General features: G+C 34.3%; 1 protein-coding gene across 1 annotated transcript; it reads right to left on the reverse strand.

The window, feature by feature from the left end:
• Nucleotides 1-2758: 2758 nt before the first annotated feature.
• On the reverse strand, nt 2759-41817 carry LOC148952154 (leucine-rich repeat-containing protein 20-like). Its single transcript, XM_089089599.1, has 5 exons — nt 41606-41817; nt 18467-18610; nt 15246-15413; nt 8144-8250; nt 2759-3893 (listed from the first exon to the last, which is right to left on the reverse strand). Exons 1-5 carry the CDS (start codon nt 41748-41750, stop codon nt 3819-3821), a joined length of 639 nt encoding a protein of 212 aa, XP_088945725.1. The 5' UTR covers nt 41751-41817; the 3' UTR covers nt 2759-3818.
• Nucleotides 41818-72089: the final 30272 nt, after the last annotated feature.

Below are 72089 nucleotides of genomic sequence, written 5' to 3' on the forward strand. Positions count from 1 at the left end.
ACTATTTATTTCCGTTCGTATTCAATAAAATCTCAACGTCTTAAACGCGACTAGAATAGGCACAAATTCAAAAACGTAGAATACACAAAAACAAAAATCATTAGACACTAAGAGATGTAACTGATAAAGTTATTACACTGTTCCGTAATTTAAACCTAGCATATTAGGGCTCACTACTAGATACTACCTTTTCTTCGAAAAGAAAATCCTACATCACTTTTGCAAATGGTTAAATAGCCTTATACATATAAAATAAATTAACATGATAAAAATGTAATAGCCAAACCATGAACATTTAATCCTGCCCAAAAACACGAAGCTCTAAAGAATTGGGTAGACAAAAAAAAAGAAGGCCATAGGCAAGACTTTGGGAGTTCCATTCCCTGACACGAAAGAAAAAATCGAGAACAGAAGAATTAGGATAAATTTTGTATTGATACCCACTTTACTTTTTTTTTTATTTTTTTTAAGAAAACACAATACGATTCGTTTTTTTTTAATTGGTACTTATGAATTATAGCGACCCCAGTCAAGAAAAGAAGTTAGGTTAATCCTAATTAAATATAGTTAAATATGATGAAAATATAATAGCTTACCAACAAAATTACGGAAACTACAACAAAGAATTATGGAAAGCAGGCCGTCTAGAACGCGTTATATTAGATACCTAACCTAACCAAAATATCAACTATATATTAAATATTTAATTAAAATATACCTATACAGTAGTTTATCTCACTGTACCTAAGCTAATTGTCTCCGGATGCATACAGACAAACAGGTTTTGCCCAGACGAATCACATCGATCTTCCTGAGTAAGATCACTATAATACATAAGTACCGTTTTATTTTCTTTTGATAAAGGAAGAATACAGCTTCGTGACCAAGTGACTCCTGTATACAAGTGCACCCAATATTATGCTCAAAATTAAGCAAAACGAATTCCTGTGTATAATGACACCCCCCCCCTCCCCAACCCAGATGAAGATATGTACACGTGCCCATTATCACGTAATTTTTTGACTAACACAATATTTAAAAATAAGATTAATGCAGCTGCCACGAGAAATCGTGATAAGAGAGATTACCTAAAACACTAAAAATAAGGCTACTTTTGCATAGCCACTAATCAACGTCAGCTACTTTACGAAAGCCGAGTTATTCAATACTAATTGACTTTATTCCAGGTTAGTTCCGTCATTTTGATTAATAACTATTATCTACCCATACCTTTTCTCAACCTTGAGACCAGTTACATTATTAACTCATGATGAGCGATAAATTCGATGCATGAAACTTAAAAAAGTGGTGTTTCCCCAAAAATAGCTCTTGTTATTTACAGCAGTGTCAATTGGAGGAGGGGAGTGCAAGTGCCCCTAGACTTTGAAAACACCCGTTTTTAATATATTTACTAAAAAATGCCTTTTTTGGGGTATTTTCATTGAAAAGATCGAAAAAAACTTGAGGCTTTGAAAAACAATTCCATTTGCCCCACCCCTAGTTTTTGTGGATTCACGTCACAGTAAAAAAAAAGCTTGATAAATATAGAATAAAACTTTCGCATGAAGAAAGGTACACATGAGCCAAGGGATTAAAACCCTTTTTACTGGGACGTCTTTTGATGTAGTGACACATAAAAGCTTTAAATAGCACTAACTAGCCCCATTATATATTAAGACTTCTTTTTTCTTAATGACAATATGATACAACTTGGAGTCGGATAATAATGATAAAGGCCAGCCATTTTATCCAGTAGTGCTTTAGCTGTTATTCAAAAGGGGAAAAAGACTTCCAGAGTCCGCCAACTCATGAGAGGATTTTTTCCATTCAGTAAGTAGCATACGATGACGGTATGAAAGAATTTATATCAAAGGTGTAAAAAGCTAATTCTCTGAACTTCAGAGACAGAGTCACACTTGCGTCACCAGCCTCAATATAGAAGAGGGTACGTGACCACAATGACCTTCAGCGTTCTGGGTGCCTCAGGCTGGATGTTAAGAGCAAGACAAGCATCAGTGAATTTGGAATTTTTTTCGCATAAATGCCTTTCTGTGAGATCTGAAGCTGCCCATGGCGAACGGAACTTACCACTGCTGAAGTCGAGTTTGCCTAAGGACAGGGTTTCACCAAGGATTGATGTTGTGTTCAACTCTTGTTTTTTTTTTTTTTTTGTGTCTAAAAAAACTATCATGTACAGATAAAACATCCTCCCGATTCGAAGATAGTGAAAGCTGCTCTCTGTATGTCACATTGTAACTGAGGTTAAACGTGATGTTTTCTGATCATGACAAATTTTAACGAAAAGTTTCAATGAAAGTGGAAATCACCAAAGATTTATGCTTTGTACAGCCTGTTTTACTTTTTAGTCTGAGAAACTGCCAGGGACCAATAAAATATTCTCTGATACTCCAAAGGAGTTTCAAAGTAAGAGTTGGTCCCTACCGCCAAAGATCTATTTTGTTTGGGATGGAATGTTTGCTAGGGCTCCAGAAAGCCCTAGAAAGCCCTCATGAAACTGAGTGCACTAAGTAGGCAGAAACAGTCCAAAAATAAAGGGAAGAAAAACAAAGCAGAAATCAAGAGAATGGAAGAAAAACGAAGATATTGGCAGAGAAGGGGGTAAAGTTCTACCAAATCATATTAATTTGTTAGGAATGAATTTAATGAACCATTTATTGCCTTTTTTTATGCTTATTGAGAAATAAATAATAATTTCTCTTAGAATTTAATTTCAGCCCCCCCCCCCCCCATATATATGCCAATTCAGGGTTAGGTTAGGTTAAGTATAGGTAAAGTTCTACCAAATCATATTATTGAGTTAGAAATAAAGTGAATAAACCATTCGATGCCATGAAAAAAAATCAGCATAAAAAAAGGCATCGAATGGTGTATTCACTTTTGTCCTAACTCAATAATATGATTTGGTAGAACTTTACCGAGAAGGGGACCTCCGAACAGCTTGTAAAGATTTGGTTCGAAAGAAATCAATTACAAGGGAGAAGAGGAGAGTAGAAGGAACAATTTTTCAAGAAGCTAATAAGAAGCTGAAAATGCCATAAATTCTGACGAGTATTTAGAAATATGAGGCAGGAAGAGAGGTTAAGCTGATTCAAAACAGAGTCAAGAAGTGAAAGTTGCCATTGAATCATAGTAAGTCAAGGGTTAAGAGAAAAAAAAATGAGGAATATATAAACACGGTAAATTTGGGGGTGTGCATCTCGTGTTTTTAATGAAGATGACGAGACAGACTTAATTTTAATATATTCAACGACTAAAACAGTGACGATAAAGTCAGAAATAAAAATGTCCGATAGTCTCACCGTGAACATTTCCGAAGGGGGAGGATGGATATGACCCTCGTGAGCTAAGAAAAAAGCTTACATAATACTCCCCCAAAACATTTTTTTAAGGGACATCATGGAGGGAAATCAACATCCCCAATATCAAAATACTGAACTCCCCCCCCCCCCTACTCCTCGTCTAAAGCTGAGTCTGCCCCCGCGAGTTAAAATGTCATTAATTGAAATTCAAGGTTAATTTCACACTTATGGGTGTCTTTTTGACAGGCACCAATAATCAATAATAAAAACTTACAACTGAAAGAGGGTAGAAATAATTAAGAAAATAGAATGCACTTGATATTATAATACTATTTTCCAATACGTATAAGACACATATGAAAGAGGATTAGCAATTGGAGTTAATAAAGCTAGACGGGTATGTAAAAAAGCTATCGTAAAATGAATATAAAAACGGGCCTATAAAAAGACTGGTACGAGAACTAGTCTACGCGGCATCAATTGAGATGTTTTGTGCCATTAATCTGAATAATCACCAAGATCATCTTCCCAATCTTCAGGTGCTTCAGGACTTACGATGATGACTAGTGAATTCTAAAAAAAAAGAATAAAACATAGTTAATAACTGAATAATTCAGCTCCGTGTCTTCCATGAGTGGTCTGCAGAAATACAGATGATTTTTATACAGTTCAATTCCATTAGCTTTCGTTTATAATGCCATGGCAAGGCAACTTTTTGCCACCAAAGGAAAAAAAGAAGGCAAATACATTTTTGGAGGTGGTAACGTTGGCAGCAGAAACAGAATAGTTCAGCTGTCCGAGGCCAAGCACATTTGTTGCGGGTAAAGATTTTGAGCAATTACATCTTCAAATTACTAGGAAGCAAGAGAAACTGTTACAAATCCTGTATTTTCATTGAAGATATATGGTAGCAAGAATACTTAGCACTTTCACAGACGTCACCAATCAATGTCGCTGAACTGATAGCCATACGGTCTACCTAACGCAAAACCTGTCTTAAATTTGTGTAGGGAATGCGCTTTGATATTGGACGGCCGAACTTTTTTTTCTGTTATGAAGAAACAGACACAACATAGGGAAAAGGAAAAAAACAAGTCCAAAAATAAGCATTTGTTCATTTAATGTAAAAAATTTTAGCTGTCATCCATGTTTTATTATATGTTGCATTTTCTTACATTTTCTTCAACACCCACAGATACTGAAAAAACGTTTTTGCAAAACCACTGCAGCTGAAACAGGAGGCCAATTTATTACATTTTCATTAAAGGAAGATATCCCAAAAACAACTTAAAACATTCAAGACTTAATAAATATTTACAAGACATGAATGAAGAATCCATAATACTTCTTTATTGTTCTCCAAGACAAATCGAAGCGTAAAAGACAAAAAAGAAAAAACTATAGCGTATACTTTTTTGTGACGTAAAAAAAAAAAAAAAAAAAGCAATGAACTGCAAAACAGATGATATCAGCAATGAACTGCAAAACAGATGATATCGTCCTTCAAATAAAATTTGCAGCAGTGGCTGTAACCTAGAAAAGGTCGAACCACAGACCATGGTAACCCGAACTTTAGACACGTTTATAAAAAAAAACTAGTCATTTGAAGCTAGTTGAGGCATATCTACTATTACTTAGATTTATCTTATTAATCAAAGCACACTGTGAAAAAGTTTGGGGAAGTTTGCAAGAGCTTGAAACCCCTCAAAGTGGCAGCGGATCAAAACGAAAATTAAGAATTAAATCATAATAGTCAAAAATTCTTGACTGAAGGTTTATAGAACAATTCCCTCTGTTTGAAAAAATAAAGAAAATTATATTTGAGCCTTTATGTGCTATATGACGCACTGCTATGCTGCAGGGCATTATGCTAAAACGTCTACATATACAGTATTTAATTTCATATTTTAAGAGACTAGTTTCAAATAACTTTATAGCTATCATTGGCTTTTTACTATACAGCTAAAAAACCGAAGGGCTTTTCCTATGTTAAATTTGCTAGTACGACCAATACGGGTAACGCTAAAATTAACTTTCAAAATAGAATGTTTTATTCTAAATTATGTCATAAACACCCATAAGTTAACATGGTACCCTTATGATAATAAAACGGTTAGCTTTATTGCTTATTTTATATTCCAGCTCGCAGACTCGTAGGATTGATACAGTACACTGAGTATATAGAAGTGATGTTATCTAAGTTTTCTTTAAAATGAGCCCTTAACAAACTATGATGTTCCAGGGCCCCGCTAGCATCGGAGAATAAAAAAAAGGGAAAAACGAGGACAAATCGGTGCTACCCATGCAAAAAAAGTTTTTTTTTTTTGTTGTTGTTCTAGCCAAGAGACTGTACATCTCCTGAATATGGTTTTGGACCATGGCAATTTTAATATGGCACTTTTGTTTCTATCCGAAGCCATTTTTTAGGGGGGTTTTGGGCTATTTTTCGAAATTCCCATTAAAATTTTTCGAAATAACATTTTATTATTAGGTGCCAGGCGTTCCCCCTCCTCCCATATTCCCAAGGATACTTCTGGATGTTCGTTAGAAAGGAAACTGAAAGTTTTATTCGCCTGTTAAATAACAACAGAAGATTGTGCCATAGAATAGTGGTATTTTCTGCCATTTTGTGGCGTAAAACGACATTTTTGGCCCAAAGGGTGATCTGTCCGCTTTCCATTTTCAGAGACAGTAATACTGCGCGGTAAGGCCCTCAATTCTAAAAGTGCATGTAGTCTATACAAAATAAACGGTTAAAATAGATATTTATCTTAAGCTTCATTTAACTATGTTTACTCATTTGAGGCTTGATAACATTACGTACAGTGGTGTATAATTTTGCATTAATCATTCCGGAGGTGGGCCGGTGGATTTTTTTGTAGGTGGGGGGAGTATACTTCTATTCTAAAAATGTACTTTCATACTCAAAATTTCTATCTCTCGGTGAAATTTTAGATATTTAAAGAAGATTTGGGGGAGGATAGAGCCATTCCTAGGATTGGTAGCACCCAGGGAAAAATAAATTACAGTGACCCTCTCCTGACTCAAATATAAGCAAAAAAAGCCGAATCAAAGTGAAAATTGGATCAAAGTGAGTAATTCCCCAGCCGAAGTGCCTCCCAGGCCACGGCACCCGGGGAAACTGCCCCCCCCCCTAGGAACGGCTCTGGGGGAGGGGGATTACATTGGAGGATTAAAGCTTGCATTCAGATATTTACAGGCACAAAGATGGAGAAATGGAGGGGGTATCGTAAGCAACACCAGAAAAACCCTTAACTGTGAGGACAGGGTGTAGCAAGTGCTACTAGGAGCTTCGTTTTTATTCAGATTCAAATGGTAATATTTTTCATTTTCCTGTTTATATACACCATTTAGTGTATTCTTGTTCCTTAGGGGCATTGTCCCCTACTAATGTTCATGGGGAATACCCTTATAAAAAAGGTTAGCTCGAGGAATTCACCTTGAAATGCGAGGAAATCCTCGGACTCTTGGTTCGATACGATCATCCCTGGAAAAAAAAAAAAAAAAAAAAAAAAAAAAAAAAAAAGCAAACAACACACATCCATGATCTCTTTTGGCAAAAAATACACAATTCCAAATATTTGTAGATGAGAGCTCTAAACCTCTACATTTAGGTTTTCTGATTGTTTTGCAGAGAGGGGAGAAGGCATATGCCTCAAAGGGTGCATTTTAATTCCAAACATCCTAACTCTCACTGAGCCTTCAGACAAATACAGTTAGTTCTAAGGAAGGGAAGAGTGAATGTAAAAATTGATTTATAATCCTCTCTGATTTCCGGGAATATTTCTGGTCTAGGCTGTTATCATGAAATTAAATAGTAACATTACGCCCCAAAATGAGTAGAATTTATTGAGTATAGGAGGAAACTGCCCCTTCCTCATCCCTAACCTCACCCTCTTAGTAATACAAACTTTGGAGGCTGCTCATTCGATTGGAAATTGGAAGTTCTAGTCCTTTTTTTTTAAGTCGAAAGTGATTGGAGACCAACCAGCCCCTGCCCTAGGACTGTTTTTGATTTCTAGTCCTTTTGGTACCCCTTTGGACACCTGATCGAAATTTTGAGGTACCTGTTTTGTACTTTCTCTATGGCTGCTCAATTTTGCGTGTGGGAAAATTTGTCATGGGTAGAAGGAAACTTTGCGGGGGAGTTTTCCACAGGGGGATATCCGGGAGGAAAACGCCAGCCCCCTACTATTAAGACTATTCGAGATGATAGTTACCATTCTTGAATCAGCTACAAATGGCAGTTTTTCTCACGCGCCAGTTTCTTTTCAACAGCGTTTTCATATTTTTTCTTACTATGGGCCGTGGTTCGTCACCGCATAGGTATCCAAGGCATATCTACCTTCCAGGTAGTTATGATTTTGATACTCCAAAATAAGAATACGAGAGGAATTTTCCAAAAGTAGCTGAAGATGAGACTAAACATTTACAGAATTTGATAATGTAGAAGATGGATGAACCAAATTTGGAAAATAGCTAGCGGAAATGCAAAAGATGGCTTAGGAAGGTAAGTTAAAAAAAACAGCTAGAAATATTATCGGAAAGGCTTTAAGCTTGGCAGGAGAGGAAGATCCTGTATAGGGAATTTCTGTCTGATAAATGTTACGAGGCTAAAGAAAAGATGAGGGAAGTAGAGATGGCATTAAAAATTAAATTAATGAGTTTTTAAATACGGATAAAAATGCAGAGGATCTGGAAGATACTGTCAGACATCATCTTATAACAAATGTTTACCTAATATCTCTTGTTAGACAAACACCCCCCCCCCCGTCCAGAAAAGAAGAAGTTGAAACTCCTACCGCTGGTTTGTCTAAGATATTCTTCCGACATTGTCGTGTCAATGGATTCTCGGTTAGGTTTACTTTTTGCAAACTTTCAATACCTGAGAGCCTTTCAACTTCCACATCTGTAAAAAAAAAAAAAAATGAGTGAGATAAATAGATAAAACAATTGCAAAGGTAGTGGCGAAAATCAAGCAGAAATCCTGGCAATCGGTAGTAAAATATATCCAAAGTCTATGAACCTTTCCTACTAAGAAAGATAATCAAGTGAGATAGGAAAATTGGCTAGACAAATTCAAGTCTTACACGTAGTCATTTTAACAAAGTAATAAGAAATAGAAAAAAGGAATGACCCTGAAGCTTTCACAAATTAATCTAAAAATTACGGCTAGTTATTGCTGAGACAAATGTCTGGCACAGGTTTAATATCAATTTTTCTGTGATAAAATAAAGAGCGAGACAATACTCTGAGGAGGGGGGCCGAAGAAAACCTTATTTTTACCCCAGTTAGGGATAAATACGTTCTTTAAACACAGGTTATATTAATTTTAGAATCTTGTGGAGGGAGATTTCTCCTTCAAACTTCCACAAATGATGTCCGAGACTAATGTCTTTGGAAAAAAGACTTGCAATTTCAAATTGCTAATGTTATTTTAATCAATAACCTAAAGCGAGAATCTTGTCTTCAGTCAAATATTTTGGGAATGACGTTTTAATTGTTTCTGTGTCATTTGTTTTATTTTCTTTGGTAATATTAAATGAAAGGATTAAAGCTTTGAAGCTTAATATCATTTCTACGATTAAACCAGACGGTACTAAGGTTTTCAAAATAACATTTTGCAAGTTTTTTCTGTCTCTGTTCTTTTTAAGTAACCTTGTGTGATGATGCTGATGAAAAAAATTAAGTACAACAATTTTTTGTATTTTTGAACTCGCATTCATGACATTTGCCGAAAGTGATTCCTCAAAACTCTCAAAATTAAAACGGCATATAACACTGCATTCCGGTTGGAACGCCATCTATGTTCCTACCGGGGAGAACTTTTAGCACTTTGAAAACACACATCCTGCCACTTAGCCAGAAATTTGTTGAATTTAGAGTGAACCAAATTTTGTAATGAATGGCACGTGAGCGATGCTAATGCCATTTTGGTTTTCAGAGAAGGAATCGCTTCCATTAGTCGTCACACTCAACACTTTCTTCAGCATAAGACATTGCTTAAGCTCCGGAATCGGCGTCTATTGAATTTTCTTCATTATAGATGAGTGTATATATTATATATTTTGGGAATTTTCAAACGATAAAATTTAATGAACTTGTGAATCAACTACTTTATGCGAAACGCAAATGAAAAATTCATACCATTACGTCGTTAATGATAATGGCGTCATGAGACGTTGTTGATTACGTTATTATTAATGCGAAAAATGGCTGAGTGGTAATTTGAAGATCTTATGCGTAAAAACACCAAACCCACGAAAAAAAAAAATTACAAACCAAGATTTTAATCAAAATTGGGTCTCAGTAGCTATAGACGATCCAAATTCTTCTTTTATCAAGGAGGCACACTTGTGCCTCTATAAAGAGGCGACCCACCACAATGTTAAGCGATTTCCGGTCCTAGAGGTCGCAGAGAGACGGCGGTAATCGCATTTTGTAGCCCAAGCTCAAACTAAGAAACTTGCAAAATTTCATCCTCCTCCGACTTTATCTTCATGGGGTAAACTGGGCCGGAAATTTCGACCCTCTCACCACAGCCCCCTTTAACGTTGTCCGATTGGGCTGAAATTTAGAGGTTAAGATTTCCTAGGGCCCGGGAGCTAATTCTCGAAATTTCAGCTCAATCCGATCACTCCTTCCCTGTTTTCAAAAAAACAAATATAGCCACTTAAAATTCATCATTTCTTTTTTTCCTTATCCACGCCTACAGGCCACAGTTGGCAACTGATCAGGGTGAATGAGGACTCATTCGAAGCAGAATTTGACCTGTTAGGGCCTTTTGATATTTTCAGACCGAAAAAATTATCCCCCGAATTTACATTGACGAACAACCTTGATATCCTATATTATCACCTGCTCATTAGTTTCACCCGCACCTCCCGTTCCCGGGGTTTGATCGAGCAGGAATTTTGATACAAAGCTTTTTTTGGACATGGGAATTTCTCTTCGCAATTGCAGTTCAATTTGTTTATTGCGTTTATGTTTTCCAAAAATCAAACATAAAGTTTTTCGGGAAATTGCTTGCGTCGAAAATAGATTCCATTTACTAAAAAACAATTACAATTGTGTCTCTTTATTCCAGCGGTTGATACTCCAGACTGTCAGGCGGAAAACCCAGGTTCGATTCACCGTCAGAGCATATTTTTTATATACTGAATTTAAACTTTAAAAAAGAAACTCAGTTTCTTTTTTAAATTATTTGAAAAAAATTACGTTTTCTAAAGAGTTAAAGAGGCTGAGTTACAAGGTCGACCCTTAAAACGTACAGGGATTAGGAGCCTCCTAATCCCTGTACGTTTTAAGGTTCGACCTTGTAACTCAGCCTCTTTAACTCTTTAGAAAACGTAGTTTTTTTCAAATAATTTACGTAAAAAACGTCAACAATTTGAGTCAATAAACAAAAACTGCAGTTTCACAACAAAGAACACGAAAACTTTTTGGTTTTTTTGCACTGAGTGTGTCCAATATACTGAGACTTTTGAAGAGGCTTAAGGAAGAAGGCAATGTTAAGCATGATAGTAAAAATCAGTTAAAGCGGATGCTTAGGCAAATGCCGTCTCTTAGATCTTTTAGGATAGTAAAGTATGTGGTTCTAAGGTGGAATGAATATGCGATTTCACCCTTATTATACATATTAAAGAACGCTAAAAGCTTAGCAATTAGAATTTCGTTGAAAGTAAGCAGAAAGGTTTATTTTTATTTCGTTACCATTGTATACAGATTTAACTGTCGTGTCGTCAAAAAAAAAAACAGTAGTTCCCAAAAAATGAATACTTGTGGCTAAGGAAAGTAAATAGGAAGAAAGTTAGAATAGATATTTGGTTATTTTAGTAGTTGCAATCTATTGTAGCAGAAGCGAATGAGTAATTTTCTTATGAACTGCATAATTCGAAGTAGTTTAATTTTAATGATCAATATACTGTATGTGATTAATCAATTTTAGACCCTTTTAGAGGTAAACAAAAGCAACATTTGGTTGAACATTCTATCCCTCGATGCTCCTAAGGCAAGTGTCTTTTATATACTGTATATATGAAATGATACGGCACAGGTTACCAGATAGCATGAATCTAATATTTTGAGAAACTTTAATTAATTTACAGTTAGAAAGTAGATAGACTTCAAGTCAGACCCTGAGTCTAATTTGGCGCAAGCCACTCTGCCTTTTTCTGATATTGTGAAAATTGTGCTTTCGAAATACAAAATCGAAAAACAATTTTTCGAAAAAATCCGTCTTTTTGATTAATGGTTCATTCTTACTATCTTAGGATATAAAATAAAGAGATTATAGAGATGTTCCGTAATAGTTGATTATCTCCTTTAAAGCTCCAAAAACGCGTACATTTGAAAAGAAAACATCCTGAAAACATCATTTTCAGCTCAATGTAAGGCAAAAATGAATAATAAATACAATTAGCATTTGTGCTTCCAGATTAACTTTGTAATTTTCAAGGATAAGCTAGTGATTAACTCACAGATACCCCCCCCCCCCCCCCCCTCATCCAAACTCTTAGCATAATCTGCGATTGTACAACTTTGAAAGTATTTCAACAATTACAGTCTTCTATATGAATTATGTCTTTTGTGACATAAGCTAGTAATAACAGTTTGGTAACCAGTGATGACGGTGATGACAATAGGAGGGGGGGGGGGCAGGAATTAATCTGAGTGAGGGTGGTTGACCGAGAGATGGTCAATTGAACTTCTTGCTATGGCTTTAAATTAGACCAGGAAATCGGAAATGGCATTTTTAACGAATCCGTTTTGTCATGGATATAATCGTTTTGAACATATTCTGGTTATCAACTAGGATAGTCAAGAGGCAGTTCCCGGAAGTTACATAGAAATCCCCCTTTCGATGAGATAAAAGGTAAGTGAAAACAAAATCCAAATTTTGTGTACACATTTTGCAAACCTAATCCCTAAAGAGATGCGCACATTTTTCTTTAATATAAATTGAGCGATTTTGAACGCCGCAAGTTTCTCCACAAGCAAACTTCAGAGTTCACACGTCTCTAGAACAAAGACAGGTCACGTGTGACTTCGTTCATGCTAAATTTATATAGATAACGTCCAAAAGTCAGTATTCAATGCCAAATCATTTCATTTGCTAAGCGAACACGAGCGTCAAAGAAACAACTGTTATGATTCGAGTAAATAAAAATTGCTTGGCAGTGAAACAATCTTTTTGTGCGACTAGCCTTGTCCATGGCCTGCCAAAATTACGTCTTTAAATCGAACGAATTTCCAGGATTTCTGAGTTTTCTGGTTTTTCATTACAGAGTCGTTGTACTTTGAACAACGCCTTAAACAAAAATAAATGAAAACAAATAAATACGGTATTGAACACCCACAAACCCCTCTTACCCCCAAAAGATAGTGTCATTAATTCTTTACTGAAAACTAAATACTCCTTTAAGTGGATGTTTTACTTAGCCATTGTTTCTTCCTAAAAAAAGAAAAGATTTAAAAGGACGAAAACAGTGACGAAAAAATATTTCTGGCCATCCGATGTTCTATACAATTAACTGGAATGTATACAAAACGAAGAGATCAGGGACATGAACTTATTATACATTAGACGAATAAATGTTAGTTGTTTCTAATACATACAATAATATCGAGAAAAAGAATTTCTGGAACAGTTTTTAGTTTTAATGTTATAATGTAAAAAAAGCGCTGTATAAGACATATATTTAGTTTTTTTGCAAAGCGCACCAAATGACGATCTAGCCTTCTGGAGGATATGAGGGGGCGGCAAAAACACCCTTATTTTGGGTAATTCATGTTTTAATTATGCTTAGCTTCACTCTTCACTGCAATTTAGATTTGCTTCAGGTTTCATTTCTTTGGTCGTTTTAGGTTTTATACCTTATATAAGCTAATTTCTGTTCTACCTTTCATGAGAAAAAATTTTATATAATTTTATTTCACATTTAATTTGTGTTCATTTTTTAACTGACATAGCCTTCGTATATAATGACAAAAAAAAAGAGAACATAGGTACTACCAATGCAAAAAAGTGATTTTCCTTGATGTTCAAGCCAGGAGGCTGTAAGTTTTCTTTATAGGGTCGCCACCAATGACAATTCCAACGGTGACTTTTTGTTTAGATCTGACATTTCAAGGGTTTTCAGGCTATTTTTCGAAATTCTCGTGAATCTGTTTTCGCAACAAACCTTTACTATTAAGACTAATAAAGATAATAGTTGCCGTTTGTGAATCAGTTTTTCTCATTACCTGTTTTTTTAAACGCATTTTTTAATCCTGGGCTACTATGGGCCGTGGCCCGTTCTTTAATGGGTTGCAGCTATTGCTGCAACCATGATAAAAGTAGAAAAGTTGGCTAGTAAGTCTTATTAATTACAAGAGTTAGTGTTTACAAATAGTAAAAACACGATAGTTAGTAGTAGTCTCCATGAAGAAGTAGAGGTAAGGAGTACGGTGACTTTAGACTTCTATAGCCTCATAGTAGTAATCAAGGGGCTCAGAATAATTTTTCTTTATGTTTGTAATAGAGTTTAGTATTAATAAAATGATTGATTGATTGATTGAAATGAGGAAAGTTGAAACTTAAGTGAGAAAAGTTCATTTAAGCTTAAAATATGTTCTGAAGCCTCTGTTTCATTTGGGCTATTGGGTAAATTTTGGGACCTTCACCTCTAGGATGGTCTTGTGTCACGCTAGGGGCAAATTTTATGTTTTTGGCCTTGACATTTTGATCCAGTGCCATATGAGGCAGCAGGGTGCCTGGGGGAAATGGCAAGTTGAAGATGTAAAGGTGTAGACCCTAAGGGGGCACTGAAACTTTCAATTTTCCGACAACAATTTTGGCAGAAATTCGATGAAATTCAAATCTAATGGAAAACGTACTTAGTCGGTTTTGATTTAAGACAGTCATACTGCAATCCTGTGGATTTTGATAGACTAGTTGCATATGGCGGGGCCCTGGGGCTGAATCATTTACATTATTCTTTAAAATCTCTTGAATTTTTTAACCCTTTTGATTAAAATTGGTTTCTCAAAATATTAATTTGATACCACAGGGGCGGAGCAGGGGCATCAAGAGGACTCATGAAGTGTCTTAAGTTGCCCTTCTATCGGCTTTGGCCTTAAAAAGGCACAAGAATCTTCCAATTTAAAATCAAATAAACCCTCTCCAAACTTTTACGACAATTTTATTTTATATGAGGAGCCACTGGAAAAACAAACAATAATACAAGGAGCACACATCGCTCTTCCCGAAGTTAATGCTATAGCACTGATTGTGATATCTTGTTTTCCCCTGGGATCTTGTTTATTCTGCAATGATATTCTTTTTTCTTTTAATTTGGGATGCGAAAACACTCATCACTTGATTAGACCAGAAGTTTCATACCTCCTCCCCCGCTACCCTGAAAGAAGACCCAAAATATAAATAATTTGACAAAACATTGCAGCATTAAAAAAAAACTTTTAAGTAACAAGCCTTTTTTTATACCTCTTGACATATTTCTGCTGACAACTCGAGAACAAATAGTGGCTTAGTGTTTTTTGCCCAGATTTCCAGACACAATTTCCTATTTTAGCTGAACATTAAGAACTGCTTACTATAACTATTTTCTTTGAATATCACTGATTTTTGAAATGTTAAGACATATCACTTGATTAGGCTAAAACTTTCACACATTTCCCTTTCCCCCCCCCCCCGATTGGAGGCCTGAAATATACGTTGGCAAAATGGCAGGCCATTGTATCATTCCAATGCTTTGAAGTCACTAGATGCATTGGAATTAACCTTTTTTCCAAAAAAGAATTTGTGTTTTACTTGGTATAATGACCAAACAAATTAGACAAAATGTCTCCCATTTTTTTCTTTTTTTTTCTTTTTTTGCAAAAGAAGCAACGCATCTTCCTTACCTGAAATTTGGTTCTTTTCTGCATTCACCTGGACAATTTTGGTGAGCCCAAAAACTACATAGGGGAAGTTCGAGAATGAATTATGCGAAATATCCAATCGTAATAGATTGGTCAGCTGAGCAATTTGATCTGGTAGCTTTGTCATCCGATTGTGTGATACATTTAAGTCTGAAATAAAAACAGAAAATATAGAATTTCCAACCGCAAAGTGACTTGACTGCGGTAATTTCAGTCGAAGGTAAGTTACAAGACATGGACTCGACAAACGTCGGAAAACTAAAAAAAAATCGCTTTTGTTGTTTTTGTTTTTTACCATGATCGAGGGCCATTCCTTTTTGCAATAAATTCTGTTTTAGGTATTTAAGATAGAAAAAATGGCTTTGATAGCAAATGCTCAATTTTTGAACTGTTTATGCGACTGGGAAAAGAAGATATAGCGCATTTGAAAAAAAAGAGTCAATGTGATAAAGTAAAACTTTTAAAAGGCCAATGGAGGCCCTACTCCACTCACACCGATCATATTCTGGGTCGAGACAAAAAAAAAACAACAACAATGATATGCTTCATAACTGCGTATTTCACAGGGATTAATATAAATTAAGCGCATGGCAAAACTGTTCATTGCAGTATCTACAATTCTACAATTCTGATTAAGTTCACTAGCGTTATAAGGGTGGACTTAGTTACCCATTATTGAATGCTGCGATTTAGGACTTTACCGCCAAAACTACGCGAGCACCGAACAAGAGGATGAGGCAACTAGACAATTTAGAGTCTAGTTTGGTTATAGATCTATGCCAAATCTTTAAGATTAGTTTTTAAAAAGTTTTATAAATATCTTAATCCTCTTAGTAGCTCAAAATAATAGAGAAACACAAGAAGGCACATCGACACGGTTGTATAATAGTAATACCGCTAATGAAGAATTAATATAATGCCTGAAATTTCATTTTTCAACTAAAATTCGCCACTCAAATTCTTTTTTATTTTATTTCATATCGTTAACAGGTTGCTTACACAACATAAAATGCTCTATTTCTCAAGGGGAAAAGGCAAGGGTATAACAACATGTCAACCAACCAGGGGTTTATTATGGTGAAAAAGCCCTAGTAGGTAACGAAAAAATAATGAAAAAAAGGAATCCTATTATTTTATGTTATTCTTCCAAAACATTGGTCGTGTAACTAAGAATGAAAATATTCCACGATAGTCTGCTGTCTATATACAGCGGGTTATTTGGTTGTGGTGACAACCCTCCCGTGGTGACACTGAGAGTAGTACATAAATACGGGCACATTACTGCACATTTTTGTCATCTTCCAGTTCCTGGCCGTCCTTTCCAGTGTCCGACCACTTGGCAAGGTATTTTGTGGGATATGCTGCCGAAACGGGAGTGACAAGCCAATCATGACTGCCAAAATCACGCTTGGGGGGGGGGGTCAATCCCCATGTTCATATGAAGCACCGAGAGTGGGGCAAAAAATACAATATACTGATCGTTCGGGTTTATCTTTCCGTCCACTCTCCCAGCGTAGATATTTTGTACAAATCTAGAGTGCAGACGATTCCAGAGTCATCTTACCCATCTCAACTTGAGTCCTTAACGATAAGTAGATGACGTACAAATACATTGCAACAAAAGTAACTGCCATCTTTCACTCTGACTTGCAAGTGGAAGGCAGTAATTCCTTAAATTCTGTCAATTTGTTATAATTATAAAACCTGGATCAGGTATGACTAGGTTAGAGAGTACGTTTCACAACGCGTAAATTTGTAATACCTCAACTGAAGAGTTGAACACCAGCTTAATTAGGCAATGACGAGACTCACGTATAAACAAGATCCAGAAGTAACCAAATATCAGCTAGGCCTAGCACGACTGCAAAACGATAAATAAATTTTTACAACTTTCCCAATTATCACATGTACAAACAGTTTTCAACTTGAAAGAGCTATTGCCCGAAGTGATGCAGCTAATGTTGCAGATCCGTTCTAGCAACAATCTAGTCCCGGAGCCACATACTACTTCTAGGTATTAAATATTAATTTGTTGAACTATCTTCTGGGTCTCGGAGCCAAAACTATGCTTTGACATGAAATAAAAACGAATTTCCAAAATAAGCAATCTCTGAAGAGGGTTGGGAAATTTCAAGATTGACCAGAATTATGCATTCAAAATCATAAGTATTGTTTTTAGAAACAGAAGTTTGGCGGTATTTTTCAAATGGACGGGCCAGAAGCCCGTCCCCAAAAACCCGTTTATAATTAGGGTCTTCTAATCACAAAGACCGAAAATCCTTAAAAAATTTCCATTAAAACACGCTCCAACAAACCTCTCGCTTTTCTCAAAAGTTGATGTATATGGGGGAAGGATTGGAGGGTTCACAAGCGCACTTTATAACTCCAACCATACCAAACAGTTGTAAGGCTATTCAATTATTTGGACACAAACAGACATCCAAGGAAAAAATTGGAGCCAAGGCGCGAGTCAGCATAGCTGTCGAGCTATCTGGGGATGGGCTATAGGATTGAAGACAAAAGTTGAGATTCGCAAGTTTTTTTTTATTTATTTGCTTGGGATTCACCGCATGATGTTGTTCACTTGCACGATATTTTGCCGGGGACGTCACTAAGCATCCGAAGCGTTGAGATTCGCTTGAAATTGTGTGGTCAGGTACCTACAGTCAAGGAGACTTTTCTCAAAAAATTTTTAGACTTCTGATCTCCGCGGTCCATGCGGTAACTGGCTCTAATGTTTCATAATTCGAGGAACAGCTTTGAAAACTCGGAAGCCTACCACCCGGACCGTAATAGAAAATTAATAAAAAAAAAAACCAAACTGGGCACGTTCATGTGGAATGGGACAAAGAAGTTGTGGATGTTTCAGAAAATCTACCCGATCTGTTTCCTTGGCCCTATTCCATTGCTCCATCAATTCAAGAATGGTGATTGTCTACTTGCTCACTCGAGAGAAGTTTTCCACTCGAAAGCATAATCAGGGCTCCAAGAAATGAAAAATTTTGAAAACTACTTCAGATAGTACCCTGAGACATGGACTACAAAACTGCACTTTGGGTAACACAGATTTCCCACATAATCCACCTTTTTTCCAGGTTTATTTTAAGTTTACCTACCGTGCCGTCGAACAAAACTTAGTGTACATACTTGGAGCAGACCCCTCCCCCCGACTTTTTTTTACAAAAGGATTGTAAAAAAAATACCTGTGAGAGCCACAAAATTGGTTGCCAATTTGGCAGGAATTTTCGTCATGGAGTTGAAAGACAGGTCACATTTGGATAAGTTCGTTTGACGCATTAAGTGAAAAACAGCATCTGGTACTTGCGCCAATTCACATTCTGACAAATCTAAAAAAAAATTAATATACAATAAAAATAGACAGAAAATAATAAACTAGACTATTATTTATTTTTAAAAAGTACACATATTCATTTACTCTTGATATAATGTGTCTAAAGGAGAACTTACATTTTATGCTCTTCGTTACGTTCCATTTTCTTTTCGAACAATTTTTTTTATAGATTAAAGTGCTCTTAAAATCGGCTGTTTTCATCAACGAATATGTTCAGCATTTCGGAGCCAAGATAGAAAGATTGAAAGATAGAAAGATGTAATAAGACGACAAATGCAAGAAGAAGAAAGGAGAGGAACCACGAAAATAGAGCGGTTGGTACTTGTCTGTTAAACAGAACGCACCAAAAATTAAAGTCAGGTTAATCCTGATGAAATATGCCAAAATGTGATGATAATATAATATTTTCGAAACAAAATAATGGAAACTACGGCAAAGTATTGTGGAAACCAGGTCGCGCAGAACACAATATGTTAAATACATAACCTGACCTAACCCAACCTAACCTGACCCAACCTAATTAACCCAAACCACCTCTATAATGGTAGCCGGCGTTTACCTCCCCCCTGCGATTACCCCCCCCCCCCTGCAGAAAAATTCTCTCCCCCCTCGTGGAAAATGCCTCCCTGAAAATGGCGCTACGCGGAAAATACTCCCCCGTGGAGAATACTCCCCCGTAGAAAATACCCCCCTCCCGTGGAAAATAAGGCTTTCCAAATTTAAAAATTTTATTTGAGTTTTATTTTTAAATTCCATAGGGGGAAGGATTTTTGGTATTTGTGTATAATGCGCCACTCACTCAAGTTTACGCTGTGCAAAACTCGAGAACAAACCGGTTTCTTCGTTAGTTTTTTTTAGCTTAGCGCGAGAAAAAACAAAGACAAGTGACAGAATATACGGGAAATATATAATTTGGGCTATATTTTTGCATACAACGGGGGAGGGGTAAAGTATTTGGACAGTTTGAAGTCAGAAAACAATTCTTTCTAGGTATATGGCCACTAAATTACAGAAGAATAATGAGGTATTTGGAAATTTGTTAACTAAAAAAAAGAAAAATCGCAGTATAAAGCAAATGAAATGTTTTATTAAGTGTTTTTTCCAAGTGTTAAGTGTTTTTTTTCAATGACCGTGTTTCCAAGTATTAAGTTAATGTAGTGTTTCATTTCAGTGTTTTATGATGATCGCTGATCAAAGTTTGTTATCTGTGCCTTTCATTTACGTTATTTTACTTTGTTCATGACCGTATATTTGGCTTTAAAAAGTAGTATTGATACAATGAAAGGTACGAGACAGGTAGGAAATTACTGTGTACAATTAAAGGTACAAGACAGGTAGGAAATTACTGTGTACAACCTAAGAGAGCGGGTTAATAGGAAATTACTGTGTATAATTAAAGGTACGAGACAGGTAGGAAATTACTGTGTACAATCTAAGAGAGCGGGGTAATAGGAAATTACTGTCTATAATTAAAGGTACGAGACAGGTAGGAAATTACTGTGTACAATGAAAGGTAGCGGGGTAATAGGAAATTACTGTGTACAATTAAAGGAAGGGCATAGTCCCCCCATATAGCTATAATGGTAAGTAGCGCACACTCCCCCCATATAGGTATAATATAAGGTAGCGGACAGTCCCCCCATATAGCTATAATGATAAGTAGCAGAGTGTTCTCCCATATAGCTATAACAGTTTCAAGCGGACAGTACTCCCGCCAATACAGGCAGACAGTGTAATGACCGGAATTTAACTACCGTGAAAATTCGGGCTCAGTTCAAAGTGCGTGACGTTTCCTTTGTATGAAAGTGTGAAATTCTTTTTGTAATTTAATTTGTTAGGCGTGGTTGACTTATGTTTAACCTTGAACTAATTTACATAAATTAATTTATTATTAATTAATTTACATAATTACATTAATTTACATCATTAATTTTTTTAATTTTTTTTTAATAGTTTTTTTTATTGATGACATTTTATTGTACTCTAATGATGATATTTTTCTTTTCCAATGATACGATTTTTTACATTCTAAGTATCTTCCCATTGATTTATATGAAATTTGTGTTTGATGTAGGAATCGAACGTGAGACCCGTGATCTCCTAAGGTAAATGAACGACACGTAAATTGACTGAACCAACAAGCCATTGAACATATTATATTTTAGAAATACATGCAATGAATTGTACCTGGGACTTTGCCCAGCTGATGTTGAGCGTCACAATATCGTAGCATGTCCATTCCATTGAATTGTAACAAGTTCAAGCACATTCAATTTATCAACTGTATTTTTAACAGGTGTTAAGTGACATGTTTCAGGGCAGTTTTATGACATCATCATGAGAATATGCATACCACGATGATTTGAGATACATAATAGACAAACAATTTCTTCTGATACTTGGGCCCCAAGTCCTACCCCTATCCCTCAACCCTATCCCTCCACCCTCCCTCCAACCCCCCCCCCCAACATTTTTTTTACTATTAGAAAAATAATGTTTGTAGTGACCAATTTTTTTTTTTAACTTTTTTTTCAACTTTTTTTTCAACTTTTTTACATCTAAATCATATAACAGAGTAATAGAATGAAACTTTTGATTTAAGTTTTTAAACATATTCTAGTGCATACTATTGATGAGAACAGATTGTTCTCTTTCAAAATTTTTTTTCATGAAAAACAAACTATTTTTTCTTCTTTTTTTAAGGCCAACTATGAAGAATGGGTTATAAAAGAATAAAACACACAAACACACACACACAAAAACTTACACACACACACAAAAACTTACAAACACACAAAAACGTACACACACACACAAAAACTAACACACACACAAAGAATAACAAACAAAAAAAAAATTAAAAAAAAAAAAAAACATAAAAACAAAAAAAAAAATTACACAAAAAAAAAAACAAACACACACAAAAAAACTAAAACACAAAAAAACTTACACACATACAAAAACTTACACACACACAAAAACTTACACACACACACAAAAAATAACACAAACAAAAAAACTTAAAAACAAAAAAAAAAATTACACACAAACAAAAAAAATGACACACAAAAAAACTTAAACAAACAAAAAAACTTAAACGAACACAAAAGAAATCACACAAAGAAAAAAAATTACAAACACACACAAAATTACAAACACACAAAAAATAAAAATCAAAAAAAAATTTACAAACACACAAAAAATAACACACACAAAAAAACTTAAACACACACAAAAACTTAGACACACAAAAAAAATTACACACACACACAAAAACTTACAAACAAACAAAAACTTATACACACACAAACAAAAACACAAACACACAAAAAATTAAACAAATACAATAACAGAAACACAAACATAAAATGACACAATCAAAAAAACTTAAACACACGCAAAACATTAAACAAACAAAAAAATAACTTACACACACACAAAAACTTACACAAAAAAAAAAAATTAAACACACACAAAACTTATAAACAAACACAAACATACACACATAAAAAAACTTACACACACACACAAACTTACACACACAAAAAAACTTACACACACACAAAAACTTAAACACACACACAAACTTACAAACACTCAAAAACTTAAACACACACAAAAACTTACACACACACAAAACTTACGCAAACACAAAAAAAAACTTACACACACACAAAAAAAACTAACAAAAACACAAACACACAAAAACATACACACAAACAAAAAAACTTACACACACAAAAAAATTTAGACATACAAAAAAAATTACACACAAAAAAAAAATTACACACACACAAAAACTTACACAAACAAAAAAAAACTTACACACAAACAAACTTACACACACACACAAAAACTTACACAGACACAAAAACTTACACACACAAAAAAAAATTACACACACAAAAACTTACACAAAAACAAAAACTTACACACAAAAAAAAAATAAAACAAACAAAAAAACTAATAAAAAAACAAAAACTAAAACAAAAACAAAAAACTAACAAAAAAACAAAAACTTACATACAAAAACAAAAAAAATTGCACACAAAAAAATAAAAACAAACACACACAAAAACTTACACACACAAAAACTTAAAAACACACAAAAACTAACAAAAACACATAAAAACTTACACAAACAAAAAAACTTAAAAACACACAAAAACTTACAAAAACACAAAAACTTACACACACAAAAAAAATTACACACACAAAAAATTAAACACACACAAAAACTTATACACACACAAACACTTAAAAACACACAAACAAACTTACACACACAAAAAAGCTTACACACACACAAAAACTTACACACACACACACAAACTTATACACACACAAAAACTTACAAAAACACACAAACTGACACACACACAAAAACTTACACACACAAAAAAACTTACACACACACACAAAAACTTACACGCACACAAAAGCTTACACACACACAAAAACTTACAAACACACACAAAAACTTAGACACATCAAAAAACTTAAACACAGACAAAAAATAACACACACACAAAAACTTACACACACACACACAAACTTACACACACACACAAAAACATACACACACACAAAAACTTACACAAACACACACAAAAACTTACACACACACAAAAACTTAAACACACACACACAAAAAAAAATTACACACACAAAAACTTACACACACACAAAAACTAACACACACAAAAAAACTTACAAACACACAAAAAATTTAAACAAACACAAAAACTTACACACACAAAAAAAATTAAGCAGACAAAAAAACTTACACACATAAAAAAAAAATAAAACACAAAAAAAATCTTATACAAACAAAAAAACTTACAAACACAAAAAACTCACAAACACACACACACAAACAAAAAATTACACAAAAAAAAAAAATTACAAAAAAAAAAAACTTACACAAACAAAAAATTAAAAAAACACAAAAACTTGCACACACAAAAAAACTTACACACACACACACAAAAACTCACACATACAAAAAAAACTTACACACACACAAAAAAACTTACACACAAAAACTTACACACACAAAAAACTAACACACACACACAAAAACTTACACACACACAAAAACTTACACACACACAAAAAAATACACACACAAAAAAACTTACACACACACAAAAACTTACAAACACACAAAAACTTACACACACAAAAAAAATTTAAAACAAAAAAAAAACTTACACACACACAAAAACTTACACACACACAAAAACTTACAAACACACACAAAAACTTGCGCAAATTATCTTACATACACACACACAAAAACTTACACACACACAAAAACTTACACACACACAAAAACTTACACACACACAAAAACTTACAAACACACAAAAACTAACAAAAAGACAAAAACTCACACACACACAAAACTTACAAACACAAAAAAAAAACACACACACACAAAAGGCTTACACACACACACACAAAAAACTTACACACACACACACAAAAAACTTACACACACACACACACAAAAACTTACACACAAAAAAAAACTTACACACACAAAAAACTTACACACACACAAAAACTTACACACACATAAAAACTTACACACACACACAAAAACTTACACACACAAAAAAACTTACACACACAAAAACTTACACACATACAAAAAATAAAACACACACAAAAACTTAAACACCAACAATAACATAAAAAAACAATAACTCATACACACACACAAAAACTTAAACATACACAAAAACTCACACACACAAACAACATTACACACATACAAAAAATAAAACACACACAAAAAAAAATACACCAAAAAAAAAACTTAAGACACAACCCCAAAAAAAAAAACAACAATCGCATAAAACAACAAAAAAACTTACACACACAAGAACTAACGCAGATACAAAAACTTACACACAAAAAAAAAATTACAAACACACAAAAACTTACACTCACAAAAAAAGTTTACACACACACAACAACTTACACAATACACAAAAACTTATACACACAAACAAAATTACAAACACACACAAAAACTTACACACACACAAAAACTTACACACACACAAAAACTAACACACACACACACAAACATATACACACACAAAAACTTACACAAACACGAAAACTTACACACACAAAAAAACTTACACACACACACAAAAACTAAAACACACACAAAAACTTACACACACACAAAGACTTACAAACACACAAAAAAACTTACACACACAAAAAAAATTACACACACACAAAAACTTAAACACACACAAAAACTAACAAACACACAAAAAATAACACACAAACAAACTTAAACACACAAAAAAACTCACAATCACACAAAAACTTACACACACACACACAAAAAATTAAACACACACAAAAACTTACACACACAAAAAAAAACTTACACACAAACACACACAAAAAACTTACACACACACACACACAAAAACTTACACACACACAAAAACTTAAACAAAAATAAAAACTTACACACACAAAAACTTACACACACACACAAAAACTTGCAAAAACACAAAAACTTACACACACAAAAAAACTTACAGACAAAAAAACTAACAAGAACACAAAAACATACACACACACACAAAAACTCAGAAGCATACAAAAACTTACACACACACAAAAACTCTCAAACAGACACAAACTTACACACACACAAAAACTTAAACACACACAAAAACATACACACACAAAAAAACACACACACACACAAAAACTTACACACACACAAAAAACTTACACCCACACAAAAAAAACTTAAACACACAAAAAAACTTACACACACACAAAAACATACACACACAAAAAAACTAACACACACAAAAAAAACTTACACAAACGCAAAAACTTACACACAAAAACTAAAACCCGTACAAAAACTAACACACACACACAAAAACTTACACAAACAAAAACTTACACACACACAAAAACTTACAAACACAAAAAAACTTACACACACAAAAACTTTCGCACACACTAAAACTTACACACATACAAAAACTTACACACACACAAAAACTTACACACACACAAAAAAATTACACACACACAAAAACTTACACACACACACACAAGAAAAAATTGCACACACACAAAAACTTACACACACAAAAAATCTCACACACACAAAAACTTACACACACACAAAAACTTACACACACAAAAACAAAAAAAAACACAAAAAATAAAACACACAAACAAAATTACAAAAAAACAAAAAAATACACACACACAAAAACTAACACACACACACAAACTTACACACACACAAAAACTTACACGCACACAAAAACTTACACGCACACAAAACCTTACACACAAAAAAACTTACACACAAAAAAAAACTTAGACACACAAAAACTTACACACACACAAAAACTTACACACATACAAAAACTTACACAAAAACAAAAAACTTACACACACAAAAAAACTTACACACAAAAACTTACACACACACAAAAACTTACACACATACAAAAACTGTGTGTGTGTGTTAGTTTTTGTGTGTGTGTATTATTGTGTGTGTGTGTTAGTTTTTGTGTGTGTGTTAGTTTTTGTGTGTGTGTGTAAGTTTGTGTGTGTTTTTTAGATTTTGTGTGTGTGTAAGTTTTTGTATGTGTGTAATTTTATGTGTGTGTGTAACTTTTTTTGTGTGTGTGTAACTTTTTGTGTGTGATTGTAAGTTTTTTTGTGTGTGTAAGTTTTTTTGTGTGTGTGTTAGTTTTTTTTTGTTTGTTTTTTTTTGTGTTTGTTTATTTTTTATTGTGTGTGTAAGTTTTTGTGTGTGTGTGTATGTTTGTGTGTGGGTGTGTAAGGTTTTGTGTGTGTGTGTGTAAATTTTTGTATGTGTGTAAGTTTTTGTGTGTGTTTGTAAGTTTTTGTGTGTTTAAGTATTTGTGTGTGTGTAAGTTTTTTTGTGTGTGTAAATTTTTTTGTGCGTGTAAGTTTTTGTGTGTTTTTAAGTTTTTGTGTGTGTGTGTAAGTTTTTTTGTGTGTGTAAGTTTTTTGTGTGTGTAATTTTTTGTTTTTGTGTAATTTTGTTTGTGTGAGTGTGTAAGTTTTTTTTTGTTTTTAACTTTTTTTGTGTGTTTAACTTTTTGTTTTTTTGTAAGTTTTTATGTGTGTGTAAGTTTTTTTGTGTGTGTAAGTTTTTTTGTTTGTGTAAGTTTTTGTTTGTTTGTAAGTTTTTGTGTGTATGTGTAAGTTTTTTTGTGTGTGTGTGTTTGTGTGTGCGTAAATTTTTTTGGTGTGTGTGTGTAAGTTTTTGTGTGTTTGTAAGTTTTTGTGTGTGTGTAAGTTTTGTATGTGTGTAAGTTTTTGTGTGTGCTTGTAACTTTTTGTGTGTGTGTGTAAGTTTTTGTGTGTGTGTTAGTTTGTGTGTGTGTGTGTAATTTTTTTTTGTGTATTTTTAAGTTTTTTTGTGTGTGTTAGTTTTTTTGTGTGTGTAAGTTTTTGTATGTGTGTAATTTTGTTTTTGTGTGTGTAAGTTTGTGTGTGTGTGTGTAAGCTTTTGTGTGTTTTTAAGTTTTTGTGTGTGTGTAAGTTTTTGTGTGTGTGTAAGTTTTTTTGTGTGTGTAAGTTTTTGTGTGTGTGTAAGTTTTTGTGTGTGTGTAAGTTTTTTTGTGTTTGTAATTTTTTGTGTGTTTGTATTATTTTGTGTGTGTGTGTGTAATTTTTTGTTTGTTTTATTTTTTTTTTGTGTGTGTACTTTCTTGTTTGTGTGTAATTTTTTGTTTGTTTTTATGGTTTTGTGTGTGTGTAAGTTTTTGTGAATGTGTGTGTGTACGTTTTTGTGTGTTTGTAAGTTTTTGTGTGTGTGTGTGTGTTTTATTCTTTTATAACCAATTCTTCATAATTGGCCTTAAAAAAAGAAGAAAAAATAGTTTGTTTTTCATGAAAAAAAAATCCTGAAAGAGAACAATCTGTTCTCAACAATAGTATACACAAGAATATGTTTAAATACTTAAACCAAAAGTTTAAATCTATTATTCTGATATGATTTAGAGATGTAAAAAAAAGTTGAAAAAAAAAGTTAAAAAAAAAGTTAAAAAAAAATTGGTCACTACAAACATTATTTTCTAATAATAAATAAAAAAAGTTGGGGGGGGGGGTTGGAGGGAGGGTGGAGGGATAGGGGTTGGAGGGATGGTGGAGGGATAGGGGGTAGGACTTGGGGCCCAAGTATCAGAAGAAATTGTTTGTCTAGTATGCATCTCAAATCATCGTGGTATGCATATTCTCATGATGATGTCATAAAAATGCCCCAAAACTTGTCACTTACACCTATCTAAGATCTAATGGATAAATCGAATGTGCTTGAACTTGCTCCAGTTCAATGGAATGAACCTGTTACGATATTGTGACGCTTAACATCAGTTGGGCAATGTCTCAGAAACAATTCATTGGATGTATTTCTAAAATGTTCAATGGCTTGTTGGTTCAGTCAATTAACGTGTCGTTCTTTTACCTTAGGAAATCACGGGTCTCACGTTCGATTCCTACATCAAACACAAATTTCATATAAATCAATGGGAAGATACTTAGAATGTAAAAAATCGTATCTTTGGAAAATAAAAATATCATTATTAGAGTATAATAAAATGTCATCAATAAAAAAAAACTATTAAAATAAAAAAAAAAAAATAATGTAATTATGTAAATTAATGTAATTATATAAATTAATTAATAATAAATTAATTTATGTAAATTAGTTCAAGGTTAAACATAAGTCAACCACGCCTAACAAATTAAATTACAAAAAGAATTTCACAATTTCATACAATGGAAACGTCACGCACTTTGAACAGAGCACGAATTTTCACGGTAGTTGAATTCCAGACATTACACTGTCTGCTTGTATTGGCGGGAGTACTGTCCGCTTGAAACTGTTATAGCTATATGGGAGAACACTCTGCTACTTATCATTATAGCTATATGGGGGGACTGTCCGCTTGAAACTGTTATAGATATATGGGGGAACTGTCTGCTACCTTATATTATACCTATATGGGAGGAGTGTGCGCTACTTACCATTATAGCTATATGGGGGGACTATGCCCTTCCTTTAATTGTACACAGTAATTTTCTATTACCCCGCTACCTTTAATTGTACACAATAATTTCCTACCTGTCTCGTACCTTTAATTATAGACAGTAATTTCCCATTATCCCGCTCTCTTAGATTGTACACAGTAATTTCCTACCTGTCTCATACCTTTAATTGTACACAGTAATTTCCTATTACACCGCTCTCTTAGGTTGTACACAGTAATTTCCTACCTGTCTCGTACCTTTAATTGTACACAGTAATTGCCTACCTGTCTCGTACCTTTCATTGTATCAATACTACTTTAAAATACACTTATTTTACCCCCCCCCCCAAATGGGCAAATCTATAGCCCAAATTTATTTCTAAAGTAACGAAGAAACTTACGAAAAAATCTGTTTGTTCTCGAGTTTTACATAGCGCTAACTTGAGTGACTGGCGCATAATACACAAGTGCCAAAATTCCTTCCCCCTACGGAAATAAAAAAAAAACAACTCAAATAAAATTCTCAAATTTGGAAAGCCTTATTTTCCACGGGGGGTTTCCAAGGGGGGGGGGGGTATTTCCGCGGGGAGTTTTCTTCCGGGGGTATTTTCCGTTGGGGAGGGGGTATTTTCTGCGGGGGGGGGATATTTTCAAAAGGAGGAATGTTGCAGGGGGTAAACGCCAAGAACCCTCTATAATATACAGACATCGTAGTTTTCTCACTCAAAAAAATCAAATCATAACGATAGAGGAAGGGAAACCGGTTTCTGTCAAATCTTTCATAGCGTAATTCTTGAGCAAGTTCCGTTTAACAGACTAGTACCGAATGGTTTACTCAAAATCTTAAAACTTCGTGATAATTGTTAAATTCTTTGACATAATCAACAAATAAAAACATGGAACGAAACTTAAATGTTAAAACACTAAAATAAATTTCAAATTTTAAAAATATTCAAAAATCAAGCTAACCTAAAGATCCTAATTTAACCTTAAGATTACTTACTGTTCCGAGGATCGGAAGTGCCAAGAGGGTGTAGTACATTTAGAAACATATTGAATTTAGAAAGCGTACTCTTGGAAATCAATTTTTCCATGAAAACGTATTTGATATATGCTATATATTTCGATATAATGGAACAAGCTTTGATAACAAATTCGCTACATGTTTTGTTGCATTATAAAACAACAATATACTATGGGAGTATGGGTTTTGTTGTATGGCAGGAGTTGTACGCAATGGTGCGAATTAGGGAGGGGGCAGGGGGCATGGTCCCTCGATTTTGAACATTACCTTTTTTCAGTTTCACAGTTATTTTCTATTTTGGCAATGTGCTTTTTCAAACCAGGGAAACTGGATAACTGGCTGTTTGTACTCATATTGGTCACCCCTGGGCTTCGTTCTTTCACGGCTACTAAATAGTACGTTACTTTAGATGACCTTGTTTTAAAATACCCTACTTGTCCCACTGTTCTAATAGCCTAACCTTGGTTTGAAATTTCTAAAACAGTTCCCCGTCGCTATTGCTCTATTCTCAATCGGAAATGTGATTTCTGAGTAGGGCTAAGTCAAATATTAAGCGTCAGCTGGTCAGTTTGTCTTTATCGATCTTGTGGACTCATAATTACTCTGAGTAAGCAGTGAAAACAAACTTTGAATTTTCTGTATGTGGTGAAAATGCTACAGGAACTTGGCAATAATGTCAGCGGTCAAAGTGTCGAGTTAACGGACATAGATTCTCCTAGATATGGCAGTCTTTCGAAAACAAGAGGAAAAATAAATGACCAAGGTCAACATGAAAGTTCGGTTTGCATCCCTGTACCGTTGCACGTTCCATTAGTAGTCAAGAATCTCTCTCAAATATCTCTAGAATGCGTTACAACAAACCAGCTAAATCTATCCTGAAAGACATCTGGCGTCCACTTCTAACAGAGGGAAATTCAGTGGACATTGCTTTAAAACTTTTGAATGGATTGAATACTAAAAGAACTTGGATTCCATGTTTTGTTTTTGCTTACCACCATTTTTCTATTGGGACTCTACAGACTGGAAACTACAGGAAAAGGGCTTTCAAATGCCTTAATCACATCTACATCCGAAGAGGTTCAGGAAAATAGAGATCACGTGAAGTATATTTTTCGCGTTATTTGCTTTCTTGACCGCCGGGGTCTTGCGGTGAGGAGTAATGGCGAATCTGAAACATCCGCAAACCGGGATAATATGGTTGAACTGATGGAGGAAATATCTGAAGGTGACGAAAGCCAAGTTACAGCGCCGATATAGTCACTGCTGCAGCTATCAGCGCCAAAATGACGCAGTTCCACTGGTAGGAAATCCCTTACGCCAAGACATTACTTAAGAATTAAAATCAGCTAATTACTTCGCTATTCTTGCCGACGAGACAAAATACTTATCTAGAAAAGAATATTTAGCGATCCAACTCAGGTAGATTCAGATAGAAAAGTAGTGGAGCGACCAATCGGCTGCCATCACACGCAAAAATGAAGACCCCGAAAGCTCATCCACCTCGATTTGTGAAACTAAAGAAAATTTTGGTGTAGATTTGATGTTGTGTATTGCCCAATTGTATATCGGCGCATTTATTATGAACGACAAACTTAACGAAGTTCAAGCAAAGCTTACGGAGAAGGTGCCTCATGTGGTCCATGTAGCCTAAACTGTCAAACCCATAGATTAATACTGGTTGTGACTGTCAGCCTAAGAAATATCAGCGAACTTTTGAAATTTTCTCTGGGTGCAAAGACTTTACATATTTATTATCATGCAGCAAAACTCGACAGGAACCGTTTGTGGAGTCCCATCGTATTAACGGGCAAAAAGCCTTGAAGCTTGAGAGTGCCATCTAGGCTCGTTGTTTTCATACAGTCCACTATTTCAAAGGTGAAGGCAAGATTTGATAGTACTGTTGCTTTGCTATTCGATGTCTCTGATACTTCTGACGGCTAGGCAGTGTGAAGCAAAAAAAATACTGAATAAGATCAACTCAGCCTCTTTTGTCTCAAATTCGCACAAAACGGACAAAAGTGTTAATTATTATAAATTGTTTATCAGAGCAACTTCAATGGGAAAGTTTGCTGATTTATAAGGCACTCTACTGATTTCTGGGACATACGAGACGCCAAGAGTAGCAAAGCCATTTCCATTCGTCCGAAAAACTTTCGTTCACATTCAACAACCGGTAAACGCAATATCCGTCAGCTAGTTCAATCAGACTAACGTCTGTACTTCGAGGTAATAGACGATTTCACGAGCGAGATGGACCAGTATTTCATGCAAAATATGCCTCTACTCAACGCTATCTGCCTTTGCCCCTGAATGTTCAATTTTTTTGAACTTTCGAAAGTGGAAAGGGTTATGTGCCATTATCAAGGGATCCTCAGTAACGATAACTACGCCTTAGAATGCCAGCTTTCTCTTGCAAAGTTGCATCTTTCAAAAAGTGATATTTCAGAAAATGGATCTTCTCCGAGTTATCAAAATTTTGGTACTTGTCGGTTATTGGAAACACGTTCAAGAATTGCGCTTAGGTTACATCTCAGAAAACTGGTTTCATAGCTGCAAATCGAGTGATGGATAATACCATGTATTGGACTTGTACAACTTGGGTTAAGTATTTGTACATTTGGGGTGAGGTGGGGATTAGCTTATGTTAGGTTGGCTTTCCATAAATTTTGTTTCTAAAGTATTATTTCGTAACCGTTTTGCGTTATTTCATTAGGATTAACCTAACTTCACTTCTTGTGTGTTTCCAATAATCGACAATTTTATCGAAATTTTATTCGACCTCCCAATTGCCTATTCTGTAGTGCTAAAACAGAGGAAGCTAGTTGCTAATTTGGATATGAGCACTGCCAGCAATGAACGATTATTCTCAGCATTAGGGCGTGTAAAGGACTATCTGCAATCGACGATGGGAAATGACAGACACTGATCTCATCATCATGGCCGTATAAAAAAAGGGGTATTTGAACGATATATCGACCAGAACTATATCATACAAGTACCCACGTTAAGAATGCAATTCTTAATTCATAATATGCAGAATAATGATAGTTAACACACTTTGCATGCAGCCACACTATACCCCAGCCCCCCTGATGTGCAAATATATAGCCCTAATTATACATGTCCTATCTATGCGTCTCAGTTGTTTCACCCCTTGTACTTGTAAATCGAATCAACTGTAACGGAAAAAAACTGGGAAAACAAGTTACGGGTGGCAAAATGCATTTAAAGTATATAATTTGGGCTATTTTTTGGCACATTTGGGGGGGGGGGGGTAAAGTATAGCGAAACTGCATGCAAAATGTGTTACTATGATTATTCAGCATATTATGAAGTAAGAATTGTCTGTTTTTTCTTAAATGGGTACTTGATTTATCATACAAGTATCAAAAAAGGAGGTAATGAAATTGGATTCGGATAGAATAGTTGACGATTTCTCCAAGCAGCAAAGTCGTCACTATCCCCAGTTTTATTTATATTTGCTCAATGCTGTTCTGTTTTTTTTTTTTATATCGCTACTGAAAAATTGAAAAAAACTTCCCTCCCCCACTACATTTTCGCAAATTGGCACCACTTGTTGTACCTATTGCTGGGCACCTGCAGAGGAGGGGGAGTCTGACTAGGCCTTGACAAATAGCAATTAAATCCTAGCCTATCTACAATGAAGATCAAGCAATCTACGATCTGTATCTTTTGCAGCTTAAAGACGATTTGAAATGATTTTAAAGATGATTTTTTAGACACTTTTAAACTAATATTTACAAATTTCATTTATATATTCAGGTTCGCTAAAGAATATGTGAACTAAAAAAGCTCCTGAACACGAACTGACCTTATTCTAAAGAAAACATTCATTCCGTTGTTATCAAGTTTCATTGAAAAAATTCAAAGTTTGTAGAATTGGGCTACACAGGTTGGGCAATCTAGTGAAATTTTTGTTTTAGAATAACTAAGAAGGCTCGGTTCCGGTAGGCTACTCCAAAATTCGATGTTATATAACATAAGTTTTACAGTGGACATGAAAAACAGAAAAATGTTTCAGTTTTTTTAGCTAAATAATTTAATTTTTCAGTCGTCTTCTTCACCCATACTAATGACTAGCAACTTTGCGATGAAGCGACAGATATACCTAGCAGGGGCGGATCCAGGATTTTTTTTTGGGGGGGGGGAGGGGAAAAACAGGTAGATCCGATAAACTTGCGTTAGGAGCAAGTTTAATTGACACAAGCTTGCGTTAATTAAGTAAATTACACTACTTTAGACTACGGTAGGGGGGCACACCACCCCACTGGATCCGACACTGATACCTAAGAATTATTTTTAAAAGGTGGGACTAAGTTTTCATAGTAGGAGGCCTGAAAATTTTTTTGTCGGGTTTCAATAATAATTATTTACCAGTCGGAAAGCTTTATAGTATCTGGTGATCGAGAACATCTCACGTATCGGCTTCGAAACTTTGCATTCCTAAGGCCAGACGATCAGTAATTTTGATCCGGATGACTATCCTCATAGTTCCTGCTTTAAGGATTGAGCTGGATCAATCCCAAAGCAACCCGATTCAGGCTCAAGATTACTTATCCTCCTAAATAGGTAGATAAATCACGACATCAAAGCGTTGCCGTTTTTGACTGGCAATTTTTATTATTACTGTTATAAGCTACAAAAGAAACACAAAAACGGTTTCAAAACAAATTCCATTTATGGCTAAGCGGAAATAAATAGTTGCTTGCTTGCTGTAATAAACTGATAAATAAAAATGATAAATGGATGACGTGTGGGAGTACAAACCTTCTGCCTATTGGAGAACCAAAAATCCTCAAAATTTGTAATATTTGGAAAACCATATCAAGTTTTTTTCGAGGCAATTTTTTTCAAACTTACTCCTCCTTGGAAAACTTTCAGAATGCCCTCTCCCCTCCCTTAAAACTTTCTACCGCATAAGGGCCAACCAATCAAATTCCTTCCAAACTTAGGTATTTGTCCATTGTTCAGAAAACACCAAGAGCTTGTATCCGCAATATCAGACAATAACCGGTTTATTGCTGTCTGTACTCCGAGAGAATTAGCTTCGGCTCAGTGGAAAACTACATTGTAGCTATATTTTAATTAAATACAGTTGGAATTTAGTTGGTATTTTAGTTAGGTTACATTTTGCATGCAAGCCTGCTATACTTAATCCACAACCCCCTCCCCTAATTTGCAAATATACAGCCCAAATTATATATATCCTATCTATCTCCCATGCGTCTCATTTGTATCAACGGGTGTACCTGTAAATTGAACCAACTTGGGTGTCTTCTGGATAATGGACAAGTACCCAAACTTATGTGCTTTTGTTTTGATCTTGCTAGTTACCTTAAGCTTTCCATATCACCCATCACATGTGCTATTTTGCTATAATCTGCTCTTATACAGACAACTAATCCTAGGATCAAGGTGAATAAACAATCCTTCGAGCCCCATAGATAAAACAACCTACGTATTGAGGGAATCTGGCATTTCAAATCCTGTAACGTTAGTCCTATTTAATCTTTTGGTACTGTTGCTAGACAACACGCGAGACAGCCACTCGAAAAAGCGAAGATCAAATAGGCATTACCCGGCAATTCCTATGAGACGCTGAATAGACAAGGGGTTTCTCACTCCGGGAACTATATTGCTGAATAGAGAAAAGGGGTTTCTCACTCCGGAAACTATATTTAAACTTCAGTTTTTTGGGGTTTAGGGAGTATAAAAGGTACCTAGGTTAGGTTAGTTTAGGTTACGCATTTAATATATGCTATGCTTTACCCCGACCCCCCTAATGTGCAAATATATAGTCGAAATTTGTTTCTGAACTATTATATTTTCATCATATTTTGTTGTTAAATAAAAGTTCAAATAGGGATAAAATCCTTTTAATAGACAGTGATGATAGAAATTCACAAAAATCCCAGATATTTCGGTCACATATACAGTGACCGTCATCAGTAGTAAAACTTTTATTTATCGTCATGGAAAGGCAGTGTGGTCTCCGAAATTATCTACGTCATATTTTGTTGTATTTCATTACTACTACTACTGCTAACGATTCACCACAGCACCAAGCTGCCTGAGACCAACACAGCTACGCACGCTCCTCCTCCATTCCAATCTATTCAAAGCCTCCCTTTTAACACCCGCCCAGGAAATTCCCATTTCCTTTATTTCATTAGCATTATTTCACTATGCATTATATATATATATATATATATATATATATATATATATATATATATATATATATATATATATATATATATATATATATATATATATATATATATATATATATATATATATATATATATATATATATATATATATATATATATATATATATATATATATATATATATACATATATATATATATATATATATATATATATATATATATATATATATATATATATATATATATATATATATATATATATATATATATATATATATATATATATATATATATATATATATATATATATATATATATATATATATATATATATATATATATATATATATATATATATTCTATATTCTATTATTTCATTAGCATTAACCAAACTTCACTTCTCGCGTGTTGCCTAGCTAATAGAACAGTACCAATTTTATTACTGCTGGTAGTACGTGTCGGTTATTGGACACACCCAAAAAGTGAAGTTAGGTTAATCCTAATGAAAAGAACATAACATATTGATAAAATAATACTTTACAAACGAAACTATGGAAACCTAACCTAACGTAACCCCCCTCCTTAGTGTTCAAATATGTAACCCAATTATACAAGTCCAATGCATTCTGTCTAAGTCCAATGCATTGTATCATCCATCACTTGTTTTTGTAGCTATGAAACCAGTTTTCTGAGATGGTAACCTAAGCATAATTCTTGAATGTGTTTCCGATAACCGACAAGTACACTGCTGGGTTTTAGAAGGCATGCAATATCGAGATAACTTTTATTCTCTTGAGCAAAGCTGAATATATTCTATCAATAACATTACTGCGCAAAATCTGAAGTCACAAATCTAATAATACGTACCTTATTACGTCTGCCAAATTGGCAACCTCAGGTTCAACGTAAATGAAAAAAAAACGTATGCGGTGCTTAATCCAGTCCTTGAACACTTGCCAATACACACGAAACTAGGTCATTTGAGATGTTAAGGCACTGAGGAAGTTCGCCCCCTCGTCAATACCTCGTTCTTTACGCTAAAGTTCGAATTTTATTAGATAATGGTCGATGTAAGCAACAATTGGTTTGTGTTTTTTTTTCGGCCAATCTGAGCATTTAATTTTACTTTAAGCACTTTCATTTCATTTTACTTTAAGCAGTTTCATAACTATGATTTTTATGTGATAAATAAACCTAAGATATTGTATGTCTTCGGCTTTTGGTTGTTATTAAATAAGAAAAAATTCCCAACACTGAAAGTAAGGAATAACATTAAAACTTGAAACGAACATAAATTATTACGTATATCTTTTAAAGATCTTTTCTTCCATTCATTTCAGTCATTTGAGAATTACTCAATTTGTGCCTTACATTTCCATAAAAATAGTTTCGACCCCTTTGGCCGTTTTGTTACTATGCCTTACAAAATTATTTCCACAAATATCGCTAATTTAATTTATGTGGGAGAAAGTTCTCGTGTGGGAAGGGAACTTACCATGGAGAGGGAGCTGGATTTCCCAACATTATTTAAAAGCGATCAGCAATTAAATAAAAAAAATAATTTTCAACTGAAAGTAAGGAGCAACATTAAAACTTAAAACGAGCAGAAATTATTACGTAGGCATATATGAGATGGGTCGCCTCTCCTCAATAGCTCGCTCTTACGCTAAGGTTTATTTTTTATCTTTGAAAAGAGGTTTTCATTCTAATTAAAGATCCTTCATGATTCAGGAGTCATAATTAAACAACAGGAACAAAAATTAAATTTAGGTTATCATAAGGTTATTACCATAGGCAGCGCAAATGCGCTGCCTAAGTAAAGAACGATGTTGGCACATTGTATTATTTATTTATCCTTTAGACCAGGGCACTTCGTATCGAAGGAGTTGTCGTAGAAACTTCGAAAAGGACTCATTCGATTGGAAATGGAGTGGCTTGTGCCCTTTTCAGTTGTCGAAAGTGACTGGAAGGCAACTAACACCCCTTCCACGCCAACCATTTCCCCAAACACATCCGATCAAAATTTTGAGATAGACATTTTCTTAAGCGTAGTTGATATACGGATAGAAATTATGTTTTTGAGGAGGACACTTCTCCACAGCCCTCAGGGTAAGGGTTGTAAGTTGTGCCCTGGGGGCACATAAAGTTTTTTATAGATAGTGATGTTGCAGAAACTTCAAAATGGGTTTATTCGATTGGAAATTAGAAGGGCTTGAGCTCTTTTTAATAGTCGAAGGTGATTAGAGGATAACTAACACCCCTCTCACACTCACATTTCCCCAAACACACCCAATCAAAATTTGAAATAGCCATTTTGTTCGACGTAGTTAAAAAGTCCGGAAATCATGTTTTTGAGGATGACACTCCCCCACAGCCCTCAGGGCAAGGATTGTAAGTTATGCCCTGGGGTCATATAAGTTTTTTTTGTAGAAAGTGTTGTCGTAGAAACTTTAAGAAGGAATAACTCGATTGGAAATTGAAACGGCTAGTGCCCTTTTTAATAGTCGAAAGTGATTGGAGGGCAAAAACACCCTTCTAACGCTCACCATTTCGCCAAACACATCCAGTCAAAATTTTGAGATAACCATTTTGTTCCTCGGAGTTGAAAGGTCCGGAAATTATGTTTTTGAGGATGACAACCCCCACACAGCCCTCAGGGCATATAAGGTTTTTATAGAAAGCGTTGTCGTAGAAATTTCAAAAAGGGCTCATTCGATTGGAAATTGCAAGGGCTAGTGCCCTTTTTAATAGTCGTAAGTGATTGGAGGGCAAATAACCCCCCTCTCAAGCCCACCACTTCCCCAAACACACCCAATCAAAATTTTGAGATAGCAATTTTCTTCAACGTAGTTGAAAGTTCAGGAAATTAGGTCCTTGAGGATGACAACCCCCCCCCCCCAGCCCTCAGGACAAGGGTTGTGAGTTATGCCCTGGGGGCATTTAAGGTTTTTTTGAAAGCGTTGTCGTAGAAACTTCAAAAGGGGGTCATTCGATTCGAAATTGAAAGGGCTAGTGCCTTTTTTAATAGTTGAAAGTGATTGGAGAGCAAATAACGCCCCTTTCACGCCCACCATTTCCCAAGCACATCCAACCAAAATTTTGAGATAGCCATTTTGTTTCACGTAGTTGAAAGGTCTGGAAATTAGATCTTTGAGGATGAAAACCCCCTCACAGCCCTCAGGGCAAGGGTTGTAATTTACACCCTAGGGGCATATAAGTTGTTTATAGAAAGCGTTGTCGTAGAAACTCAAAAAGGGCTCATTTGATTGGAAATTGAAGGGCTAGTGCCCTTTTTAATAGTCGAAAGTGATCGGAAGGCTTGCCATTTTTATAGTAAAGATCGATGTGGATACAATGTGTTGTTTTTTTTTGTTTTCTTTTTGTCTTTTTTTTGTTTAGACCAGGGCACTTTGTATCAAAGTTCTCGTAGGAATTTCGAAAAGGGCTCATTCGATTGAAAATAGAAAGAGCTAATGCCCTTTTTAATAGTCGAAAGTTATTGGAGGGTAGCTAGTCCCCCTCCCACGCCCACCATCCCATTTGTCCATTATGTTTAAAAACTAAATGTTGCGTTAAGATTAAATCAAAATGCACTGTAATCCCCAATAAGGCATCTCAGCAGTATTCCAAGAACAACTGAGGGTATTATGTTCAAACTTTCGCGGCTACTTCTGCACTTGAAATTTAACCAAATCAAAATAGCGTAAGTGTATCCAAGCTATCAAAGAAAGTAAACAGATTTTTTCTATGAATGGTATCAAGTTTTCTATTTCAGGTCAACTAGAGGAGGTATCAACTAAATTAAACACTACTATTTGTTTCCAGATTTTTAAAAGGGTGTATGTTGTTAAAAATTGCCGAGAATTTTTCTCAAGCATAAGAAATAGCAGGCCAAACAATAAAGTCTTAAAAATCGAAAAGATTTAAAGTATTATTTTCTTTTTCCCTGAAAAGACTATTTCAATACAAAACGAACAGAAATTAATTAAAAAAATTATTTCCAAAAAAAAAGTTTTTCAAAGAAAAGTAAAGAACACCATTAAACCAAAAATGAGCAAAAACAAAATCAAATAATCTACCAACCGTGAAACTACCACAAATCAGGATCGATAAATAAATGAAACCCAAAACCAACAGAAATTACAATAAATAACTGAGTCAAACTCAAAACGAGCAGAAATTAACATGAGTAGCCTAGGGATCAAAACCTCTATGCCTTCCCAAGGCCAGAACATAATTTGCACTTTACTGAAAAAAATACAAATGAATTTTTATTGTCAGTTTAATATACATATGCTGATATTTAGATATCAAAATGTTAATATTATTTGATTTATTGAAGTTATAAGAGTAAAAAGATTTATGTTTTTCCAGTAAAGTGCAAATTATGTTCTGGCCTTGGGAATGCATAGGGATCCCTACCCATGTTAGTTTCTGCTCATTTTGTGTTTGACTCAAAACGCGTAACTTTTGATGGGTGAGACTAAACTTGATGACATATATTTGAAATCAGCATAAAAATCTGATTCTTTTGATATGTCTATTGGTATCAAAATTTCGGTTTTTTAGAGTTTATGTTACTATTGAGCCGGGTCGCTCCTTACTTACAGTTACCACGAACTGTTTGAAAGGGACTGTCCTCTCCTCAATGCTTCGCTCTTTTACGCTAAAGTCTTTATTGTTTTAAAAAGTATAAGAGTTGAAACAAAGAGTCAAACTTAAGCCTAAAGAGCGAGGTTTTGAAGAGGGGACAGTCCCTTTCATATAAGGAATAATTTTTGTTCGTTTTAAGTTTTAATGCCCCTCCTTACTTTCGGTTAAAAAAAATTGTTTTTTTATTTGATTTAGTTTTAGAGGCCAACAAGGGTGGTAAAATAACAATCTGTCAGTTGGACCCCGAAATTCAACACTGCAGTGGAAGCATCAAGAAAAACATTGACCTTGTTCAAAATTTTTATCTGCTTGGATGCCAAAATTTGGCAAGACTTGTTTACCACATTAACTGCGCTTAAGTAAACAGGAAATTGATTATGTAATTCCCCGAGCAAAAGTAACAGAATACCCGAAGAAAAAAAATGATAAAAATAAACATAGGGCCAACCTAAAATACTGCTTTCTTTGGCATCTTCACATCGATTAACTATTTTCGCAACACTACCAGCCATAATTATTTCATTTCTAAGCACAAATATTAGGGAATGCTCATAGTATCTACATATGCATGTCTTTTGAAACTTGGCTACAGGTCAGAGAGAATAGTCATTGCATGCCAATTCACTCTCAGACAACAAAAGAATAATAACATGGGAAAAACCTAGGCTAAAAGATTTTAAAGTAAAGCTTGCAAACATATAAAACCATTTTCTTTAAAAGCGAATTGTTTTTCGATGGCTTCTGTGACGAAAATCTATGGCAATGGACTGTAAATAAGCTATATTGAACGAGAGGCTAATTTTCTTCTGACTAAAGTGTGTTTCATAATCAAATAAAAGGATATTAACGCAGATTATGCGAGGCTCTTAAGGATTCAGTTAGTTTTTTATTTATTTCCATTTCATATTTAACTCCTTAATCAACAGTTTTGTAAATTACTAAATGCAAAACAAAAATAGGCACAAGAAGTAGCCCTTCATTCCGGGAGATTCCTGAAGAATAGAAATCATTATTAGGAATTCAAATTTAGAATAATATTTTAATTTACCTAGATCTCTACTATCCTGAGCATCTCGACATCTTCCAACAACTCGAGTAACAGCAATTCCTGCTCGTTTTGTCCTCATCATCAATTCATCTAATTGTCCAATTGGTGGCGAAACTGCAATTTCTGAAGCTTCTTCGAATCTCATTTCTTCCTTGAAAGTATTTCAATATCTTTATATGATGCAAATGTTAAGAATATACTAACTGATTGATCCGCTCCGAGACCTCTAATTTTACTGACGCTTGCCACGGAGCTGCGTCGTTTATATTACGCAACCGATAAATGATAACAAAGAATCTGAACCACGTGTTCCTATTATGATTCATCACTTTAATTTAACTAAATTTTTGTCCTTATTTGGGAATATTTTTTTCATACCGATTAATTTTTATTTTGCTTATGGTGAAGAGATATTCGGGGGAATTTTGCCTCTATATTATTTAGTGTCATGGATGAAAATACTTCCAAAGTGAGAACAGCGCAGATTATTTTGAGTCGTATTTCGGATTTTTGAAACTACGTATTGTTTAAGCAAATGAAGGACAGCAAATACTTTCCCTTGCCAGTAAATAATTCAGTAGATCAAATAACTTTCAATTATGCAATTAAAAAAGGAAGCACAGCAAGTGATGAATAAGGGCAAAGAGAATTCACATGGGAGGAAAGAGATCTTGAGCCCTCTCCTCTATTTTTCGCTTTTGGTATTTGTTTTTTCTTTGTTTGTTTTTCTCTTTTTTTTAAGACCATATATGTAACAAACGTGCCAAGCTCTTCAAATTCTTGGGAAAATAGGATAGATTTCTGGAAACCAATAGGGCTTCAAAGGCTTCTTAAGCCTTTGTGGCCTGGGAAAACATTTTCTCGCTTGCTCCTCACCATCCCATCCTACCCCTGGAAAAATGTCGAATGATGTGCTTCAGTGGGGCTGGGCAAAGAAACTGAATTTGAAATAAGCAGCAAAACTGTTCTTATTTCTGCTCTACTTACCTGTTTTCTATCTATTCTGTTTCTGTTTTTTGGTAAAAACAGAACCCAAAAATGTCATTTGTTTTCGCAAAAGCAGTTTTATTCTGTCTACAATTCTTCATAGTTGAAACAACAGCCTTGCTCTAAGAAAAGGGTCATTTGTCTCACATATTTTATTGCCATTCGACATCATATAACTGGTTTCGTAGAAATTTTGATGAGGGTTAATTTGCTGACAAATTAAATGTTCTAAAGCTAATTTTAAGCGCTTTCTCTTAAGACCGTCTTTTGACCTGTTTCCAGTTTCTTCTGCTTCTACTTTCAGTAAAAATAGAACAGAACCAGTTGCTTGTTTTTACAAAATATTTGTATCATAATTTTTTTTTTTTTTGTCAGTACATCTGTTTTGACTTAGTAAAGAACATACACGTGCTTTTGTTTTTTGTTTTTACGTGTTTTTTTTTACCCACTCTCATATAGAACACGGTCGTAGAAGCTTGGAGCAATGTTTATTTATTGAAAATTGAAAGTTCCAGTGTCTTTTTTAAGAGCTGAAATTAATCAGACGTACGTCAACCTGACACCACTTTCCAGCTCCATAGTCCCTGATCGCCTTATCATAGTCCCATTTTCTGTTTCAACCCTCCTAACTTTCAGTAAGATCATACTCATTTCATCACGAATTCTGAGTTACAACGCTCTTTTCAGATCCAGAGCCAATCATCGGGTAATCAGACAACCCTTGAAAACTCAGTGTGCCCCAAGGGCGGATCCAGGATTTTTTTTGGGGGGGGGTCACTAATTTTTTACTCAGTTTTCGACTAATTTTACTGATTTTTACCTAGGTTTTACTAATTTTCGACTTGTTTTCGACTCGGTCAAAAATTTCGGGGGGGGGGGGTTCAAGCCGGGTAACCCCCCTGGATACGGCCAAGGGGGCACACTGTGCGCCTTTGGATCCCACCCCCCTGGCCCTAACTGCATGTAACATCGGACCGAAATTTCATGATTACTATTTGGGTCGGAACCACAGTTTATAGAATTATCTGTGATCTAGTTCTATAAACTGTGATCGGAACGGTCGAAAGATTAAAAAAGTCGGAAATCTGGGGTGTCATGATAAATGTACCCAAGGGAGAAGTGTCAAACTGTGTTAATATCCTACACAAAACAGAGGCTTCCCGGATAAATTTAGATATAAAAGTCCAGTCCCCGTGCCAAAAAAGAAGCGACCCACTGCCGAAAATATTTTAGCAACCCGACGCCGCAAACTCTTTGGTGCGCCGGGGTGCCGCTTTCATGGTCGGCAGCGGTGGGCAACCGGTAGTTTATAGCACCGAATTACTTTTTGAGATTAGTCTTTCAACTGAGAGGCAAATATAAGAAAAAAATTAAATAATTAATAGTCCATACAAAATTTGGTATTCCCTTCAAAATGTTTTTGAATTTGTTCGTCGACTAGGAACATATCAAATCTGATGAATTTAAAAAGAAAAAAAAAGTTTTTTTGAAGGAAGCAAAGAGCGAAGTTGAAACTTAAAGCGAACAAAAATTACTGATTCACAGTCTATCATAGGCAGCGGAATAGCGCTGCCTCAGTAAAGAACGATGTTGACACAGTTTATTTTTTTTTTTTTTTTTTTTTTTTTTTTTTGGTTTGTTTTAGACCTGGGCACTTCGTATCAAAGGAGTTGAAAACAAAAAACAAACAGAAATTTAAATAAATAACAGAGTCAAACTCAAAACTAGCAGAAAATAATACGAGTAAGGTTCTAAAGCCCTATGTTTTCTAAAAGCCAGAATATAATCTGTATTTTACTGAAAAAAATTCTTTTGAATGTCTACATTTTTATAACTTTAAAGAAATCAGAAATTAATTAAGATTTTAGGAATAAATATCCGCATATTTATATTAAACGGGCAATGCACATTTTTTTTCAGCAAATTTATTCGAATTTTTTGAGTAAAGTACAAATTATATTCTGGATTTTAGAAAGCATATGGTTTTAGAACCCTACTCATATTAATTTCTGCTCGTTTTGAGTTTCACTCGGTTATTTATTTTAATTTCTGTTTGTTTTGGGTTTCATTTATCTGTTGATACTGATTTGTTGTAATTGTGTGCTTGGTAGATTATTTGATTCTATTTTTGTTCATTTTTGGTTTAATGGAGTTTTTTACTTTTTTTGAAAAACTTGTTTTGTGCAATTTTTTTTTTAATTAATCTAACATATATCGATAAAACTAGTGCAAATAAACCAACTGATGATATTTCCCTATATTTGTATGAATATAAAAACTAGTAGTGGGTCCATAATACCTTTAAATGGTCAGATAGGGGGTGTCATTAAGTGGAGCTACTGGTCCCTCAAGACGTTATTACGAGCACCTTTGCAATACAAGCGGTCCCTACTTTTTTTAAACCGCCAGGTATCCTACAATACAAACGGCCTGCTGATTTTACGTCATACATAGCACCTGTGCATGGGTCAGATGGGAAGGTTTTAAAGGGTCAACTGGTCTTACGTCACACGACACACCCTCGCATTTCAAGCGCATGTCCTGTTTACATCGATGTAATACGGCTGACGCAATCTTGCTTCAGTATTAGAAAAGAATTCAATGTGTCAACATCAAAGATATCATAATGGATGCTTTTACACTACTGTATATTCAAAGCGCTATCAATAGCAAAATGGAGCCTAGAATACCTAAAGTAGCAGTGGAAATTACAAGGAGTTGCCGACTAACCCTAGAATGAGACAAGATGTATGCAGGATATACTATATCTTTAAGCAAATTTAAGTCGGAAGAACAATTAAATTTTGCAGCAAAAGTGAATATAATACATATACAGATATTATAAGACGGATTAAATGCGTTAGTGAAATATTCAAGAGAACAATCTGAATCAATCTATAAAAAGAGAGTAAGTTTGTTACTTAGTGAGTTTAGTGAGATTCTTAGTCTAGATTTGGCAGTGTCAGAATTAAAAAAGGCTGGATTTGAGAACCAAAAAATCTTACGGAATCTAGAAAAATTGGAAAAGTGATTAATTTTAGATGAACATTTTCTAGAGTTACTGTGGTGACGCTTTCTAATTAAGTCATTTTGGAATTTAGTAAAAATATTAAGAAGCAAATACAAAGGTTTAGAAATACCACTTTTTATTAAGATAAGGAACATATCCTGGCAAGTCTATAATTAACAGGAAATTATAAAATTACCACTTCCTAGCTATGTGCGTCAGTGGGCTCCCGGAAGGTGTGGTTGATAAAATGTACAAAAGATACATTTTATGGGAAGGGGCTGCCTGATACTAATTTTATGCCGGAATGACCTCTGGTCCGTCGATTTAGAAATACCTTGAAATATTGTCGGATTATTATAAGTTTCTAAGTATCTTCTTATATATTAATGTAGATTTCTGATCCTTGTGGTTCTACCTGGGACAACCAGCCCCAGCAGAATATATATATATATATATATATATATATATATATATATATATATATATATATATATATATATATATACCTTGTACTAGTATATGTTAACTGAAAACCAGTATTGTATTATAGCCAAGCTCTCTACAATCTACATTTAGTCCTTCAAATATACCCAGCTGGTACGCATCATTAGCCCGGTCATAGCCTAAGGCACGCTACCAAAGTTGAATTACCATATGGCCATAGATTATCTCCCCTATAAAGGGAGAATAAAGGCAGCTACCACAATATCATCTAAATACCATAAAACCACCTTACCACAACTGGTGGCAGCGGTGGGATAGTATAACAACTTCACCTTAATAACATTACAACCACTTTACCACAGCTGGTGGCAGTTGTAAAAACTCGGCCGAGAAGACTAAATACAAATTGTATATTGAAATAAATGGCTGTACCAGAAGAAAAAATGGCTCCCCTATCAACGATACTTGAAATTGCAAAAATTATACCAGAATACGCGGGAATTTCAGGTGTAGATGAATTTATCGAAAAATTGAAAATTTTGGACGAACTAACTGAGTCGTTTGACGATAAGGTGAAATAGCAATACGTTGCAGCTAGATTAAAGAGAAGCGCTCTTAAACACTTTGAGGCAATTATGGAAAAAGAGCCCAAGGACATTGGTACTTAGAGTGAGTCTATTAAAACAAGGTTCATAGAGACGAGTATCTCCGAGAGGTTAAGAACAGAGGTGGTGACATTCAATACCTCAACTAGTATCAGGGAATATGAAGACAAAATTTGTAGATCTTTATGATTACAGTTAGAGAAAGGCGGAAATGACGAGACCCTACAGAAAGTACAATTACATACTTTTACGCAAGGGTCTTCAAAAAAGTTATTAAGACTACATATATTACAAAAACCTGAAAATCTAGAGCAAGATATAATTCTAGTAGAAACAGAGTTAAAAATTGACGCAGCCATTAAAAATTTTGATCAGATGTCAATAAATAATACAGGAACCCAAGGAAGTGTACAATATGAAAAGGGACAAAAGTGGGTGAGCTTTGGGAAGCCAAATCGTGAAACAAAAAGGCACGAGGAAGGCCGATATCTCCCACCATGGACTGACCCCTCCCCATTTGACAACGATTCCCAAGGTATTAGATCCTTAATGACTTGGAATACCAAGTATTATGGACAATCACCTACTCCTCATGAAGAAAATTATAGAGCAAATAGTGGCAGCTGAAGAATATATAAAAATAGGTATAGACCCCATGAGGAAGGGCAAATCACCAAGCAATATAGCAAAAGATTCAATTGCTATTTTTGTGGCAAACCAAACCACTATGCGGCAGAATGCTGGCATAGAATACCCAAAGAAGGCCAGACGTACAAGACTAGACACCAGTTCAGAACGCCGGGGGGGGGCAGAAATTTAGGAAGACAGGGAACAAATAATAATTGGCGAACGCCGAATAATATTCCGGAATTCAGGGCTAAAAATCAAACGATTAACAACACCCAGGGTCCAAATAGTAACACTGAAGATAACTGGAATAAACACAAAAATCTTTGGTCAAACAGTGGGCATTTAAACGAAAGGACCAGTCTGTAATGGTCGAAAGAGATAAATCATTACAAAAACCCTATATAGGTTAGAGTGTTGTGATACAAATACAAATAATAATAATCTACCGATTTTGCGTTGTTTTAAAATTGTGCGTTTCCAAAATTTACCATGTTTACTGGATACGGATGCGTCTAAATGATTAATTCGAGAGAAAATTTTTAACAGGTTTCCTCCTACTGTCACAAATCGCGTAAGCAGATGCCAGGATACTATGACATCAGTAACGGATCACAAGCTAATAATTCTGGGGGAATGTCAATTAAAATTTAGCACAGGGGATAAGGAAATAACATTAACGGTGATAATATGTAAGCAGCTACTATATCCTTGTATTCTAGGAGTAGACGCAATAAGAAAATATGGGATCGTATGGAAACCCCTAACTGATACAATAACCATAAGCCAGGCCAATGAAACTAATAGGCAAATTTGCGTAACAACAGATAAAGATAGTGACGATTTGGACCATAACCTAAAAATAATCGGAAAAATCACAATAGAAAGAGGGACATCAGCTCAAGTGCTAGCGATATTCAATACAAAAGAAGAAAAGGATAAAACAATCGATGCCATGATAAGAGGGTACATCCTCGAAGAACACCCTCCGATTTTCGTGGAAAATCAAGTTTTTAAAATTGAAAATGGTATCACATATTTAAAATTATTAAATCTAAGTAATAACAAAGTAAAGCTGAACCAAATAGCGCTTGGATCGGTGGAAAAGATTTCAAATTCAGAAATAGAATCTCTTAGCAGCCCAGAATTAAGCCTAAATTTCACTAGCCACGAGCAAATTTCGTTAAAACCGCAACCACAAAAAAAGTATGGAATGAGAAAAACTGATTTTTTGCAACAATGTGATTTAAAACATTTACTGGAAAGTATAAAAACCCGGGTGGGAAACATTATTTGGCACTTTAGATGGACATTCGCTAGACAAAAAGTGGATTACGGATTAAATCATTTAATCACGCACAAAATACCAGCACAGCGCCCCCAATTGAAAAATCATCGTATGAAAATCCTTATCGTTTAAAACTATGACTAGATGACAAAATAAAGGAAATAGAAGAACAGGGCATAATTAAAGAGAGTGTTAGCGAGTGGTGTTTTCCCCTAGTATTAGTCAGAAAAAAACATAATACCTGGAGGTTATGCATAGATTTTAGAGCGCTAAATGCAGTCACGGTAAAAGATGCTATGAAATTACCACGAATTAATGCGATATTAGATTCGCTGGGAGGTATAAAATACTACACCAGTTATACTTAATAGTAGGATATTGTCAAATAGCCTTAGATCCAGGAACAAAGCACAAGGTAAAAGTTACCTTAGATGATGGATGAATTCTTACATTTGAACGTATACCTTTTGGCTTATCCTTTAGTCCAAACTGTGTTAGTCAGCTAATAAATCTGGTGCTAAAAGATAACGAACCAGAAAGGAAAAGAGATACCCTTGCTTACGTAGACGATGTGATTTTGTTTAATGAAAATCTGAAAAACCATTTAATTGGATTTAAAAAATTGCTAGAAAATTTCGAAAAAGCAGGCTTAAGATTAAAACCAGAAAAGCTCAAAATAGTAGTACCAAAACTAATTTTTGTTTGACATCTGATAAACCAAGGTACTATTTCGCCAAATCCAGAAAAATTTACGGTTATAGAAAAATTGCAGCCACCGAAAGATCAAAAAAGCTACAGATCAGTTTGTGGTTTGTTAAGTTATTTCTGACCATATATTAAAGATTATGCGATAATAGCACTACCTTTGACAAACCTTTAGAAAAAATTAGGTAAATTCGAATGTCCATCGGACGCAATACAGGCGCTGAATGAAATAAAAAGGCAATTATTACAGGCGCCAAAACTTAAACTATCAGATTTGTCACAAGACTTCTGTTTACAAAGAGATGCGTCGGGGCATGGGATTGGTGCCATATTATTAAATATAAATTCTGAAGGGGTAGAATCAATAATCCAATACGCCAGGAGGTCGCTGACTGAGGCAGAAAGAAAATATTAGAGGGTTGAAAGAGAATGCCTAGCAGTTGTAGTTTTTACAGAATATTTTTGCCAGTTTTTGCTTGAAAAAAAAATCATTTTACGCGTAGACCAAAAATCATTAATTTGGCTACATTAGATGCCAAATACTTCAGCGCGACTGAAACTGCTGATGCTACGTCTGGAATCATATTCATATACCCCGATATATATAAGGGGCCGTACAAACATTTTACCAGACTATTTGTCACGAAATCCTGATACAGAAGGAAATTTAATAACAACCATCCAAAACGAACTGGAAGGGGTGGAAGAATCATCAAGATAAAGATGATTTTTGTTCAGCAGTGAAATCCTTTTTGTCAAAAGGAACAGAATTGCCGGAACAGTTTAAACATTTTTTGAAGGAGTTAGATAATTTTGATCTAGATGGAAGTAAAAATCTTTTGGTAAGATATTACAGAACACCACAAGAATATAGAAAAAATGACTTAAAAATTATTCCAGTAATTCCAAAATCGGTAGAAGAAGAACACAGATGGTAGAATTTTACAGATGGTACACACAACTATTGGCTGTCACACGGGAAAAGCGAAAAATATTGGGAGGAAAGGAAATTTTTATTTTCAAAAATGTACTCAAGTACAAATGTACAAAAGTAAAAGCTTTCATACAAGGCTGCCAAGAGTGTGCGAAACAGAAGTTGATACCAAAGACCCCTATGGCCGAATTAGGTCAATACCCAACCGCTTCAGGGGTATGAGAATTAATGTCTATTGACATTTGGGGGGCAGTAGGAAGTTTACCAATTTCCAAGAAAGGAAATCGGTGCGTACTAATCATATCTGACCATTTCAACTCATATTTGTACGCTTTCACAATTAAAGAGGAAAAGGCAAAATCCCTTGCAAAAATTATAATCAACCGGCTATTTTTAGAACACGGGATTTTCCCTAGAATTTTACTTAGTGACAATGGGCCATGTTTTAGAGCCAAATTATTAGACGAAATTATGGAATATTTGGGGGTAAAGCGGTGGTTTACCTCCTCTTACATGGCGTCAGCTAATGGAAAAGTTGAACACAAACATAGGGAATTAGCTTACATGCTGGGGACACGCACAAGAGAGGAAAATGAGAATTGGGACGAACATATACCATTCGTAGTCTTTGCAGTAAATATGGCTTTTTCACGTTCTTTAAAAGGAACGCCATTTTTGTACAACATCTAACAGATCCCAGAATTACAATGGATGTTATACAAAACGATAGAATATATTACAATCTGGACCAATATAAGCCAGAAATGGTTATGCGAATGAAAAAAGCTATGGAACAGGTTCAAGACAATTTTTAAGATGCAAAAATAAAACAAAAAGAAAAATGTGACAGATCAAGCATAAATAAGACTAATCATTGTTTATGATACTTGGCCTATGCATACAAAAGAAATATAAAATGAACGAAAAAATAAAAACCGAAATGGGACGGGCCCTACAGGATTGTAAAAATTCTATCAAATAACTTAACTTATGTTCTAAAACATCAGTTTAATGAAAAGGAAGAAATAGTACCCCATCATAGAATAAAAAAGGATATTTCTCAATACCAGGGAAATCAGAGCCCATTTCTTCAGACGAAGAATAGATGAAACAATTGCACCAGTATACATCAGAAGGCCATATGAATTCTATGACCTTTTTAACGGCCAAAACAGTTGGGAGAAGTGGAAGGAATATTTTGCCCAGTCTTGGCTACAAACATTCCACAAAAAAACAAGAGAAAAAGGGAAAAGTTCAATGGTCATCGGAGACTAGCGATGAAAGCGATAGAGAAGAGTCTCAAACACAACCTACTCGTTTAAGGCATAACAAACAAGAGGATAAGTCCAAAGAGGAAGAAAAATTGGAAGAAACCAAAGAATTATATGATTTTCATACGCTAGACTCGCATAAAGTCTTAACACAAAAATGGCCTTTGGAACAAACGCCATCTACCAGAAACAAGGTAACAGAATGTGAAACCGATAATTCCTCTACAGAAATAGATATAACTAAACCTGGGCCATCGTTAAGAAAACCCTCCTTAAAAGAAAATTATGGAGAACAGTAAAGAAGCCAGAAAGACAGCAACAGGTTCCTTCTTCAGCAGCAAAAGCGGGTAAAGCACTAATGAAAAAGGGCAAAGGTCATGAGGAACGGAGGCTAAAGACCTTTGACGTAGCAACAAAACCGCGCTAGAATTCAGAACCTTGTAAACCACATTATAGAGACCACGGAAAAAATTGTCAATATTATAAAGAAGGAAAACAAAAATTTGGAATCCAAAATTCAGATCAAGAAACAGATAAAGGGAGAACTTGAGTGGCTCCCAGCCAATTAGTTTTGAACAAAATAATGATAACCGGGGAAAAAGAAAACGAGTAAAGAGCCTCCAAAGAATTATCCATATTTTTTTATTCCTTTAATCGGTAAATTAATGACGTCAAAATTTCCTTCATAATATACCTCGCCAGTAAAAATTATTAACGTAGAAAATAAACTAAAGAGAAAATTATAGCCTAGAGACTCGTAAGTTCACAGAGAAAAATATACTCAGATCTAAGTGACATCATAGCTTCCTTCACTAATTTTGTCTCCAGGACAAAATAAAACCTCGCGAATAGTGTTCTGATAAGACTCGTCCCAAATTACGTTTCATAAAAGAAATTAATTATGGACTCGTTACTTTTAATGCGTGTAGCGAAACTAATTGAATTATACATATTTAGAATCAGCATTAAAAGGCGATTCTTTGGATATGTATATTGAAAAAATTATTTTGGTTGGTAGTCGAAAAAAACGAAGGAGGGTAGTCTACTGAGATAGGGTCATTGGAAGCTAGCAAATTTGGAGTGAGCACAATCACTGCTGGTCTCTCGTTGCTAAGTAAATAAGAAGCATCTATTGACCTTTGACTCTCGGAGGTGACACCTCCAGTCGAATTTAAAAAAATTGTTTTGAAGAAATTTAAAAATAATTATAATGGGGAAGACAGCAAGAGTTTACTTTAAGTGCACAATACATGTATAAGTTCGCTGTAATCTTATTATAAACAGTACGAGATAAGGAATGGATACTTACCAAATAAGGACACTAAATATAAATAAGATCCGTCGATAAAATTTGTCACAATTTAAAAAGTTAGTAGCACAGTATAAAACAAAGTTTTTCTTCGGGTATAAATAATTTAACATATTAAATAAATTCACGACACACCATTAACAGAAATAACCGGGGCGAGGAAATTGCAGGCAAAAGACACAAATGACGAGACCATTGGCATTTAAAAATAGAAACTGCTAAACGTCTTGTCAATGGGGGGATCTACCAAGCTAACCAAATATATATCAGAAATAAAGTCAAACTTGGGAGGAGATTTAAGCTGAATGTTCGGGTAGAGTTCTACATCCTAGAAAAAAAACAAATAGGATGCAGTCACTTTACCCGGGCACTAAGCCCATAAACCTTTAGAACAGGGTAATAGTCAAAATATCACGAAAGGGACAAGTTGAACTCAAATACTAAATAAAATCAAGGCAAAAATTAAACTGAGGATAAATGCCAGTCGCGAATAATATAAGATATTATAGGGAAACCGCAATGGGTGCTGATAATCCCTATCGCAAAAGAGAAATTGGCACGAACTATTTTGGCGGAAACCACACAATTTGAGGGAAAACATACAATAAGAAAAGTATGGCATTCTTACGTGAATAAATAAAACTCTGGGGCATGACGCAAAAATTCTCAACACCAATAAGCAACGGAAAGGGATTAAACAAGTTCATTGAAGCCAGAAAACGCCACCCCGTAGTGATAGCGGACTTTTCTAAATAATTTATGTTAATCGTGTTAACATTATTCCTCTCAGCGGGAGAAATATATCTTTCTATCAGATTTTTGCAAAAATTAAAGAGGGTAGTGGAAACTAACACAAAAATAACGAAAGAAAACACAAGTTTTAAAAGAAGAAGCAGATTCAAAGAAACTTATAGAGGTGTTTCAAAAAAACTAATATAAAATGAATAATCAGACTCTCAAATCACTTTTGTGAAGTGATACACAACCTAGATCCGTTAATGAAGAGAATATACAAAGATAACGGGAAAATGGTAACCAATGAATTATCAGGGCTACAAACTTATTTTCCAATCTTTTATTTAAAACCCCTAATATCCTGGAAAGCCCTATAACACGTAAGACAGCATCTTGAACCTAAAGGTTCAAGTTGAAAAAAAATAGCAAGGTTAAATTAAAGGAAAAGAAATTGAATGGAGTCAGTTAAACTCTGACATACGTGCATTTGTACCAAACAAGTACAAAATAAGTAATCTCTGGCCGATATTAAATAGAAATAATGGAAATATGCTCCAGGTGGAGAGAGAGAAATTATGCTTTTTTTAAAATGGGAGTCATTTTCGAAAAAAATGAATAGCATGACATGAACAATTAAATAAAGGCACATTAATAGCCTAAAGGACCTAAGTTGAAGTTGAAACTTAAGACAAGACCACTAAAAGTTGGGAAGTTAAAGTGAAAATAGTCATTATCACTTGTATGTCTAAAATAAATTACCGTGTTCCATGAAGACAAGGTATATTTTCTGCAGAAGGAAAATTTTGTTTAATAACAGAATAGCGCAAGAGATAACTGTGGCCACAAATAAAAAGTGTGGCTATAAATAATTAATAATTGTGTGTGCAGATTCATAATAGTCATTTTAGCTGTAGCCGATGACAAAATAACCTAGAAACGATGTAAGGAGCTACCAAAAGGCAGCCGTGGTAAGCTAACCTTAGAGTGCAAGTAAAAGTCCATTGACAGTGTCATAACAGGTAAAATGGTGAACAGCTAAATTTTTAGCTTATCAGATCTAAGCTGTAAATGGAGCCTTGTCCCAAAAGGACATTAAAGCTGAAAAAAGAGATTAAAGATTAATATATTTTTTTTAACTGCCTCATTCACCTGAAAATTCGAAAGGAATGAAAAAGTTCAAAAGTCTGAATAAACAGACGTACATATATTAAGCTAAAAATAGTTAAGGACACAATTTGGTTCGAAATAGAACCAAAGTTGTAAAACAAAGATAAGAAAATATCTATAGTCGTACATGTGAAATATACATAGTGGTAACAAACTTAACTGAGAAAGTATATATAGCTATAAAGTTATTCTAGAAACTTTTAATTAACACAGAATTGCTACCATAAAAAAAAATAATTGTAAACATTGGAATGTAAATAATAAAGTTATATTATATGAAATATTTCCAGGTATTTATTTCGAGGATAATCATAGTTCTCATTTAAAGTGTATAAATCTATTTGTTGGAGTTGATTTTTTTTGTAAATATTTTAATTGCAGTTAACTCTTATCAGACAAAAGTCATGACGGACTTATTTAAAAGTTGTACAAAGAACAAATATTGCAGTGATTAAATAAATTGTTAGGGTACTTAATTATTGATTGTTTTGAACAATTAAGTTATGTATCAACATAACTTCTGTTAATATATATATATATATATATATATATATATATATATATATATATATATATATATATATATATATATATATATATATATATATATATTATATATATATATATATATATATATATATATATATATATATATATATATATATATATATATATATATATATATATATATATATATATATATATATATATATATATATATATATATATATATATATATATATATATATATATATATATATATATATATATATATATATACATATATATATATATATATATATACATATATATATATATATATATATATATATATATATATATATATATATATATATATATATATATATATATATATATATATATATATATATATATAACCTAATATATATATAACCTAAACTATCCCTGTAAATATAGTGAATTAATACGTTGAGTATTTTGTTTTTTATTTTGCTTTTCGTATCATTCAAGAAGTATTCTACATTAATACTTTATAAGCAATAAACAAAATACTAATTCAAGTTAATTCCAATGCTAGTCTATACCGTGTTATATTTTTTTCAAATGCTTCAAATTTTAACCAGTATTTGAATGTTCTATCTAAGTTTTCTGACCTCAGAATGCTCGTGCAAGTTAATTACACAATGCTCGTTTATATACTATTTTTTTTTTTTAGAAGTGAGTTTAAGTTTTAACTAGTGATTTAATGTTATATATAAATTTTTGACTTCGAGTCAACGTATAAATATTTTTATTGTGTAATAAGCTGTGAATGACTAATGATTCTATATGAAATATGAACAGGATGATGAAACACATCGCTAACAAGAAACATATTTTTTATATTAAAGCGGCATATTATATTTAGAGTAAAAAGAGAGAAAAGTAATTAAAAGTAATTAACCTTTACAAAATTGAGTGTTTCTTTTACTATATATCTAACACTTTATGCTTTATGTGTATTCTAACGTGAATATTTATTTTAGATATAGCTTTAGTTTTTTTTGGACCTCAAATTTTTCGTAACATCCTTTCGGATCCATTTTTTCCATCATTTTTTTTATACATTTTTGGAAAGTAGCAAATTTCAAAGCCAGTTCAATTGTAGTCTTTTACAATTTGCAAGATAACAAATGAATAAAATTGTAAGGTTTGCCTTGGATTATATTGTCATTCCTTTTCTCGTCGATTTGTTCATTTTCAGCGAGATAAGTCAAGAGTAATTTACTTTGCTCACGATAGGAATGAGGCAATATGTCTGCAACACTTGTTATTAAATCTTCTTCTTCTGTTTTTGGCTTTTTCAAAGTTTCAAAACTTTTAGTACTTTTAGAAATTAATACAAGACATTTACTTTGAGCGGTCTTTCATAGTATAGCTTATGTTTGATATCATGTCGAAGAGCATTTTGAAACAACTTTAATTTTTATCATCGGCAAATTTTTCATTGTTAATAAATTTATCAAGATTATCTTCAAAGTACACTTTTGGTGAAAGAGCAAGTTCAATTGGTTTCAATTTGTAAGGTTTAGTCATGTCTAGAGAATAGCGTTTATAAGTCCGAAGGTTATCGGCAATAACAATGAAAAAAAACTACGACCTGCTTGAGCAAGTCATTTTCTTTTGCTATTTCATTTTTTTGCAAAGTAGGGCTCGTACAAGTGAATGATGTAGCTTTTTCTGTTGTCTAATACCTTCTGGCAGTTGAAAATTTCCTTCTTTTAAATTTAAACGAAGTTCAGATAGAGATTAATTAACTCATTGTCAATACCATGTTTGGATATAGCGTTCTCAATCCGTGGTTTTGAACTACCTTGGACGGAAAATAAATGTTTGTTTTCATGTAGATTCTTCAGCGTTATGATGCTGACTAAAGACCTTTTTACTATTCACGGGTAAATGTACTTTTCATTATCAAAAGTATCATTGCTTACACGTAACTCTTTGCGCGTGTTTTGATTAAGATACAATAGAATTTATCCATAAGGTTTATTAGTAGTTTGATTTTACGTGGAAAGTAAAAACTTTAGTTCACCATGGTAAATTTGTTTATTTAGAGTTATAAGAGAATTTTAGAGTTATAAGAGAATCGCGAAAAACCCTATAGATGATATAGTAGGTACAATTCAAAGAAACTGTTCTCATACATTTACTCTGATGAAAAAAGATTATAGATAGTAACAGCTACGGTAATTTTTGATGATGTGACCGGACCGTTAATAATTGAAGCTTATCCTGAGACTATTCTTCAATAGATTCAGCCAAATCGTCAATAATCAACCACGAGTTTGGTGCAACACTATTAAATATGTTAAGTCCTCGTATGAATTTTATACTTGGTGCAATACTCCTTTTTTTGTCATAGGACTCTTGCTATACACTAGCTATAATAGATTTTTATAGGGTTCTCTAAAAACATTTTATCACGATTTTGAATTGTTTTTGTGAATAGTTATGATTTTGCTGGACATTGATGGTCCGCAAAGAAATGATCTGAATGGTGTTTCAAATTGATATATAATCCTTCAACGTGAAAATAAAACTAACCAAACCCAACCTCAATCTGTTGAATAAATACTCAAAGAAATAGAATACATGGTTTCTTAATTATATAATTTAATAAACTACAAATTGTTAAAAATATATTTAGATAAACTCTTGAACATATTTACAATGGCAGCGAAACCTTTTAAACGACACTTCGAAAATGATGCCCCCGCTTGGAGGGCTGGATGCGACCGGACTCTTCCGGGGGACGCGGCGGACACTGGTTGGAAGGTGCCGTGGCAGGTTGGCAGCAAGAAAACCATAAAACACTATTAAAATGCCGCTTTGCGCAAAAAATGTAAAATAAATAAATTAAAATATTTAAATATAAATAAAAACATGTAAAAATGACTAGAAAATACACGCTTCTGAGCTGGAGACTGAAGAAAAAACTGTATGGATAGAAAAACGGCCCCCCTTCCCCTCCCGCCAACTAAATGGCTTTCTCCAGACCGAGTTGTTTTCTCTAATCTATACAATCAACTCGATCTGAAGTAAGGTAATGACCGTGTGGTAGTATCCTCAAACCGTCTACTTGTACATACACCTTGCCCGATATGTTAGACAGGGTATTTTTTCAACTCGAACTGTGTAGTTTTTGTATTTTAAAGAGCGAATGACCATGACTTTCGCTCTTAGAACTAACTTATTTTCCGCAAAGTTTCTATAAACACTCTCATTGATTTTTTTTTATATAGTGTGAAGGAACCCCTTGCAGACTTGTCTGGTAACCTCATTGTGCGTTTCCACACAGTACACCTTCTGACCAGGAAACACATATTTGGATACCAAGTCACTCCTCGTCTCGGATTTTACCTTTAATGATAAATGATTTGGGGCCTGGCGCTTCACTAGCTCCGGATAAACTGACTCATCCCAGTTGGTGTAATTCATTCGGGAGCTAATGTATCTACTATTTTCCAAATTTTGCAACAGATTCTCTGTATTAATTTTTAACAGGAGTGAATCAGTGTCTCCATATTATACTTGAAATTGTCCCTCCCCCGGCCATTCGAGCTTACACACATTGCAATAAAACTCCAACATGAGTTCGTTTTTAAATTTCCAAAATAGCCCTGCCAGCGGCAATCTTTTTATTTAAAACTACATTTCTTTTCTTTCTATGTAAAAGGACCATATGAGAATCTATGATCGTGAATGAAATGAAGTTCACATCTGCAATGATTTGGGTGCATTATTTTGGGTCTTTCACAGCACCACAATGACTCGTATTGCGCACAACCTCGCACATTTTACCAAAGGCCGAATTCAAAATAAATTTTAATATCTCTTTTTGACCTTTTTTTGGCTTCAGATTGTTTCTTGACAAAGGAGTCAATAAACGTCTTCATTTTAGGCTTTTGATCGAACTGAGGGGCTTTAGGAATCTTGGTGGCCTTGAAACCCTTGGCCAGCATCCACTTCAAAAGAACGCGATTTAAAACAATATTCCGTTTCGGATGAAGGTCGGCAATAAGCTTTTGTTTTAAAGGTGTCCAGTGCCTACCCCCATCCTCTAACAAAGATAAATTATAGGAACTCAAAGAGTCCCTAGGCACTGGTCCATTTATGCACGGGAAAACAAATTTCTTTACCGAGTCAAGAAGTTCTAAAAGTATTTCACCGTCAATTTTGAAAAATCATCCTTGTGGTCCATTCTCCTCAACAGTGTGAATGTTGGGAAAATTTGGAGCAGAAGGATCGTCAAGCCATTGGTAATTCCCACATGGCAAATAAAAGTGAGATATTGCCGGCGGATAAAGGGAATTCACACCAAAGAAAACTCCGGATAAAAGGACTCATCCCAGTAGTGTAAGTCTTTCAGGAGCTAATTTATCTACCATTTTCCAAATTTTGCAACAGATTCTCTGTATTAACTTTTAACAGGAGTGAATCAGTGTCTCCATATTAGACTTGAAATTGTCCCTCTCCTGGCCATTGGAGCTTACACACATTGCAATAAAACTCCAACATGAGTTCGTTTTTAAATTTCCAAAATAGCCCTGCCAGCGGCAATGTTTTTATTTAAAATTACATTTCTTTTCTTTCTGTGTAAAAGGACCATATAGGAATATATGATCGTGAACGATTTGAAGTTCAGATCTGCAATGATTTGGGCGCATTATTTTGGGTCTTTCACAGCACCACAACGACTCCTATTGCGCACAATCTCGCACATTTTACCAAAGGCCGAATTTAAAATAAGTTTTAATATCTCTTTTTGACCTTTTCTCGCTTCAGATCGTTTCTTGACAAAGGAGTCAAAAAATGTCTTCATTTTAGGCTTTTGATCGAACTGAGGGGCTTTAGGAATCTTCGTGACCTTGAAACCGTTGGCCAGTATCCACTGCCAAAGAACGCGATGTAAAACAATATTCCGTTTCGGATGTAGGTCGGCAATAAGCTTTTGTTTAAAAGGTGTCCAGTGCCTACCCCCATCCTCTAACAAAGATAAATTATAGCAACTCAAAGAGTCCCTAGGCACTGGTCTATTTATGCACGGGAAAACAAATTTCTTTACCGAGTCAAGAAGTTCCAAAAGTGTTTCACCGTCAATTTTGAAAACCATTCTTGTGGTCCCTTCTCCTCAACAGTGTGAATGTTGGGAAAATTTGGAGCAGAAGCATTGCCAAATCATTGATAATTCCCACACGGCAAATAAAAGTGAGAGATTGCCGGCGGATAAAGGAAATTCACATCAAAGAAAACAGCATTCAACTGTTCACCGGTGTGTTGTCCAGTCCAGCGGGATTCCAAGATACGATCCCCGTGAAAACACTAATCCTCCCAGCAAAGATCTCTCTACAAATAAATGGTGATCCACGTCGGTGATCAGGTTTATTTTTGCATCACCAGTCTTTATAATCAAATCCACCACCTGATGAGGATTTGAAAATAATAGCCTAAATCCAACCCAAATTCCTCGCAAATTGTGTCGACTGTTTCATACAGACAATATCAAACAACGTCACTACATCACTTTTCGGGAACATTTTTCAATAATCCCCTCTATTTTTCAACCCTCCCTTAGCCCAATCCTTCTTAGCAAATTCATATTCGGTAGTGATGCATTGACGATCGTGAACTGAATCATAAAACACTTCGATGGGTGGCAATTTTTCCTCATATAGCCTCGCGGCGTAACTGTAGTACTCGTACAGGTATATGCCCTTACATGTTAATAAATAATATATTTCATCATCTGGAAAGCCTCTCTTTGGGGAGGGGGAAACTATTAAAATCATCACTTTTCTTTACTGGTAGACTTTTATTTACTTTACTAATTTCAAATCGTAGTTGGAATTGTGTGTGTAAATCGGTAGAAAGTATTGCTGCTTAACATTTACATTACACGATTTATGCGCAACTCCCCTAAAGTTGCTCCCTCTCGATTGAGTAGGATCTCCTAAATGATCATGGCCACGAATCTCCCTATCCCCACTTCCCTCAAGAATTTTTGCTTAAAAACACAGCATATATCTTTATTTTAATAGCTAACTCGTCTTCTGGCGATAGATTCATTGGATAATCTGTGTTGCTCAGTCCTGAAATTGCCTTATTAGCTTCTTTAATAAGTGCCACCATAGCTGCGCCAACACAATCTTCCCCACCCAATTTCTCAGCTACATCTACCAACTGCAAGGTGTTATTAGAGTTTCTTCGAGCATTGGCAAAAGAGGCCGAAATGGCAGTTTGTTTTTTGACACGATTCAAATTTGATGGATCGCACACATCCATGAGTTTACTTTTTATGTCTAATGTCACCTTGTCGTTCTGAAAGAGCGTGCTCTTGAAATTTCTGAAACGAAAGGTGGCATTGTCACCCGAAACCGTCTCCAAGGATTGGTATCCATGACGCTTGCAGTGTTTCAAGTGATTTTTCAATTTTAATTCACTGCAAAATCTAGACAAACTTATTGGACAGTAATAGCAGGTCCCCTTTCCCTTTTCCCTCTTCCAGAACCCAATAATATATGGAATGGAAAATAAATGTCCAATTGAATCGGGATCTTTAGCAGGCTCGTAAAGACGCCATACCCGGAGTTTCACTGACTCAATCGACAGGGCCCTTACGGAATGTGATACACGCTTTTTATCAATAAGTTCACCCTCTTCATATTCTGTATCGTACTATAACACTTTAACCCCGATCTTTAAATGTCTTTTGGCCACTCAAAAATGTCAATCCCCTTAAGTGTTACAGGATAATGCCCTGTTAAACGATTAAAATCTGTTTTATGAAATTCTGCCCTCACCTCATCCGCATTAACTGCTAAACCATCCAAATGTGTCTTACTGACATCACCTCTTCGTGGTTTATGCCCCGCGGCAAGGACTAAATACTTTAAACACTCTAAGCTCGTATTGAAATTTAATCGTAGGACACCCCTACATCCCTTTAAATCTGCATTATATTTTGCACCCTCTGCCCACTCCTCCCGCGTCTTAAAACAAATAATTTTTTAATGTTGCAATGTTACCTACTATAAGACAAACAACCAATAAACAAAACAACCAACCCGCTCCGTTTTCATTATATGCCTCCATCCTATTAAAAACTCTCCCCTCCCAATCTGAAAAATCGCCCTCAAAATTATGCAAGTATGGGTGAAGTGTCTGCATCGTCGTTTGCAGGTGAGTCGTGTACAAATTACCCGTCCTTGCATTTAAAAAAATATTTCAAGTGTAATTGATGTCTTTATACTATTTCGCCCAACCACCTCCCCAGTATGGTTTTCAGGAAGTGCCCATATATTAATAACATAGCAGTGGAAAATGTCAGTTGTATCCAAATGGATTCTACCACTTGTAAGACTATTAAATGGATCCCCATACTCAGCCCTAAAAACATGAATATTGCGCAAAAGGGTATTAGCGAAATACAAATCAGGCAATGCAGGGGGTAAGCCGGCACCATTTTGGTCCCCTATATCACTTTGAGAGACGGGTTCTGTTTGGTCCTCGATTACTGGCACTTGTTCAAGTAGATGATCAGAAAATTCCCTGGTGAGGCCGAGATCCCTCACTATAGATTTAAAATCAATGGTTGGGGATACTATACTAAGTGGACTCACCCGGTACTCGAACCCCCCTCACTTTTACTTTCCTGTGGAGGCGTACACACATTATCGCGAAATTGTGACGGTATGCGACAATACATTCTTGATGTACGCCCCTGGTGTAGATGTTAGTGTTGGTATGTGAATCTAAGAAAACAATAAGAGCATATTAGTTCGCTGGAACACTCGGTCCTTTTCAAATAGAATAGAATAGTTAAGAATGAGCTTGAATGACCTCACTACTACATAATAACAACAGAAGGGGAATGTGATCCATCGAACTCTTAGACCTCATGCTACTCGCAATAAATTTAATGGGTCTCCAAATCTTCTTTTCAACCAGCACTATTGGTTATAAATGTAGGATGCCTCTAAAATGCTCTCCTTTGGATGTACTGAGACTATACACCAATAGCAATAGCAGTTAACAGCTTGTGTTTTAAAGAGTCTTACTGAGGGGGAATTGCATCTGGTCAGATCTAGAGCAAATTCTCGGCCCATAACCGTATTTCATAATTGATGTCCTTTACCAATATTAAGCTTTCTACCATAAAAATTTGTGATTAGATTGTCAATGTCGAAATCGACCTGAAAAAAGAATAAAAAGCTTTGTTCCTTTTAGCAGTGAAAGAAATATTAATCTATTTAATTCCTCAAAATTAACGGGGGGGGGGGGTAGATGGAATTAACAGGTCTACAGAGTCACAAATCCTTAATTGGGAAAATTTTTAATACAAGATTTTGGTTTTTCAAAAGTAGAGTTACTTCATTGGCTTTAATATTAGAAATAGAATTATAGTTTAAAATGGACTTCTTATTTTGAAGAGGCAAGAAAAATATTTTCTTTAGCTTTGCGTCTTACTCTGCTATAATAACACAGCCTCAAGTCCCCCAATAATGTAAAATAAATAAGGAAAAGTAGTGGGGGCATACTATTGGAACTACTAGCACCTAAAGACTTTATTACGCATACCTGAGTCTGGTGCAATACTATAGTAGGGGAGGGGGGGAGACTTTTTTTTAATTTCATTTAAATAAAATGAAGCCAAACTCTAAATCAGAACCATGCAGATTTAAAATGGACTTCTTATTTCGAACAGGCAAGAAAAATATTTTCTTTAGCTTTGTGTTTTACTCTGCTATAATAACTCAGTCTCAAGCCCCCAAATATGCAAAATAAATAAGTAAAATTATTGGAGGCCCATTAGATTTCATAAGACCCATAGGGGGGGACATACTCTTGAAACTACTAGTCCCTACAGACTTTATTACGCATACCAGCGTCTGTTGCACTACTATAGCAGGGGAGGGGGGAGTGACTTTTTTTAATTTCATTAAATAACATGAAGCCAAACTCTAAATCTGAACTATGCAGATTTAAAATGGACTTATTATTTCGAATAGGCAAAACAAAATTTTTTAGCTTTGTGTCTTACTCCACTATAGTAACTCAGCCTCAAGCCCCCCCCCCCCAAAAAAAAATGTAAAATAAATAAGGAAAAGTAGTGGGGCCCATAGGGGGGGGGGGAATACTAATGGAACTACTAGTCCTTAATTACTTTATTACGCATACCTGGGTCTTGTGCAATACTATAGTAGGGGAGGGGGGGTGACTTTTTTTAATGTCCCTTAAATAAAATGGAACCAAACTCTAAATCAGAACCATGCAGATTTAAAATGCACCTCTTATTTCAAAGAGGCAAGAAAAATATTTTCTTTAGCTTTATGTCTTACTCTGCTATAATAACTCAGCTCCAAGCCCCCAAAAATGTAAAATAAATAAGGAAAAGTAGTGAGGCCCATTAGATTCTACAAGACCCATAGTGGGGGACATACTATTGGAAGTACTAGTCCCTAAGGACTTTATTACGCATACCTGAGTCTTGTGCAATACTATAGCAGGGGAGGGGGAGAGACTTTTTTTTAATTTCATTAAAAAACATGGAGCCAAACTCTAAATCAGAACCATGCAGATTTAAAATGGACTTCTTGTTTCGAAAAGGCAAGACATATATTTTTTTAGCTTTGTGTCTTACTCTTCTCTAGTAACTCAGCCTCACGCCCCCCCCCCAAAAAAAAAAAATTATAATAAATAAGGAAAAGTAGTGGGGCCCATAGGGGGGCATACTAATAGAACTACTAGTCCCTAAAGACTTTATTACGCATACCTGGGTTTTGTTCAATACTATAGTAGGGGAGGGGGATGGGGGGAATTTTTCAATTTTATTTAAATAAAATGAAGTCAAACTCTAAATCTAACCATTAAAGATTTAAAATGGTTTTCATATTTAGAATAGGCACGACAATTATTTTCTTTAGCTCTGTGTCATACTCTGCTAATAATAACTCCGCCTCAGGCCCCCAAAAAATGTAAAATAAATAAGGAAAAGTAGTTGGGCTCATAGGAGGGGGGCATACTATTGAAACTACTAGTTCCCTAAAGACTTTATTACGCATACCTGGGTCTTTTGCATTACTATAGTAGAGGAGGGGGGAGGGGGGGGGACTTTTTTTTAATTTCATTTAAATAACATGGAGCCAAACTCCATGTTTGTTGTGAATATAAAATGAAAATTTGTCCCATTCTTCCATAATTTTCTTACTTCTGTTCTGAATGTTCCCATTTTTTTTGTTTCGTAGAAGTAAAACAAAATTTTCTTAAATTCTAAATTTTTCCATAGTAGAGAAAAAAAGGGTTATTTCCAATTCTTAATTTTTCCACGGAAGAGGAAAAATCTCAACTTGTATTCTAAATCTTACTGTAGATTATATTTTATCTACACATCGAAACTGTTACCTACGTAAAAACAATTGTAAATATAAAATAAAAATTTGTCCATTCTTCCATAATTTTCTTACTTCTGTTCTGAATTTTTCCATTTTTTTTTGGTTTCGTAGAAGTAAAACAAAATGTTCTTACATTCTAAATTTTTCCATAATAGATAAAAAAAAGGTTCTCTCTCGAATTCTTTGTTTTTCCACAGAAGAGGAAAAATCTCAACTTCTATTCTGAATCGCTCCGTAGGTTATATTTTATCTACACGTCGAAACTGTTACCTGTGTAAAAACAACATAGTAATAGACAATGAAATTGCAGACAAAATAAAAATGTTCTAATCTTTCAATGTCATATTCTCTTTGTTCTTGACAGCAAATACGTCATTTATTTGTATTAGACAAATGCTGCCATCTATTCTATTATAGTTATAGATGGCTGCATAACTGACTGTTCTGACATCTATTTAGATTTATTTATAGATGGTAGCACAGATAAGTTTTTTGGCTAGGTAACACTATGTTAACGGACTTTAAGTTCGGTTCGTTTGGGTTCAGTAAGAGTGAGCGCGCGCTCTTACATGACATTAAAAGATTAGAAGATTTTTATTTTGTGTGCAATTTCATTATCTATTACTATATCATTTTTATACAGGTAACAGTATAGACGTGTAGATAAAAAATAACCTACGGAACGATTCAGAATAGAAGTTCGAGATTTTTCCTCTTCTGTGGAAAAATTAAGAATTGGAGACAGAACGTTTTTTTCTTTACTATGGAAAAATTTAGAATGTAAGAACATTTTGTTTTACTTCTACGAAACCAAAAAAAAATGGAAAAATTCAGAACAGAAGTAAGAAAATTATGGAAGAATGGACAAATTTTAATTTTATATTTACAATTGTTTTTACGTAGGTAACAGTTTCGATGTGTAGATAAAATATAATCTACAGTAAGATTTAGAATAGAAGTTGAGATTTTTCCTCTTCCGTGGAAAAATTAAGAATTAGAAAGAACCCTTTTTTTTCTCTACTATGGAAAAATTTAGAATTTAAGAAAATTTTGTTTTACTTCTACGAAAATTATGGAAGAAGGGACAAATTTTTATTTTATAATCACAACAAATCTTTTTTTCCTGTTAATCTTTGTTTTAGATCAAGATTCAGAACAGAGGTTGAGATTTTTCCACTCCGTGGAAAAATTAAGAATTGGAAAGAACTCTTTTTTTTCTCTTCTATGGAAAAATTTAGAATTTAAGAAAATTTTGCTTTACTTCTATGAAACAAAAAAAAATGGAAAAATTCAGAACAGGAGTAAGAAAATTATGGAAGAAGGGACAAATTTTCATTTTATATTTACATCAAATGTTTTTTTTCCTGTTAATCTTTGTTTTAGATCATTTCTTAGATTTTAAGTGTCCTGTGTCTTCATGATTCATGGAATATGAATTAGCATTAATCTGGAAATGTCACTGACCAAAGAATACCGCAACTTAATAAATGACATATGGTATGAAGCTAAAGAGCGAAAAAGCATATATTAATGTTGCTAACGAAGAAAAAACAATGTTCCATTAAAAAGAAAAAAACTCTAAAAATTAAAGAATCTTAACATCATAATGTTTAGAAATTTTTTTTTAATGTAACGACGTCATATAAAACATTATATGTTGTTAATATAAAAAAAAATCAATCGAATGTTTTCACATCACTAATATTCCATCCATCGACTAGAATCTGAAATACTTATAATATTTCTGGAGTTCCTAATGGATACCTTTCCATTATTATTTATTTTTTTATTCATCATCCATTGCGAAAAAATCTGACTTCGTTCACAGGATTATGTATTTTATTAGGATACTTAGGACATTCAAAGTCTTCCAAATTTATAGGCCGGATATCCTCCCTACACTCCTTCAACAGTAACTTATCACTGGTAACATCTCCCTTCACAAATACAACTTTAATATCCATAAAATCACACACTTTAGCAATTTCGCTCTGGACAAAATTTAGACTAACTCCAGTGCTAGAATATGGCATTATTGGACGTTTATATCAACCTTGCTTGTTAATGAATTTCACTGTTGCAAACTATCGGTTAGTTGAGTACTTATGTAAATTGTAGTTTACATTCCAATGGTGAATATCTACTTCTTTAAATTGTTCATTCATGACTAAGAGAGCACATTCAAATATTAATCCGCAATCAACTTTCGCTAAATTGACAAATTCACTGTCAATAATTCCGAACATCATTCACTGATATTTTTCTGTGAACAAAAAAAAATAAATCAATATTCTTATTACTTCAAGTATCAGCTTAAAGTGTTGGTTTTATCATTGAATTCATATATATACATGCATATGTAACTAGCAGTCAAGTTTAGAGAAATTGTTTGCTCAAGATTTCATTGGTCCTTCAAGTGCCTTAAAGAATCATCATTGCAAAGTCTGCTTAGAGTTCATTAAGTCTCAAGAGTGTTCTAGGGCTAAATTATTGTGCAAATAACGTTCAAGACTAGACTAATCGTTTACATAAGAGTTCGTTGCTACTTCAAGTGCCTTAGAGATCTATCTTGGTTAGTGAAAGGGGTACTCACTCTGTGAAAAGGTGTTTTTTTCGATTCATTAAATTCAAACTAACTATTTTGTTGCTGACTGGAAAGAAACTAACACGGAAAAAATTCTTTTCATGTTTAACTACAACAACACAAAAAATCACGGTTTGCATCCTCGTATCATTTTCATTTCTTATTCCAAATATATCAAAAATAGGTTACAAAAATTCAAATTGATAGGATGTTATAGAGAGTATTTGTTATAGGGAATGTATAAACATATTGATTAAAAAAATATATATTGTAAGTCCTTTGAATTGAATTTTTTTCAATAAATAACGAAGAGATTTAAAATATTAAATAAATAAAAACCAAAATTACTTAACCGCGTTAAAAAAAACTCACGATAACAAAAATCTATTTCATGAAAGAATTCTTTTTCTCTGTCTTTCAAATGAATAATCATATTTTCTAAAGCGTTCATCAAACTGGTTTTCTCTCTGACTTCTTGTTCAAGACGTTCTGAACCTGTTTCTAATGTCCTGGTTTTTATTTGGAGATATGCTACAAAAGCCTTGAGGCATGAAATTTCATCTTCGTCTTATACAGCAGATTCTTCTTTCTCTTTTAAAATTTGATTGTATTCTTTATTCAACTTAGCAATTTTCTCTTTTAAAGACTTTTTTGAGTTTAAAAGGCAAGATATATACAATAAGGCTTGTGCTAGGTGAGATTTCCAATAAATTTTTTTTGAGTCAAGTCTTTCATTTTTACTTACAAATGTACTGTTTTCAATTTTTAATTCTGTAATCTCTTTTTTCAATAGTGAATTTTCAGATAGAGCAGTTGCAAGTTGGTTTTCAACTCTGATTGAAGAAACTTGAGTTTCTTCCGGAGTTTTTCTTTTGGTGATCTCTGGAACTTGTTGAAAGTGATCAAGTTCCTCTTTTAATTGAATTACTTCACGACATTTGAGTTGAAAGTTGGTTTTAAGATTTTCTCTGGCTGCTTTTAGGTCTTCCAGTTGGTTATTGTTGTCTTGTAGATTTATTTTCTTTGAAGAAATTTGACACTGAAAAAGTAGGAGAGGGGTAGAAATACTGAAAAGAAAACTTCAGATCGGTTATAGACGCAACCCACTTTTTTCCAACAGACTAAAAACAAAGGTGGAACCGTATTTCATGGATCTTGTTCAGATTGTTATCTGTTAGAACCGCCCACGCTTGCAGTGCCAAAATAGGCTAAAATCACTATATCTGTAGGTATCTGAATGTAATATTTTATAGAACAAGGAAAAACATCTAATTGCTACAAGCTATTGAACACATTTAATATGCTATAAGGGGGCTATAGGTTTAGTTCTATTTAAATGGATAAAATTGAAAAAGTAAAATTCCTTTTTTTATAAATAAAATTTGAATAGTGTAATTTTTATTTTCATTTCAATACTTGGAAAAGAATAACTGGAAAAGAGAATCTTTGTAATATAGTTAGCCAATGATGCGGTAGGCTTTACATTTTTACAATTACGGAAGGAGACATTACCTAAATTCTTGTTTATAATTAAACTAAATTTGTCGTGATTGGTTTTGGGAAGAAAATAATATTAAACTAAATATTCGGTATAATGATATCAGCTGCTGAAAAAGCACATCATTTCAAAATTTACTTTTACTGTAATTTCATTTTTTATTTTCAATGTTCTAATATGTACGTAAGAAAAATATTTGTAATGTAATTCATTTTCAGTAAAGTACTAATTATGCACTAGGTTTTAGACATTTACAGAGAGGGGAGGAGAGATTACACATACTCTTGTATGTTGTAATATTTTTTCATTTCAATCTTGATTTTTATATTTAAATAAACCTTTATTCGTTTTAAGATTTGTTTATTCATTTATGTATGGTTCTCCTCCGTCCCAATCTATTCAAAGCCTCACTCTTTACCACGCTGCCAGAAATTTCCAATTTCTCTTAAATACGTCCTTATGAAATCCTCCCATACCAACCGGGGACGATCTGTTTTTCGTTTGACCCTAGACGGTTGGATGACAAGGACAATCTTTTGTAATTTGACATTCTTCGTCTGCAGTACGTACCCTAGCCATCTCAACCTTTCTCTCATTATGGTCCTAGAAAGTGGAATTGAATCCTATTTTTTGTAAAACCCTCTATTTGGATATTTAAATAAATAAGATTGAAAAAGTAAAATTCTTTTTTATAATAAATAAAATTTAAACAGTGTAATTTTTATTTCAATGTTTTAATAACTGGAAAAGAGAATATTTGTAATATAATTTGCTTTCAGTGACACACAAACTTTCAAAATTTTATTTTACTGTAATTATATTTTTAGTTTCAGTGTTGTAATAAGTATGTAAGAAAAATATTTGTAATATAGTTCATTTTCAGTAAAGCACCCATAGCGCACTAGGTTTTAGATTTTTACAGAATGGGGAGGAGACAGTACTCTTACTTTTATGTGTGTAGTATTTTTTTTCAATCTTGATACACATATTTAATTAAAGCTTTGTTCGTTTTAAGATTCATTCATGTACGCTATCTCCTCCATCCCAATCTATTTAACGCCTCACCCTTTACCCCCTCCCAGAAAGTTCCCCTTATGCTTGGCTATTTCTTTTCCATAAGTAAAACGTGACTTTTCAATCCTTCCCTCCCCTCGTCTTAAAAAAAAAATTCCTATTTCTTCTCCATACGTAAAATACATTTTTTGGAGGCTTGAGGCTGAGTTATTATTAGCAGAGTAAGACACAAAGCTAAAGAAAATATTTTTCTTGCCTCTTCGAAATAAGAAGTCCATTTTAAATCTGCATGGTTCTGATTTAGAGTTTGGTACCATGTTATTTAAATGAAATTAAAAAAAAGTCCCCCCCTCCCCCCTCCCCTAAAATAGTATTGCACAAGACCTAGGTATGCGTAATAAAGTCTTTAGGGATCTAGTAGTTTCAATAGTAGGACCCCCCCCCCTATGGGCCCCACTACTTTTCCTTATTTATTTTACATATTTGGGGGCTTGAGGCTGAGTTACTATAGCAGAGTAAGACACAAAGCTAAAGAAAATATCTGTCTTGCCTCTTCGAAATAAGAAATCCATTTTAAATCTACATGGTTCTGATTTAGAGTTTGGTTCCATTTTATTTAAATGAAATTTAAAAAAAGTCCCCCATCCCCCCCCTACTATAGTATTGCACAAGGCCCAGGTATGCGTAATAAAGTCTTTAGGGACTAGTATTTCCAATAGTATCCCCCCCTATGGGCCCCACTACTTTTCCTTATTTATTTTAAATTTTTAGGGGGCTTGAGGCTGAGTTATTATAGCAGAGTAAGACACAAAGCTAAAGAAAATATCTGTCTTGCCTCTTTAAAATAAGAAGTCCATTTTAAATCTGCATGGTTCTGATTTAGAATTTGGATCCATGTTATTTAAATAAAATTAAAAAAAAGTCCCCCCCCCTCCCCTACTATAGTATTGCACAAGACTCAGGCATGCGTAATAAAGTCTTTAGGTGCTAGTAGTTCTAATAGTATGCCCCCACTACTTTTACTTATTTATTTTACATTTTTTGGGGGCTTCAGGCTGAGTTATTATAGCAGAGTAAGACACAAAGCTAAAGAAAATATTGTTCTTGTCTCTTCGAAATAAGAAGTCCATTTTAAACTATAATTATATCTCTAATATTAAAGCCAATGCAGTAACTCTACTTTTCTTAAATAAAAATGCTTGGCTATTTCTTTTCTATAGTGTAAAATACGCCATCTTATTTTTCATCTCTAGTGAAAGTAACTCTTTGAATTCAATAGCCTTCAAAACGTATTACAATCGTTTTGATGCTGCAAGCCGCTAACATTCCTCGGGATACAACGTTTAGTATTAAGCATAGTGTTACTGTGTTATAAAGGAATTTTATTGAA

This window comes from Artemia sp. Qi Xiang Cuo, chromosome 5 (assembly GCF_049724085.1).
Source record: "Artemia sp. Qi Xiang Cuo chromosome 5, ASM4972408v1, whole genome shotgun sequence".
NCBI lineage: Eukaryota > Metazoa > Arthropoda > Branchiopoda > Anostraca > Artemiidae > Artemia > Artemia sp. Qi Xiang Cuo.

Coding starts and splice junctions, on each gene's coding strand:
- LOC148952154 (XM_089089599.1), bottom strand. CDS start 41,750: ATGAGATTCGAAGAAGCTTCAGAAATTGCAGTTTCGCCACCAATTGGA. Junction 15,414..18,466: donor CAATTTTGTGGCTCTCACAG/GTATTTTTTTTA, acceptor TTTTTATTTCAG/ACTTAAATGTATCACACAAT. Junction 8,251..15,245: donor AGAAAAGAACCAAATTTCAG/GTAAGGAAGATG, acceptor TTTTTTTTACAG/ATGTGGAAGTTGAAAGGCTC.